This window comes from Phyllostomus discolor, chromosome 5, assembly GCF_004126475.2.
Source record: "Phyllostomus discolor isolate MPI-MPIP mPhyDis1 chromosome 5, mPhyDis1.pri.v3, whole genome shotgun sequence".
NCBI classification, from domain to species: domain Eukaryota; kingdom Metazoa; phylum Chordata; class Mammalia; order Chiroptera; family Phyllostomidae; genus Phyllostomus; species Phyllostomus discolor.
The window spans coordinates 12,076,574-12,146,146 of record NC_040907.2 but is presented as its reverse complement, the minus strand read 5'-3'; the positions used below and the strand labels follow the sequence as shown (position 1 = coordinate 12,146,146).

At 53.2% G+C, this 69,573-nt stretch overlaps 2 protein-coding genes and 1 long non-coding RNA gene across 6 annotated transcripts; 1 reads left to right on the top strand and 2 right to left on the bottom strand.

The window, feature by feature from the left end:
* Positions 1-34,704: 34,704 nt before the first annotated feature.
* On the bottom strand, positions 34,705-45,341 carry UBXN10 (UBX domain protein 10). Of its 4 annotated transcripts, none has more exons than XM_028513395.2 (2): positions 45,157-45,341; positions 34,705-40,251 (listed from the first exon to the last, which is right to left on the bottom strand). In XM_028513395.2, exon 2 carries the CDS (start codon positions 40,234-40,236, stop codon positions 39,391-39,393), a length of 846 nt encoding a protein of 281 aa, XP_028369196.1. In that variant the 5' UTR covers positions 40,237-40,251; positions 45,157-45,341; the 3' UTR covers positions 34,705-39,390. The 4 variants fall into 4 exon arrangements, with proteins under 4 accessions (XP_028369196.1, XP_035881318.1, XP_035881317.1 ...); XM_036025425.1 differs by lacking the exon at positions 45,157-45,341 and adding an exon at positions 45,053-45,111; XM_036025424.1 differs by lacking the exon at positions 45,157-45,341 and adding an exon at positions 43,664-43,806.
* On the top strand, positions 43,985-64,551 carry PLA2G2C (phospholipase A2 group IIC). The gene is made up of 5 exons (XM_036025426.1): positions 43,985-44,947; positions 50,607-50,721; positions 52,826-52,970; positions 54,740-54,843; positions 63,091-64,551. The coding sequence occupies exons 1-5, from the start codon at positions 44,825-44,827 to the stop codon at positions 63,258-63,260; spliced, it is 657 nt and encodes a 218-aa protein (XP_035881319.1). The 5' UTR covers positions 43,985-44,824; the 3' UTR covers positions 63,261-64,551.
* On the bottom strand, positions 61,486-61,866 carry LOC118500524. The gene is made up of 2 exons (XR_004903086.1): positions 61,715-61,866; positions 61,486-61,668 (listed from the first exon to the last, which is right to left on the bottom strand). It is a non-coding gene; the product is annotated as an uncharacterized LOC118500524 (long non-coding RNA).
* Positions 64,552-69,573: the final 5,022 nt, after the last annotated feature.

The following is a 69,573-nucleotide window of genomic DNA, read 5'->3' as shown; positions in this document are numbered from 1 at the left end:
ACAGGAGTCCAAGGCTTTGATTTCCACCCGGACGGGAATGGAGGAGCCTCTTGCACAGGCACAGCGGCTTAGTCTCTATTATGGCTGGGGTCTGAGCTATCCTAGAGTAGCTCAGGAGACCCGCAGTCCCAGTGTCTGCCTCTGCCTGTCTCCCGCCCCCCACAGACATGGTTGTGGAGGTGGGCGAGGGGAGGCAGCCTCCTCCCTGAGGGTTCGCAGGGCCAGCTGGCCTGGAAAACCCACCACCCAGAAGGGCCCTCGATACAGGCATGGCTGCCACTCTGGGGCCAGCAGGTGGCTGTGTGGGATTTCCCAGTCATAGTAGGACGGACCAGACCTCAGAAAGAATCATCTCAGCACCTGCCCGCATGGTACACCTGGGAAAATGGAGCACTGGCCCCTCTGGGAGCCCTGGGGGAGAATTTAGCTTTTACCACTTCTTTTTCTGAGCCTGCGTTTCACATCTGTGAAATGGGACAAATAGTGTCTGCCTGGCCTCTGTCCATTCACCAAACACTGATTACGGTCTTTCCAGGCTCTGTGCTCAGTGCTACTCATTCACAAGATTATTGTGGGGAAAATAAATGAGATGCAAGTGAAAGCATTTGGCGTGCTTTTAAGCGTGTTATAAATGGGAGAGTTCTTTGGAACTCATTTATGTTTATAGCTTGCTTTTTTTTTTTTTTATTAAGACACAGGTCAAGCGTTGCTGTTTCCTGGCCTCAGGTCACCCCACTCTTCCTGGACAGATTTCTTGTCAACGGATCCAATTGGTCGCTGAAAGAGCCGAGAAGGATGATTGGCTCAGTGCAGAGAGATGGCGACCGGGGCTGCCTTGCTCCGCCCTGCGTCTTTCCTGCTCCGTCCAGGGGACTGAATGAGTCGGTAATTTTCAACTACCAAGTGTAATTTTCTGGCAAGTTTGGAATATAGTTCAATCTCTTAATTAATTTGGGAGGTGGAAAATTGTTGATGTCGAAATGGAACATTTGGCTCCTGCTTCCCTTCCTTCCCTCTTTGGTGGATAAAAACCCAGTAATAGGAAAAACACTGTTGGCATTCTCATTGCTTCCTCTTTTCATTCACAAGGCTCAGTGTTTTGTTGGTATAATATAGTATACATAATAATGTTTATTTGTTGGTAGATTAAAACATGTTTATACAGCCCTGGCTGGTGTAGTTCAGTGGAGTGAGTGCGGGCTGTGAACCAAAGGGTTGCCAGTTTGATTCCCAGTCAGGGCACATGCCTAGGTTGCAGGCCAGGTCCCCAGTAGGGGGTATGTGAGAGGCAACCACACACTGATGTTTCTCTCCCTCTCTTTCTCCTTCCCTTCCCCTCTCTCTAAAACTAAATAAATAAAATCTTTTAAAAAATAAATAAAACATGTTTATACAATAACTGGCATGGACAACGTATTGCGCCAACCCCTCCAGACATGAGAAAACGACTGTGTCTGGCCCCTGCTCTCGGGGAGCTGGCGGTGTCGAAGGGAAAGAATGGAGTACGGGGTCTCATACAAACAGAGTTATATTAGGACTAAATGGGGGTTTCACAGACAGCCTTCGTTACGTTATGAAAGCCACGGGTTATTTTATTTTATTCATGATCGGCATTGTGTTTTTCAGTGACTGCTGTTTAGAGCCAAAGTTACATGCTTCCCTTATTTGTCGTGAAAATGAAGTTAAGGTCTTTAGCTGCTCCTGGTCCCATTATTCCAGACATGGCCCTGACTCTGGGAACATATTCTCAAGGAACCTGTGTGAGACACATGAAAGGAGAATTTCTGAGGCCTAATTTTGCTTCTCTTGTTAGTGTTATGGCTTTGGAATTTGCTGCCCTGCCCCACGAACGTGCATTCTTGACTCTTAATCTCTCTTATCCTTATTTCAAGGTACAGCTGGTCTACCACACTTTCCCGACCATCTGTATCAATATTGATCTTTCCTTTCTTTAAACTGTAGGTAGCATTCGCAGTCCACTGCTCTTATCTTGACATTTAATCAGAGACCACGTTGTATTGTTCATTAACTTTCATTATAGGTTGTTGCTGAGCAGGGATTTGGGGAGAATGGACAGTAGATGAAAAAGCACAGGTTTGGGAGGTTAACCGATCTGAGTTTAAATTCTTGTCCCGCTGCTGATTGGCTGTGTGACTGAGATTTTGTGAACCTCGGTTTTTCAAATATCACATGTTCTGCGGGATTGTTACTCAGGCATGTGGTGGGAATTAAATAAGAAGGGAAACACCTTTCTTTCCTTCCCTCCTTCACTTTATGTTTTTGGGTCCCAGCCCTATACACTGTGTCTATAGGTTTTACTTAATCCTAGTTGTGTCAATGAGGACCGTTACATACAGTTAAATCATGAGTGTGGATTAAACACCTAGAATTGCAAAATATTAGAATATACATCTTCCAATTTTCAGCCCAATATTCTGCCTACTATACAGTGGAATCCACAATGAATATTTCTTTAGTGCACATTAAGCATATTAAGTCCAAAGCACCATCTCTTCAAAGAAATAGATGGGGCAGAACTCCTGTTCTTGAGATGTTTCAGTCTGTCTGGGAAGCCAGGGATACCTATCTCTTACTTGTGTGACCTCTGTTCCAGCAACTAAACCTCTAAAATGTGGAGTTCTCTGGGCTACGGGCCAGGTCATCTTTTAGCTTCACACTCTCCTTGGGTGAACTCATCCACCTCCATGGCTACCTGCTACATGCCAGGAACTTCCAAATTTATATCTAAAGTTTAGACTTTTCGGCTTCAAACACATATATCCAGCTATCTATTTAACAAATGCATGTATTCCACAGCTACTTTAGATACATTGCATGTATCTAAAGCAAGCCTCCTTCTCCTCCAAACCTTCGCTACTTTCCCATCTTTATTGAGTGGCTAAAGCCAGGGACCCAGGAGTTATTCCTATAGTCTCCCAGCTCTCGTATCCCCTGGCCCACAACCCAGGCACTAAATCATACAGCTTCTGCCTTCAAAATAGAATGGAATCCGCTCAATTCTCTCCATCTCCATTAACATCGTCAAAGTTCAAGCCACCATTACCTGTCCCCTGTAACCGTAACAGCTGCTTCTCAACGCTCCTCTAATCCATTTTCCATGCGGCAACAAGAGTGATCTTTTCAAGTATTGAGCTGAACAGGCTACTTCCCTGCTGAAAATCCCCCTATGCCTTTGCTGGCAGATTAAGATTTAGTCATTCTAAATGTTAAGCTTTTGGAGAGTCCACAGAAATTGCCCCTGCTGACTTCTGGAACTCCAGCTCCTACTACTCCCCACCCAGTTACCTCCTTCCAGCCACACTGACCTTCTTTTTGCAAATTGATGGCCGCTTTTTCAGGCAAGACCTCCCTGCCCCACCCCACTGTTTAGCCTGGTTCCCTTATTTTATGCCTTCTTATGAAACCTTGCCCTTTTTTTTGGTACTATCTATCTTAATTGTAATTATATAGTACTCTGCATAAATATTTGGTTGTTGACCCGCACATGAGTTGTCAAGTTCCTTAAGAGTGTATACCAGGTCTCCTTTGCACCCAGCACTGAGCCTAGCATACACAGATGCCCCTTGAAGAGTGGTTGAAAGCCCCAGCTGGCGTAGCTCAGTGGATTGAGCTTGGGCTGCAAACCAAAGCATCGCAGGTTCAATTCCCAGCCAGGGCACATGCCCGAGTTGCAGACCATGGCCCCCAGCAACCGCACATTGATGTTTCTCTCTCTCTCTCTCTTTCTCCCTCCCCTCTCTAAAAATAAATAAATCTTAAAAAAAGAGTGGTTGAAAGAATGAGAGCCGTAGGGTAGCTTATGTCAAGTACCAAAGCAAAGCTGAAAATAGTGAATGCGTTAAGAACTCAGAGAAGAGAGAGGTGACGGGGCTGTGGGTGGTTGAGATGAGCTATTTCTTAGAGAAAAACAAGACTTTTCAAAGGTGGCTGTGGGTGATTAATATTCAAGGGACAACGAGTGCACCCGTTTGCAATTCAGGGTAAAGTTGGGAAAGTAAATTGAGGCCATCTTGTAGGAGGCCTTGGGTGCCAGGCTAAGGAAGTTCATCCTCATTCTACATACAGTAGGAAGCCGTGGATATTTTCTGAGCACGGGTGGTAACATCTGCCAATCAGTACCATGAAAACAATACCTCCTGACACTCTCAGCTACCAGCAAGAGGAACCCATCCCAAATGGGCTTAAGCAAAAGGGAATTTATTGGCTACCATAACTAGAAGGTCTGGGGAGAGACCTTACTTTAAGCATAGCTTGATCCATCAGCTCAAATGATGTAACTGGTTTCTTCCTGGATCTCGCTACTCTGCATCCTTTGAGTAGGCACCTTGCTCTGGCAGGCTTTCTCTCCTGGTGATAGGATGGTTGCAAGAGCTCCGGAAACACGTTTTTCAAAGTTAAAGTCTAGGAAAAAGAGATAACTTTCCCAGAGATGCAAAAACAAAATCTTAGAATCGAGTCTAGATGGCGGGACAGTCTAGTTTGGTTCATGTGCACCTCTCAGGACCAGTATTTGTTACAAGAGGAATGCACTGTGCCAAGTGGCTTAGGCCTAGTTCAAATTCATAGCCTTCCTTCTTCAGCTCAGGGTGTTGGGGGTGGGGGGGAGGTGTCAGCCTTGACCAAACTGCATTGAGAGCAGGGATGGGAGTGAATTTCCAAATGAAAGCAGGATCGTTGCTGTTACTTGGAGGCTGGGCCCCAAACCAGGAAATGTTTATAACAGGAAAGAGGGTCAGCCTCGCAATGTGGAGAAGGGACTGAAGCAAAGAGAAACCGCTGCTGAGGTTGCTCATTCTTCTGTGTCCTGCAGTGTCCTGAGAGCATCGAACTCTGCCAATCACTTCTTTGCAACCACCTAGGCACCTCCTACGAGGCCCCGCCTGCCCAGGTCCTCGTAGATGTACCTAATTATCTCCATAGAGATATCTCAGAAGGGGAAGGAAGAATGAAGATGGACACAAGGTGCCCCAGAGGCAATACCTATTCCATGGCCGTAAACTGGTCACATTCTGCCATTTAAGAAGAGACCCTATTGTTCCACTTGAGTAGCTGTTGCAGCAGTGTGTCGGAGGGGGAAAGGCTGCTGGCCTGGCAGGGTTGTTCATCCATCTAGATCTGTGGTGCTATACTTCCTTCCCAACTTGCTGTTATCAAAAATGGCTTTAAAAAGATCTGGTTCCTTTTTTAGTTTCCCGATGGCTTTTATTTATTGCACAAATAATGCCACAACAACCTTAAAGGAAGGAAAAGGGGGAGGGGGAAACGGTAGGCTACTGTAAATGTCATCTGAAAGAGACAGACAGCCCTTAGCAGATATGTAAATATTATCTGCAATTTATCTTGTATCCTCTAAATGTGGACTTGTCAAAAAAAAACAAAACAAAACAAACCACCTCATTCTGTCCTGGCACCAAGAGGTACATTAATACAGAGTACAACACAGTATTGTTGAATACTATGATACGTGTTAGCTAGATGAGATGGGCTGTGGTACTCATTCACCCAACAGAAGGTGAGGAGGCTTGAGAACAGTGGGACTGAAGAAAGGTGCCTGGATGCCGTTTATTTAGTTTTGGCCCCTAGTCAGTTCTTCTGCTGCATAGTCTTACATGCGAAGGAAACGCAGCTTCTAAATCATTTCTGGTCCTCTAGTTGAATCTTCCGAGCCTGAGACGGTCACTGAGTTCTCAACTTTCTGAAAACTCCACGGAACCAAGAGAGCGTTAAACACATACTTGTGGACAAGGGTGGTGAATCATTCTGTTGTGGTCTGGACTGTGAGGGGGGTTGGCCGGTGTGGGGCGATATTGTGGTAAGCTTTTCATTTGATGAACCCACCTACTTTGATACAGGTTTGCCCCCTGCTCCTGCACTTGTAAGTCTTTTAACAATTCATGGCTCCTCTATTAATTGAATGTGACCGAGACAAACGTCGAATGCTACCATTTTAAGACCATAATTGAAAGAGCGTAGCCTTCCCCAGGGTGCGGGGAAGACCGGTGTCTGCAGAGCCTGTGGCCTTCAGGAGCATTTGGCAGCTGTGCGGGTGGTAAATTGAATAAATAGGGTCTTTGATGTGTGAGAAAGTGGTTTCTATAAATAGGAAATTAATGTGGCCCACAATGAGTCAGATCTGAAAGAGTGGTGTTCAGAGCTGTTGTCTCCTACTCAGGTATTTTAAGGACCAAGTCGGCTATTCTTAACCCTTTTCAAAGTGCAAGGTACTAGAAGAGATAGGAGGTAACCAGAAGCATCCTCTCTCCCCTTTGGGCTCATTTGCATAATGCTCACTCAAGCTAGTAGGAGCAGCATTTATGAGCTCATGGCCTTCAACATTAATGGAGCCATTTCACAAATGCACAAATGCTTCCGTGGGATTTTCTTTTCTCCTGTCTCTCCCGTCCCCATGAAGATGCCCCGATCTTCCCTCTCTCGCTAAGTGGAAGGAAACGCCGTGCTGGCTGCCCCAGACCTCCCGGCCTTCCCTCTCCTGCTCAGTGTCCCGCCCACTGCAAACGGGGGCTCCCTCCGACGAACCACGTGCTTTCTGCCTTTCCGAGCTTGGTTTTCAGGGACATTTGAAGACTCCCCACCAGCGTGTGGAGGTTTTAAAGGACTCTTTCTGCGACGATTTTTAAAAACATACCCATTTAACCTCCTAATAATGATTGTAACTAAACGTGCAGTGCACGCGCCTGGCGTGTGGGACCAGCGGTCTGAACCTGCCGGTCACGTGCAGACAGCAGTGCACGGCACCGCTCTCAGTTCCTCCTCTGATCACGCGTGTGTTGGGTGTTGACCTTTGTCGTTGCTCCTTGGGGGGGTGGGACTCTGACTGCATCCTCTCCTGGCCTCTGTCGTGCCTCTCGGCCTCGCCCGCCCCCAGCACTCCGCAGCCCTGTGCACGTCGTGGGCTCCTGTCCTGGGTGGGATGTGGGTACTTCTTCCCCGCCACGCGCTCTCTCTGTCAGCCCTGAGCACTTCAAGTGCAAATGTGTTTGGCAGGAGCAGATGTGCTGCTATCCCCGCCCCCGCTCATCCTCATTTGATGTCTTTCTTCAAGGCCAATCACCAGGGGAGTGTTGGTGCTAGTCCTGCCGCAAATGCAGGAAGCCGATATTCACTGACTTAACTCCCCGCAGTGGTCCCGCCTCTCTCTTCCTGTGCATCTCTGAGTCCCAGTTAGACAAAATAATGTTCCTTTGGTGCCTTGGCCAGGAATGTTCTGGATGCACTCGGGTGCAGCCATTCATGCCTATTATGCAGAAGGTGTATCCTCTCTACTCTGTCTTGTAATCCTCATATCAACTCTGGGAGGTAGGTATGAAGTCAGACACAACGGGTTTAAATGCTGGGGCTGCCATTCACTAGCTGTGTGACCTGAAGTATCTCAGGTGACCTCTCGGAATTTGATTTTCCCATCTGCATAACTAGAACCGAACGGCTCTATTGCTTCCGGTCTTAACTGGAACAACTAAGAGAATGGAGGACGGAGTAACATTCTCACCTGTGAGTCCCTGCTCTTTAATGCCCGTCAGTAGACCCCTAATCGTCTCACGTGTCTCCATTCCTGCTGCGGAAAATGCTGCCACGTGGCCAGCTTGACAGGAGCCATTACCCCATTGTACAGATGATGACTGAAGATCAGAGGGGTCACGTTCTTTGTCCAAGGTCAGATATCCAACAAGTGGTCAAAAACAGGGTTAGAACCAAGGTCTTTCTCAAGGCAACATGAGAGAAACGAATCCACCTTCAACAGGCTTGATGATGGGGTCAGCCCAGGAGCACCAGAGTGTTTGCTTGTATTTTCTGTTGCAAGTTCATGGTCATCGAGCTCATGGAGTGCAGATATCTTCAACGTGCTTGAGAAACCCGGACCCGCCTGGGGATGAGGGTGGTCCAGGGGTGTGGAATTGTGCAGGAGGGGACCTTGTGTTTGGCAGCCACGTGCCCACCGCTGCTCGCCCCATCTGACATGGAGCTGTGATTGTGCTGGGCCTGTCGTGGGGAGTGGGGCTGTGAGGAAGGTGTCGGGACCTGAGGCGGTCCCAGGCATGCTGAGGTCATCAACCAGGGTGGTGGAAAGAGGAGGAGCCCATTGATTAGGAAAACACCTTTTGTGCCTCAGGGTTTTTTTTTTCCATCTGACAAATAAGGATGATACCAATATCTACCTGCTCCCAGGCTTTTGAAGATGAAATGAGCTAAAGCTTGAGTGTCTAGCAACATGCTGACTGCTCATTAAATGATAATTTTCTTTTTTCTCTCCTCCTCCCCAATTTGGCACATATATGAGGTCTGTCCAGAAGGTATCCAGCCAGCCATGTGTTATGAAAAATAGTGACATTTATTGAAGAAGATACAAGATACAAGAAACACTGTACATAGGACAAAAATGCATCAGTTCCCTTCAAAGTAGGCACCTTGGGGCCTCACACAGTTCTCCCAGTCACCATCAGCTGCTCTGTTGTGTTTTCCTGAATTTCATTGAAAGTCTGAAATCGCTTCCCTTTCAAAGGTGAGTTTAGTTTTGGGAAAAGCCAGAAGTCACAGGGCACCAAATCTGGGGCTGTAGGAGGGCTGAGTCACCTGGGTGATTTGATGTTTCACCAAAAAACTCCGTACAAGACACGATGGATGAGCAGGTGCATTGTTGTGATGAAGCTGCCAGTCATCAGTGGCCCATAGCTACAGCCTTCTGAATGATCTGAATAGTTTCCACAGAAGAATGTTCAAGCTTAATACAAAATTTGATGCAGATTTGTTGCTCTACTCACTTAGTCATTTTGAATGCAACAGCCACACAGTACACATGCTCACTCAAAGGCATCCACCGCCCCCACTTACTAGTACAGTGAAGTCGCCATTGTTTAAGCATGCACATTCCAGTCAATCCACTCTCCTTGGCTGCCAGGTTACATCGATGTTGTGCAAACCATCCTCATTATTTTAACCAGGGCTGGGCTTTTTCTGGACAGGCCTTGGTATGGTACCTTAAATCCTCTCCCCCCAGGACCCACCCTACTGAAAACTAAGTGGTGGGAATATAGTATCTTCCATGCATCAGAAGTGCCTTAATCGGTTGCAGTTGTGCATATTCTGTAACAAGTTGTGGTTCATAGCCCGGTGAGGTATTTTTTTTCTTTAAGAAACCTTTGGGCTTTCTGCCTGTCGCTATTCCAAGAGAAAACACCAGAGCATGTGACATTTGCTGGGGCCACTGTTCTGTCTCATATGGCATTTTCTGTCTCTTTCTGGCTGTGTTTCTCAGACCAGCTTTCCTGTGCTTTGGAATGTCAGAGCAGGTTGACTCTAGGAATTGCTGGGGTCACCCTCCCTGCCCGCTCCCACCACCCCATTCTGTGTTCTGCCTGACCATGCAGGCAGGGACCCTGACTCAGAGGACGCAGTTGTTTTTCCTGACACAAACCTCGAGGCTGTGAGGCCCAAACCTGGCGTGTTTCCCTTCCTGGCCTATCGCAAGTCTGCCCTGTGTGATTTACAGCAGCCCCTTGAACTTCACCTTCACCTTCACCTGTTCCTTCCCTATAGGGTAGTGGGTTTCTATAAAACTGGGGAGGAAATGTTTCTTTAGCAGCATGGACTTATATACACTATTTCATTTACTTCTTCAACAATCCTCTGAAAAAGGCTCTATCATCTTTTTTTAAGTAATAGGTGAAGACATGGAGATGCCGGGAAGCTCAGCAAGTTACTGAGATTATGCATCCGACCAACAGCTGAGCCGGGAGGGGTCCTAGCACTGGCCGAGCCCCTGTAACGCCAGGTCAGGAAACCACGCCTTCCTTCTCAGATTCTGTGATGACCTGCCTGGGGGTTCTCCGACCCCCTCAGGCTGAAGCCCTCATTTCTCCAGCTGCTGGGAGTGTTGGCGACTGACAGCTCTCAACGGAGTCCCCTACCTGGGCTGGCTGTCCCCAAGGGCAGCACACCTCTGCAGGGCCACCTGGCAGCATCAGCTGAGGCTTTAGCTGTGACCACGTCTCAGTTCTGTGTCTCCTGCTGCCCATTCCTATGGCCTTTGCTCTCCCACAGCTGTGATCTGAGCGTACTCTCCCATAAGCTTCCTTGTACAACTCTCTGTCTCAGGGTCTGAGGCTCAGGGAGTCCAGCCTTGAGTGGAAGTCTGTTGGGGGGGATGCCCATGCCCTAGTGTCCCGGCACCTGGTACATAAGCCTGTATCCTCCTAACGGGAGGCAGAGAATAGCTGGGAAGCCACGTGGCCTGGATTAGAATCGCAACTCTAGTGATTGCAGCAGTGCAAACTTTTAGGTTGATGAACCTTCTCAGAACTTCAGCTTTGTTATTTATAGAATGAGTGTAATAATAATAGTATCTATCTCATCAGCTGCGGCAACCGAGATAACTTCAGTCGTGCATTTGAGTGGAGCCTGGCACGCAGTGACAAGCAGAGAGCGTTGGGCATCAGTAGTAGCAGATGCTCTGAGCACTCCTGCCCCCACCCCCACCTTTCTCTGTTTCCTTGCAATCACATGCTCCTGGTTTACCTGCTTTGGTCACCGGTTGTCCTCTGTTTGCTTGGCTGGCTCTTCTTACTTCTGCTATCTTCTTTTTTAAAAATTTTTTTAAACTTTAAAAAAAAATTTGTCCTCTGAAGGAAGCTTCTATTTTTTTATATCATTTATTTTTTAAGTCTTTTAAAAAAGATTTTATTTATTTATTTTTAGAGAGGAAAGGGAGGGAGAAAGAGAGAAACATCAATGTGCGGTTGTTGGGGGCCATGGCCTGCAACCCAGGCATGTGCCCTGACTGGGAACTGAACCTGCGATGCTTGGGTTCTCAGCCCGCGCTCAATCCACTGAGCTGCGCCAACCAGGGCTCTGTTATCTTCTAATGAGGGTATTCTCCAAGTTGTGCCCCTTCCCCGCCTCTGCTTTCTGTCTTTTCCCTGTTCTCTCTCTTCAATGCCGTCCACCCTGCCGCAAAGTGTCCTGGCTTTTGAGCAGGGCTGCATGTTGTCTTTAAGGGATGCAGTTTTAAGGACCATGAGCAGGTCTGTCATTTGCATGAATAACCAGAGCATTTCCCCTATGGCTGCTCCAAAAGTCAGCCTGTCAGAGCCTTTGAATTGTGTTAGCAAATTGTTTGCAACTTACGCCCTTGAGTAAGGGCACTGTCTTTTAATAGGTGCCTATTGTCAAGGCTGCTAATGCAGAGGAGGCAAGAGGAGGCGGAGAGAAAGGTGACTACCGTTTGAAGTTCTATGGCAAGAGACAGGGTAAAGAGATTCCAGGGAAAGTCCCGGAATAGTGAGGGCAATGAGCCATTGTTCTCAGGGCTTCCTGTCTAGATGGTTTTGATCTGTCCCTGAAATCTCAGTTGTTTGAATATGGAGTACAAGGCTTGTAAGGATGCATAAAACCCGTGAAAATTATATGCAGGAAACTCTACCGATGGCCTGTGATTTGGATTCAGTTGATCTACAGGTAAATCAATGGAAAAATATTTTCTGACTTAAAAGATATGGTCCTAGGGGGAGGAGGGGTGGAGGGGGCCCGAGAGAAGAAAAGACACTGGAAAAAAAGTTGGGAGAGAAGGGAACTAACATTTATTAGTCAGTCCCACGTGCTCAGTCCTTGATGCATGTTTTCTCATTGAATATTCAACAAACCTCCGTAAGGATAGAATCCGTCTGCTCCACTTTACAGATAAGGAAACAGGGACTCAGAGCAGATAAACACCCTTCCTAAGACCACACTCGGGATGGCCTGACCCCAAAGTTCCTGTCCCGAACACCCCACCCTGTGGGAAGGGCTAACTGGTGTAGGATGTCCTAACTTCGATGCCCTAACTGAGTCACCTTTGCTTTCTGTCAGAACCCTTCTGATGCGTAGGGACTGTGTTACGAGGCCATGACCAAATAAGATGTTGCTAAGAAGTGACCTCGGCTTGTTTATAACACAAACGGATGCTAGTTTTATGATGAATTCATACCTCCCATCCCTCCAACCAGGGATGTCCAGCCTGTGTCCCACGGGCTGCATATGGCCCAAGATGCCTATGAAAGTGGCCAAACACAAAATCATACATTTACTTAAAACCTGTGTTTTTTTTTAAATACAGAGACTGGTATTTTTTATTTTATTTATTTATTTTTAGAGAGGGAAGGGAGGGAGAAAGAGAGAGAGAGAAACATCAGTGTGCTGTTGCTGGGGGTCATGGCCTACAACCCAGGCATGTGCCCTGACTGGGAATCGAACCTGCAATGCTTTGGTTCACAGCCTGTGCTCAATCCACTGAGCTACGCCAGCCAGGGCTAAAATCTGTGTTTTGCTCATCAGTTTTTGTTAATGTTTGTGTATTTATTGTGTGGCCCAAGGCAACTCTTCTTCTTCTAGCATGGCCCAGAGATGATAAAAGTTTGGACACCCAATACCCCCCCTACACCCCATGCCGCCTACCCACACAATCCCCTTAATTCAGAAATGCCTTTTGGAGAGGTTCAGTTTTGTTCATTATTATACTGTCTATGGTTCAATCCATTGTAGCCAAAAGGATCGAACCTGCTTCCCATCTACTTTCTGAGCTTCGAAAACTCCAGATGCAGAAAAAGGGTTTGGGACTTATTTATTTAATTTCTTTTTTTTATTCTTGTTTATTCTATTATAGTTCTCCCAATCCCCCCCCCCCTTTGCCTTCCTCTGCCCAGCCCACCCCCTGCTCCCACAGTCAATTCCCCCTCTATCATCCAAGTCCACGGGTCATTCGTACACGTACTTTGACTAATCTCTTCCCCCTCTTTCCACCATTTCTCCCCTCGCCCCTTTCCTCTGGCAGCTGTCAGTCTGTTCCATGTTTCCACGCCTCTGGTTCTGTTTTGTTAGTTTGTTTTGTTCATTAGATTCCTCTTATAAGTGAGATCATGTGGTATTTGTCTTTCACTGAATGGCTTATTTCACTTAGCATGATAGTCTCCAGTTCCATCCATGCTGTCGCAAAGGGTAGGCATTCCTCCTTCTTTCTTTCTGCTGCATAGTATTCCATTTGTAAAAATATACCACAGTTTTTTAATCTACTCATCTACTCATAGGCACTTAGGCTGTTTCCAACACTTGGCTGTTGTACATAGTGTGACCATAGCGGTGCATAAGTTCTTTTGAATTGGTGTTTTGGGATTCTTAGGGTGTAATCCCAGCAGTGGAATCTCTGGGTCAAAAGGCAGTTCCATTTTTAGTTTTTTGAGGAGATTCCATACTGTTTTCCACAGCGGCTGCACCAGTCTGCATTCCCACCAACAGTGCACTAGGGTTCCCTTTTCTCCACATCCTTGCCAGCGCCTGCTGTTTGTTGATTTACTAATGATGGCCATTCTGACAGGTGTGAGGTGATATCTCATTGTGGTTATATAAGTCGTGATACCGTAAAAGTCCTAGCAGAAAACACAAGCAGTAAAATTTCAGATATCCCACGTAGCAATATTTTTGCCGATGTATCTCCTAGGGTGAGGGAAATAAAGGAAAAAAAATAAACAAGTGGGACTACATCAAATTAAAAAGCTTCTGCGCGGCTAAAGAAACCATCATCAGAATGAAAAGGGAACCGACCATATGGGCAAACACATTTGCCAATGAGACATCGGACAAAGATTTCATCTCCAAAATATATAAAGAACTCATTTGACTCAACACCAAGAAGAAAAACAATCCAATTAAGAAATCGGCAAAGGACCTGAATAGACACTGCTTCAGGGAGGATGTACAGATGGCCCCCAGACACACGAAAGGATGCCCGGCATCAGACGCAGAAAACCCCAGAGGCAGGGTCGGGTGGTGACACCAGGGCACTGTGAAAACACTTGCGCTGAAGAGCCAGGGAAGCCCTCCCGTCACACGTGTGAAAAATCCTCGCTTCTGTGAGGAGCCATGCCGAATGATTTCTTAACCGGATGCCCTTTTATAATTTTGGCAAAGACAGGAAAAGGAGGACATGTTATTTGGAAGGAGAGGGTTTCAGAAAGAAAGAAAGGTGTTTCCTTCCCTCTGTGCTTGGTTTAAAACAAACAAACAAACAAACACCCTCAGCAGTTGAAATATGTGCTTGCTTTGAAGAATAAAATTCCCAAACCCTTACGCTGGACGCTCATGGTCTGGGTCCCGGCTGCCGCCCCACAGCTGTCAGCTGAGCGTGGCCAGGGGTGGGTCCCTTGTATTGGCAGTTAAAAGTCACATCTAGCTGACATGCAGCTGCCTCCACCTCAGAGCCGACATCTGAAAGGGAGGCACTTTTCTTTCTTTTTTTTTTAAGATTTTATTTATTTATTTTTAGAGAGGGAAGGGAGGGAGGGAGGGAGAGAGAGAGAGAGACATCCATGTGCGGTTGCTGGGGGTTATGGCCTGCAATCCAGGAATGTACCCTGGCTGGGAATCGAACCTGGGGCACTTTGGTTCCCAGCCTGTGCTCAATCCACTGAGCTACGCCAGCCAGGGCTGGGAATTGAACCTGGGGCACTTTGGTTCCCAGCCCGTGCTCAATCCACTGAGCTACGCCAGCCAGGGCTGGGAAGCACTTTTCCCGTGGGGCATGTGTTAGATCCACACTCATCGTTGTTGTGGCGTTGCAAGGCATGAGGCTGGGTTTTTGTGAATCTCGGGTCTGAGAGATTCTCCTTGGTTGCCTAGGGCCCCCCAGGGTTTCGTCAGGTCAGACGGTCATTCCAGACACAGCCTAGTGTGAAGCGACAGCTCCAGTTTTGTTTTGTCCCTTCATTCCTGCCTAGGAAACGTTTTCCAGTTACTTCCCCATGCTGTCTGTAAGCAAGCGGTTCTCTGTGCTTTGCTGCCTTAGATGCTCTAGGGGAGGGTTCGAACCCTTTGCCGCAGGAATAAACTGTGCACGGGACTCCCTCCACGGGGAAATCCACCTGCGAGATGAGACGCAAGCCGGTGCTGCTGCCTCTGGTCAGGAAACCCATTCCCACTCCCTGCCAGTGGTCCTGTCACTTCCCAGTTCACAGCCCTCTCAGGTTCTGATGTAAAAGCACTTAATTAGGGTGCTAATTAGAAGCTTATCTAGTTGCTAATGAAGTAGTTGACACCCCAGATCAATTAAAAAAGGGAAAAGCATCCCTGGCCTTTTGTTTGCGGCCTCTACGGGGTGACAGTCTCTTTTTAATTGCTTCGAAACAGCCTTTGCCGAACAAATCAGCCTCTGTCACTGACGCTGGCCTCCTGGTCACGTGGCCGGGGCCAGGGAGAGCCTGCCTGCACTGCAGCAGGAGGGGGGCCTTGGGACTTGGAAAAGCAAGGTTCTCTCTCCTCCGAGCATGCTGCTTTATAAATCGCCCAAACCTGAGGGGCTTGCTCTGCCCAGCTGTCCTGCTCCTGATCACCGACACCCTCGGATATTAGCTATAAATTTCTACTAAGCCGAATGGTTGTCTAACTGGCACATCCCCCATAGTATATAATTGCATCTACCTGAAAAAGTAACAGTGAGCATGGAAATGAGACAAATGTTTTAATTAATGTTTCTTCGTGTGTGTGTGTGCGTGTGTGTGTGTGTGTGTGTGTGTGCGCTGACCTGGATGCTGGACTCTCGACACAGAACTCTAATGGAGTTTTGATGAATATTTTTGCAGAAATAACAATACCCGGTGAACAGTGACATGGCAGGCACGCTCAGTAGAAAATGACGTTGCTTTCTCGCTGCGGTCCTCCCACAGGGCAGGTGCGGGCTGTTGTGAAGCCGGGCCTGACCGGTGGAACAGAAGGGCCTGGTGACCAGAGGCAGCATGTACCATGAGGGAGCAAGGAGAGCAGGGCTGCAGGAGAGGGAGGTGGGCACTGCGGGCAGCGTGTGCCTACGTGGAGGGAGAGAAGAGATACACCAGTGGTTGAACTAAGTACTTTTCCAAACACATGCTGAGCACCGACTGTGGACAGGCACAGTGCCGGCCATGAGTTACGGAGCAATGAGCAAAACCCGACCCTTTGGAAGACAGACAATAACCAAACGATTGCACATAAAACGCGCCAAGCGCTGCCGACGATAAATGCTGCACAGTGTCGCAGGCATGTCCTCTGCGGGCCCTGCAGACTTCCCTGCAGAATGACCTTGAAGCTGAGAGGTGAAGGACCACACAAGAGGCAGCTGGGCAGAGGGGCCAGAATGGAGTCCCCATTGCGGGAACAGCGTGCAGCAGTGGGAGGGCGAGAGCAGGTTTTGTTCCCGGGGCTAAGGGAAGTCTGACTTGCGGGAGCTGAGAGAAGGGAAGGATTTCGCCAGCTGGGGCTGGAGCAGTGGCCAATCACGCAGACCCTTTCCAGCCACAGGAAGGATTTGGGACAGCCAGGGACTGTACGAAGGCAGTAAAAGGTCTTGAGCAGGGGATTCTTAGGATCAGATTGCGTTCCCGAAATATCCCAGCAGCTGTGTGGGGAGCAGGTCAGAAAGAGTCCAGATGGGATGTGGGGCTGGGGGATCATCCCAGAGGTTTTTACAGAGGTTCAAGGGCGAGTCAATGGTGGCCTGAACTAGGATGCTGACAGCGGGGGTGGGAGAGGTGGGGAGGACCGAGAATCTGTGAGAAGACGGATGACCGGGAATTGCTGGTTAAGGGGATGCTGGAAGCGAGGAAGAGGGAGTGGCCACGAAGCGTTCCCAAAGGTGCAGCTTGAGCGATGGGTGTCCAGTGGGAAGTAATCTACTGAGATTTGGGTGCTGGGGGAGGGGACAAGTTGGGGTGGGGGTGGGGCGGTTATCATTCAAGTCTTGACCATATTCAGTTGGAAGCATCGAACGGTGATGAGGTCAAGAAAGGCAGTGGGGTCGGTGGGTCTGGAGCTGGATGAGCTGGACCTGTGGATCCCTCGGCCGAAAGAGGACCAGAAATCCAAGGTGCCCCATGCAGCTCCCTGGCAGGGGAGAAATTGCCCCCTCCAAGACAAGGTTCAAATCCAGGGCAGAACCCTGAGGAATCCCAGCATTGAACGGTCTCTCAGCAGAGGAAGACGTGGGAGTCAGCCAAGGCAACCAGGAAGGAACTGCCTGAGACAGGAGGGGAGGACCTTTGCTGAGACGGTTTTCTGTGGTCAAGACTTTCTCTGAGGAGATCGCTGGGGACTGATAACCTTCCAGGCCCGAGAGCACTGGCTTTCAAAGACACTTAGGCAGCACACACAATCCGCCTGAAAGTAAAATCTCACAAAGAGGACACCTGGAAAGGTGAGGCCAGGCTCACTCAGCCTTTCCCTTGCCATCCCCACCTCCCACCCGGGAACCCCAGGGCCCTGAGAAAGGACGCTGGAGCAGCCCTGCCCGAGAGAATGGCCGCTGTGTGTAGAGCTACGCGCCCAGTAGGATCCCCTTGGATCCTCTTCCAAGGCTGGGCACCGCACTGCCCTGCGAACCAGCCAGAGACCCGCGCCTGGGCACCCAGGGAGCTCACCGAACTGTGACCTCTGCATGGATCAGGATTAGAAAGTGTGTGGGGGTGGTACGGGGGCGGGGAGGGGGCGGTTACCAGACACCGCACTTCCTCCTCCCCCAAAATGCCTCAAGATCCTTCCAAACCCAGCTTAGACACCCTTGACTTCAGAACCTCCCTGAGGGCCCCAATTCAGAGCAGATCACGCCACCCCGAGCTCCTTTTCACTGCACTCGTCTCCAGACTGGACGAGGGGCGAGGCTTTCCATCTCCAAGCCAGGACGGTGCCCCGCACTGCGTGGGTGTTGCATAAACGATCGCCCAATTGGATTGAACGTCATCGAATCACACTTGAAAGGGCCCTCAGACAGCCGCCAGTCCTTCCTTCTTGTCTACGAAGGTGAGGATAAGCTCCGGCGGCTTGTTGCTGGCAGAAACTGGATTTCCAGTCCCATTTTCTTCGGATCTGTTCTTCGGTGCTCCGGAGTTAACGGCGCTGAATTTGCATATACAAATGCTGGAGGGGAAAAAAGCTCCCCAGTCTGCAAGCTGTAGGTGGCTCTCGCTGGTTTAAATGCTGCTATCTCGGTATCACCCACCAGGCCCGCGGCGCGCAGCGACTTTCTCGGGAGCCCTTTTTCACGAGGGGAAGTGTGACTGTCTCTCCATGGTTCTGCCCTCGCCACCTGTCGCGGTTCTGGCTCCCTCACAGATGCCCTGTCACTTTTCATTTCTACCGTCAAAAACGAGCCACTTCTCACATTTCCCGGTGGGAACGCTCTGCGTGTGTGTTTCCAACCTCCTCCTGCAGGGTTTGGCCCGGGATCGGTTCCAATAAGGAGGGTTCTGGGGCTTTCGCCGAATGGATGACAGTTAGGAAATTCCTTGGGGAGGAAAGTGAGGTAGACTTCTCTTCTTTGGAGACAGAGTAACGGGGCTTCTCCGGAAGACCAGTGGAAGAGGGGCACCTCAAGAGGCCCCCTTGAGCATACAAGCTGCAAACTCTTCTTGTTCACCGTGAGTGGTGGCCGTGCTGGGACCCTCCATCAAGAAGGAACCAGCCAGTGGTCTGCAAACCTGGCTGTTCTCCGTGTTCAAACCCCAGCTCTACCACTCACCGGTGGGCAATCTGCCTTTCAACCCATCAGCCTCAGCGTCCTCCTCTGCAGAATGGGACCAAGAGCACCTCCCTGGCCGGGTAGTTGTGGGGATGGGCACAAATGTATATAAAGCCCCTGGCAGAGTGCTTGGCACAGGTAGTTGCCTAATGAGTCACCTAATTGTTTACAGACCGATTTTTAAAGGTGAAATTATTCGTTTTTACTTGCTGTAATCCTGCTCACACATCCAAAACTGTTTTCACAGACGCGGTGCCTGGTGCAATAAATGGTTTGCTACTCTAATTATTGTTGTCGTTGCCATCGCTGTTGTGACGCTTATTGATGGGACGGCTCCCGTCAAGATAAATCCTCAGGCGATAAGTGGTTCTTTGTAGCTGAAGGCACACAAAGGAATGAAACCCAGATTGCATTATGTATTTTGCCCGTTTCATGTTTGAAAAATATGAATTAATCTGTCAAAATAAAAAGTGTTTAACCAATGGGGCCACTCGGACTAATTGAGTCTGGATTCTGCAGCTAGTCGGGGTATCCTTGGCAACGGTTTAGGCCAGAGCCGAGCTTCCCAGAGCTCTGCTCTCAGAGAAAGGACACACAAAGGTGACACTTGCAAAGCTCTCGCGTCGTCGGTCGGCTGGTGTCTGTAAGCAATACGCTGCATTACAAGGGAGACGTGGGTGGCCAGGTTCTCTCCCTTGAATAGAAAGATGTATTGTACTTTTAAGCTAATGTCTGCTTTTGATTTAATAGCTCTCTGTGGAAAGGTTCCATATAACAGTATCTTAACCCCGGTTGAAGAGCAACCTGCAGACCTGCTCTGTCCGTGCATCTTTATTCCGGAAGCCGTCATTTTTCTATCCTGGGGTCCTGCCTGAAGAGGCTCCGCTCCTCGAGGAGGCCATTTGTTACATCAAACGCAACGACTGGGTCCTATACTTTTTCTTTGCAGCATCAAGAATTTGCTGGAAACAGTTTAGTTCTAGTCGTACACGGGAGTATAGCGCCAGAAAATAATTGGGCACACACACACAAAAAAAAAAGCTTAAGAAATTCATCTCTGCATTACTCACAGTAGGACAACATGGGAAAGACCAGCAATGAGGAGGTGGTTAAGGAGATGAGAAAACACCATAAAAGGAAGTTTTACATAGTTACTCAAAGTTGCATTTATGGAAAAATTGTAATGGAAGACATGGGAAAATGCTTATGACCTCACGTTAAAGTAGGATACAAAATTGTATGTTGAACTGGATCTTGACTTAAGTTCAAACAGATACACAGATGAAGACTAAAAGGAAGTGTACCAAGCTGATAATTGTACCAAAGTTGTTACTTGGGAGTGGGGCTATAAGTGATTAAAAAAAATTTTTTTTATCCTTACCCAAAAACATACTTTCATTGCTGTTTAGAGAGAGAGGAAGGGAGAGAGGGAGGAAGAACAACATCGAAGGGGAGAGAGAGACATCGATTGGCTGTCTCCCATACGCGCCTGGATTGGGGATCAAACTCGCAACCCAGCTATGTGCCCCCACTGGGAAATGAACCTGGGAACTTTTGGTTATGGACGATGCTCCAGTCAACTGAGCCACACCAGCCAGGGCAGGACTCTAAGTGACTCTTAATTTTACTCTTCATATTTTTCCATATTTCCTAACTTCTCACAGTACACACTAAGAACTTCAATTTAAGTGAAAGTGTTATTTAGCTAAAGTCAGGGCAAAATCTCAGGCTCACAGGGGTGACAGTGGTAGGATTTTTAAATGGCAGCTGTCGGAGTTTAACGTTTAGCACTTACATAACATTTCCTGGGAGACTTTGAAGGTGTCTCACAGCAACCGAGCTCATTTTCATATCGTCCCTGTGCGGCAGGCAACAGAAATTGTAATGCCTTTGTGGGGAAGAAAAAAAGAGTGATCGGTGTCTTTTCACTTCTACCGATATTTTTAAGCTGTGAACAAGAGCCCACATGAGGACACACTGCCACCGTCCCCACCCACAGATGCACAGACGTTCCGGCCTCACAGGGGCCTGGGAAATAGCATGCGGCCCACTGCATTGCAAAGAGGAAACCAAGGCGAGGCAGCGACTTAGCCCAGTATCTGGGAGGATAATGCCCACCCCTTGTTTAGCACGGACGATATCCCAGAGGAGCTCCTCCCTTTATCCTGTAGTATCATCATTCCTGCTGAGGCCTTTAAAAGAACAAGGAGGGATGCTGAATTAGCATGTATTAGACCACAATGGGGTCAGCAGGAAAGCCATTGGCATCTGGAGAAAACTGGGCCGCAACCCCTGCTGGCTGAATGCCCCTGAACTGGGGTACCTGGGGCCCTTCTGGTCCCCATGGAGCAGGCAGACTCCCCGAACTCCTCCTCTGTGGCCCTCCAGTCCCCAGGACTTCCTGCTGCTGCTGTCTCCAGCACAGCAGCCTATCTACAATAACTTTCAAGTTCAGGATTCAGAGTCCTCTCCCCTCAGAGTGATACAAAAATTCGGAGCTTCTCTCCCTCCCAGTTCTCTGACATGGTCTTTAAAGGTGGTCACAGTCCAGATACGCAAATACTCATCGCCCCCAACAGTTACCACCTCTGACACTCTCATCAGTGCCTAACTGAGGAGGAACGCTTCTCATAGCTCCCAGGGGTTTGCAGGGACCCCAGAAAGAGGCACATGTTCATTCATGATGCTACTGTGGGAGTTCTGTAGATACCTGGATTTGAATGGAGGCTCTCTCACTGGCTAGCTGAACCTCAGCTTCTTCAAATGTAAAAAGAAGGTAATAAGAATAACATAGGAGTGGCTGTGTTAGTCAGGATGGGGCAGGCTATGCTGCAGTAACAAGTACATCTGAAGGTGTCAGAAGCTTAGTCCAGCACAAACTGATTTGTTTTGCTCTTGCCAGATCTGATGTGCATCCTCTGGGCCCTGCTCCACCTGGTGACTGTGGGGTGCAGGGATCTTCCTTCCAGAGTGGCCATCATCTCAACATGCGGTTTCCAGGGTCACCGAGTCAGGGAAGAGAGAGCTAATGAGCCAAGCACTGGCTCTTAAATATTGTGTTCAGAAATGACACAGGTCACTTCCACTCACATTTCATGGACTCAAGCTAGCCACGTGGCTCTGCTTAACCACGGGGGGGTTGGGCATTTGGGAGAATCCACGGGCTGAGTGTGGGGTGAGCTCCAAATGTCTCTACCTCACTCCTGACCTTCCCTGAGTCTCTCCCATGCATTGGGCACTTTGGCTGCTGATCCCACTTATCCCTAAACCTCATGACATGGGTGCCGGTACCTCCATTACGCAGATGAGAAACCGAGCCACAGAGAGGCAGAGCAACCCACCACAGCCTCACGGCTGGTTAGTGGTGGAGCCAGGGTCGAACACCAAAGAGTCTGCCTCCAGGGCCTGAGTTCTTCCCCTCTGCTGCCTGCCTCACAGATTCTCTCCTGGAGGGATTTCTGTAAAATCAGAGGCAAAGTAAATGAAAGGCCAGGAGGGCAGTGTCTGGCGTGTGACCGTTACTCACAAACCGCAGCCGCTTCTACTGCTGCTGTCGTTGGCTGCCTTGAATCCTTCCTGAGTCAACGCCGGGTGCACACAGATGACTGAGTGATAGAGCTTCATTAAAAGGGGGTCTATTTTGTCCTGGCGTTGGGGGTCGCAAGGACTGTCTTCATAGAACCCTGCAGAGAGCTGTCAAGCAATTACCATCGTATCAAAGTGTTTTAGCAAGTCATGCCCATTCTTCCCCGGTAATGGCATGAAAACAAAGTCTACGTTTTAATTACCGGCCCGCCACGTCTCATTACTGGTGTCTGCAAGGCTGCTGTGAGCAAAATTTAAGGACAGGCCAGTAGTTTATTTTATATTTGTTGTAATTAAACATTAGCACCCATCTCGGCTTGTTCTGTTGGTGGTTCAAGCAAAATTACCGTTCTGTGGAGTGACTTCTGAACCTCTTTGTGTAGCCAGGAATATATTTGGTGTTGAAATGACTCCCCCGTGTCTCTCCTGCCGTGAGCTGCTGGATGGGGCTCCTGCCTGGTCTCAGGAAGCCTGGGAAGCAGGAGACAGCCTGATGCACGGGTTGGGGAGCCAGCAGCCCTGCCCTGAGAAAACCAGCCGTGGTGGATTCTCTCCACCCGCACAGGCCGGGGAAGGGTATCATGGCATTGCAGAAGGACCAGGGGGTCTCACTGTGCACACAAACCCGTGTGCTGTGGCCGTCGGTGCCACTCCTCCTGGCTAGGCGGGAGATGGAAGGCAGACTCTCGTACTTGAGAAATATTTCTAACTCTCCCGGACCACGGAGAGCCAGGGCACGGCTCCGTTTTATTTCTTACCTTCTTTCAGAAGCCCCATTCCTGCCATAGACCGCAGCCCATTGTCTCTGATTAAGACAAGACGCACCCCTAGGAATCTCTCACTCCTTTAATTCTCAAGTATCCAAGGTGCTGCGCTTGGACTTGGACCAGGAGGGAAAGGCGAGGAGACGCTGCCCAGCTCCACCACACTCAAGTGGTAAACAGCGAAGGGAGGGAGGCGGACCTTCAAAAGTGTCAAATGGAATGCCCCAGGGAGAGCAGAAGAAGGCAAATAAATCTGAGGGTGGGGCTAAGGGTTGCTGAGTCAGGTGTGCGGATGCCACGTAGTCCTTTCCTGCTGAGCAGAGCCCACAGGTGTTACTCTTTCTGGGAGCTGAACAGGGCGGGCGAGGTAATGCAATCCCCGGTATCACCCTGGCTTTGACTGAATATTGTTCTAAAGGATCTTTGGATTCAGTACTGACACTTTCGTCATTGGAAACCACATCAGTGGACATTGGATAAATTTTGGCAAGTCTTTAAAAAGAAGTATTCTGCAAAATAGCGTGCATTCTGTGATTACAGCCAAACAAAAGTACCTTCGTATGTGGCCAGCATCCAAGTGGGAACGTGTAGGTGAAGGTCGTGGTGAGAGTCTGAATTCACTGTTTGTGAATTCCTTTTCAATGCTGTATTGCCTTCCATTGAAAGAGAGAACAAATAATTATTCTGTTATCTCCAAAACATTACATCTTTAAAAAATCAGTGGGAAAAACATCAATGGTGAGCTCTAGAAAGGGAATCATTAAAAATAACTCAGGCGGAGTCACAAGTGAGGCAAATTCTGACCTTTGTGCGGAGAACTTGAAAGGGGTTTAAAACCGAAACACACGTTTAGGGGAATACAGGAAGCTCCCCACCCCCTCTCACCCCCAGTCATCAGGAATTTGCTATTGATATTTTTCAAACACGAAAGCAAAACTAAACACACACACACACACACACACACACACACACTTTCAATTTAAGAAAGAAAAACTCCCCCATAATCACACAAAGGCCACAAACCAAACTCTCTTTCCTTTGTTCTTTATACTCAAATATTTGCTCACAAAATGTAACACAGCTTCAGGGACATTTAGGCCAGTTTCCCCCACAAAAGACTCCAAGTATTTTCACCCAATCCTATATTGTTTTAAATATTTAAAAAAGAGTTGACTGACTGCATTTTAAAACATGCTGATTCTGGAACATTCGTTGACCTGAACTATTTGACCTTCTCTAAAAGAAGTAACATTGAGATTGTACGCTGCAAGGAGAGAGATGTCAGCTTTTTCATCTCTGACGTGGACAGACACAAGGACAGGTGCCGCTCACGGGTGCCCTGGGCCCCTGCGGCTGGCGGCTGGGACCGGCCCCAGGGGACGCTGGCCCTGAGCTTCTTTCTAATGCTCCCGGGCCTTTGACGGGAGGGGCTGGCATGCCAGAAAGCTGAGCTGAAAATGGAGGTGTAACACAGCGCCTGTGCCAGCATCCTCTGGCACCGATGTGTCCTGTGAAAAGGGGGTGCTCATGTGTGGGGCGCTGCTGCGGGGTTCAAATCCAGGCCCTGCCTCCAGGAACCTGCCTGGCCCGTGCCACCTTAACCAGAGCTTTACCCTTTTAAAACCAAACAGACTTTGGGAGCGAAGCTCCCCACCGATTCCTGTTCTGCCCGGATTCAACCTGCAGAACCGGATTGCACAATCTCAGCCTCCTGCTGGAAGGGCAGCAGCCTTCCTGCCAGGCCTTGGCTGTGCTAGGCCAAGTGGAACCACTGAACAAATACCCACAGGATTGCTGCGGGCCCTGGCCCTGCAGTTGGAGGCACAGTGCCATCTAGTGGAGAAAAGGAAAAAGCCCCCTGTTGCTTTTTTTTTTTTTTTTTTTAATTAGTGGAGACTCATTGAAATACAGCAAAGAATCAACTGTCCTCTTTGATACCAAAGGAGCTTGAGAACCAGAGAGGCAAATGAACTTCCAGAGTGTCACACAGCCAGCTAGTGGCGGTCGTGACACGGCAGAGCCTCATCATCTGAGCCTTGGCCTGTGTCCTTTGCTACACCCCAGTAAAGCAACCAGTAGGTAAAAGAGCTTCCAGTTCCGGTTGAGTGGCATTTCAGACCTCTGCTGAGGTGAAGGGGAGCATGTGCTTGGCCGGAGTCCGGAGAGAAGGCATCGTCGGCTATTTGTGGCCCTTTCGATGCCTTAGCTGGCCCTCGTGGATGGGTGCCAGGCCAGAGCAGATTCCGGTGTGCACCTTACTCCTCCTCCCTCTGCAAAAGGGCCGACCTCGCACAGGACACTGGGCTGCAAGCAGGAGAGGGCTCAGGCCACCTGTGCCCTGAGGGCAGAGAAGAGGGTTCGAGGGCTGCCAGCCCCAGCCTTTCTCTCCCTACTTTTTTAGAGCTAAGGAAAACTCTGCACATTCCTGATCCCCAGGACAGGCGCTTCTTGGTCCTTCCAGGTATTCAGGCTACCCAGATGCCACAAGGGTGCAGCACCCTCATTTGCTGCACTCTCAAGTGAGGGGAGCAGCACCCTCATTTGCTGCACTCTAGAGCCTGCCTTGACCTTGATTAAAGCCGACCTGCACCATGGGCTTCACAGCCGGTCCGCAGCTACAAGGCCCTTGCACTGAACAGACTGTCGCCTGCAGCTGTGAAGGGGGAAAGTGTCCTGTGTGGTCTGTTTGGGGGTGCGGGGGGAAGCCAGAGCTGGACTTGACCCCTCAAACTACAATTCTTTTTTTTAAGATTTTATTTATTTATTTTTAGTGAGAGAAGGGAGGGAGAAAGAGAGAAACATCAATGTGCAGTTGCTGGGGGCCATGGCCTGCAACCTACATGTGCCCTGACTGGGAATCGAACCTGCGATGCCTGGTTCACAGCCCGAGCTCAGTCCACTGAGCTACCCCAGCCAGGGCCCAAACTACAATTCTAACTGTTGCCTTGAAACATATGCTGGGGCTTTCAGGTCAGTCTGCGTCTGGTGGTTCACCTACGGCAGTGAAAGGAGTCCTTGGCTGCGCTCTCTTCCTTCAGTGCCAGGGGGCCTCCCCTCGACCCCTAGACCCTCCTTCCAGTGGGAAGGGTGAGCCCATCCTGCCTGCACGGGAGGCTGCTGGCAGACTCTGGCGGGACTGCGATCGTGATGGGTGTGCTGTTACCCTTCAAACTCTCTCCCCTCGTTTAGTTTCTTCAGAGCTGATGGGAGTAAGGGGAACTTGCAGCGCCACCTGTTTTTCTGACCCGCGGAATCTGACTCAGGGACTTCCGTGGACTGGAATGTCCTGAACTGGCTTAGGATGGGACGGAACCTTCCGTGCCCAGAGGGCCCTGGCTCAGTCACAGGGTGGCGTCACGTGAGCTTGTTTACTCCAGGCAAAAATGCCTGCGTTCTCTGCTGACAGAACAGCCTCCTGAGGCCGAGCCCTGAAGGACTGTGCCTGGGGGGGCCCCCCAAAGAGAAAGCCCACCCCCAACCCAGCTCCTGCTTCTGCTCCCAGGACCTGTCCACCGTCGCTGGCTTGCTCTCCAAAACTGTTTCTCCCTCCAAGCGCTGGGTGGAAACTGGGCTTTGTCGCCGGGTCGGGAGGCTGTGGAGATGGAGAGGCGTAGGTGGTCCTGCCTTTCAGCCCAGCCTGCCCCCAGAAAAGGGGCCAGAAAGAGTGTCTTCATGACATAGGCCCTGTTTTCCCACAGAGCACTGTTGTAATTGGGTTGCATTTGTCACAGGCGGCCTGGCAGCAAAGGACTCCCAGTGACACCCAGCGACACTCCAGCAGAGCCCACAGGTCCCCAGGCCTCCATAATCACCTGCCTGAGGAACATCTCTGATGAGCCTTCTTCTCTTGATCCTGACAGGGCCCTCTGCTCACCGCTCAGTGTGCCCGCACTGGGCTGGCCGGCTCCAGACACACACTCTGGAGCCCCTGGCTGTCCTCTCCTGACCTTGACCTTGAGGCTGTGAGCCCAGCCCTAGTTGCTCCGTTCTAGCTGGCTCTTCTTTTCCCACTGAGTTCCTTTAAGTAAACGACCTTTGCACACTTTCATACATCCCACCTCCCCCCAGTTCCCACATGGACCTCAGCCCTGGCTTGACGGGCAGCTCCCCAGATCGTCCTGACAGCGTCCCTCCCCCATTGTGGACACGGGGCTGTTATTAGCAAGTAAAGAAAACCCCTATAGGATGCACTCACATGCCCGCGCCCCCCAACAGCCTGTAAAGATCTCCAATCCATTCTGCCACAAGGAGAATGGGCCACTCAACAGGGCATTCATTTATACCAGATACATCGATTGATTTCTTTCTACACGCTAGACACTTTCCAAGGCAGTCGGGACACAGCCGTGACTGCAACAGATAGAAGCCCACGTGGAGGGGAGGGCACAGCGGCACTGGTCTCACGAGGAGAGAGCCCATTGGCTCGGGAGGCAGGAAGCCCGAGGAGCTGGTCGAGAAGCTTCCATTAACCAGCTCAGTCACTTCGCCCTCTCTCATGCAGCCTCTCCACTTGACCGCTGCCTGTGACGATCTAAGGGTGCTTTGATTCGCTCCTTTCTGTGTGCCGCAGAACCCCTGGCCTCCCAGCCAAGCGAGGAGCGCTCCCCTGCCTCTCCTTAAGTGGGGCATCCACGCCAGAGCCCCTCTGGGCCCTCACAACTCTTTGCTCCTTTGATACTCTTTGGCCTTAACACAGAAAGAAGTGAGAATACCTCTCCATCAGGCTAACCTGCCTGCCTTCCCCTCCGGTTCCCCTGTCTCCTCCCCTCCTCATTTCCACGTGGTCACCAACATTTCTCAAGTAACCCCTTCCTCAGAGATGGTTGTCCTGAGTGGCACACCCTTTGGGGGGTCCCTGCGATGTCTTTGAGGGTGTCCGTGCCCCGGACGTGCTCAGGAGAGCCAGCAGGCAGATCCCAGGGAGGAATTCGGTACAGTCGGTGCCGCCGAACCCCTGGAAACCAATTAACAGGCTGAACACCAGGGACAGGACGATGGCCAAAGAACAGGCACCCCGTGGTAAACAATTACCAGTGTGGGCAGGGACGGCAATGTAGGGCAGCGCTCAGCCAGGAAATAGTTTTACAAGCGCAAAATGTGCCTCTCTTCTGGAAGCTGAATCTAGGCAAAGGTTTGCTTTCTATATTTGGGTAGGTGACCACCTGGTGCCTTGCGCCTCCCCCAGGTTTCTGAGACAGCTGGTCTTGGCTTCCACCTCCCCTCGCGAAGAACGCGGCTCAGGGGCCTTCTAACCTTGACCTTGTGGGTGACGGCTGTGAGGGAGCGGGCTAGGTTCTGCTTTCTGAGCCGGGTCAGACAGGGCGCTCGTACTGTGCTCCCACATTTTGAGGACCCTGGGTGTCCTCTGGCATAGGCGTAGTAGATGCTTTGCTGTTTGTTGAGAGCATGCTCCATGGCGCTTGTGAAGATGTACCAGTTGCGGATGCGTCTCTGGGTGCCCTGAAATGAAGATCGATATCCAGGCTTCAAGCACTCTTCTGGCAGAAACAGAAGACTCTGGGGTTTGGACCCGGCGGGGTGCGGCACTGAGCCCCACAAGCCCTTCAGTGCTGAGATCCGGAGGCTCAGGTCTGTGAGGGTTGTGGGGGCGTTAAACCTCCTAGCAACCTGTCAGGGTCACGGGCATTTGCAGAGCACCTGTGCACCTCCATTTGTTCGCTATTTGGTTCCTCAGAGCAGGCTTGGAGAGAAATGGGGCCCGGTGTTAACATCGCTGCTTTGTAGGGAAGGAGACTGGGGCCCAACAGGCTCTGGGCGCATGCTGATCAGTCACGGCTGAGGCCAGGAGCCTCTGCCCTCACCTGCACTGTGACGTGCAGGGGGGAGCGAGGGGGCTGTCTTCTGAGGCCCCGGCTCAGACAGGGCGGTGGTACTCACGAAAGCACGTTCCCGGTATCTCTTGCCAACCTCATTCTGGGTTTGCCAGTAACTCACGGAGGCTGGTCCTGACGTCTGGCTTGACAGGGCAGCTTAGCCCACTGGGTACCACATTCCCGCAGAGGCCAGAGCCCCAGGACCCTGACAGGCATTGTTTCCTAGGTAGTCCCTGACTCTACTGACACAGGACCAGAGAGGAAACCACCTCTCTCAACCAGGGGCTCCACTCTCTGGCCCCCACTCTGGCGTACGTTTGACCTGAGGCCCTTTTCCTCCATGACGCACTGGGGCCTCTGAGTTCTATGGAAGTGTTGACCCTACCCCGAGGTCCCCTCCTTTTTGACACTGAGTGGGGAGCTTTCGTGGGGAGCTTTTGGCCTTGGGCCCTAGCGATGGCTGGACTTTCTGCTGGTCTTTCCTTGGGAGAACAAAGGACTGCCATCCTTGACTTAGCAACATCAGCCTCCTTGTGTGAAAAACACCTGCTAACAGCTACTCGTGTTGCATGTCTTAAGATGGCCCGTGAGAAAGTGTGCAAAAGCGGTTGTCCGGGTTCCTTGTCTTCGTTACTGCCGCCAGCCGAGGCATCTCCCTAACTAATGCCAGCAGAATCCTGCCGGCGCGCCTCTCTAGCCAGAACGTCCTGCCTGGACTTCCGTGGCTCATGCTCACCCCAGACATTGCTCCACGTAGTGACGCTGGGCATGAAACTGTTCGCTTCCAAGGCCTCTTTCTCGGGGGGGGGCGGGGGGCAGCGACATTAGGAATGAGGGAAGTCATCGTGCACCTGTAGGAGTATAATGTCCTTTGTGAACCAGGAACTGAGAAGTGTAACGAATGAGCACACTGTGTAAGCCGCCGACCACTTCATTAAATGCTCGAGCCGTTTCCCAGGTTGGCCGGAAATGAAAATCCCCCAAGGAAGGCTATCCTATCCCATCAGTTAATGAGGCACTTAAAAAGACAACAACTGTGATAAATATTCAGGAGACGTTTTGATAGACAAAGAGCATTTACCACACACCTCTGAAAACAAGCCCCCAATTTCTGATGAGGTGTTGGCGGGGGTCAGGGGGGAGGAGAGAGGTGGAGAGAAAGTCACTTCTCTCCGTGGCACAGTCTTCATCATCCAAGAGCGGCGAGTTTGGGATTTTGGGGTTCGGGTGGTTCTGCACTGTTTCTCCCTTTTCCCCAAGGACTCCTCTGCCTTTCTGGCTTTTGGTGCCTCTTCCGGAGCCCGCCCCAGGGTTGCTGTGTGGTTAAAAGAGAGCCCCCAGAAAGCTTGTGCCTCGGTGCCTGGCACACAGCAAGTGTTTTGGGTGCTTGTCGCCTGTGTTATTCACATCATCATCACCAGGGGCGAGGACACGGCCCTTCTTGTGACTGGGGAAACAGAGGCAGGGGTCGGGGAAGGTTGCTGCCCAAGACCCCCACAGAGGGTCTGGGCAGCTCCCAGGGTGACCTGCGCAGGCCAGTCTGGCCAGACTGGCAGTGCTGAAGGAAGCCCAGCCTGCAGGTCCGTGGGCTGCCGGCCAGGGTCGGGGTCCTGCCCTGCTGCAGCCCCGGCCGTCTTCCCGGGCATATTGGTGGTGATCTGCGTGGTGCTGTTACAGCAATGCCGACCCACCAGCCTGGTTGTAAATACAAACTCTGCACGCTGTCCAGATTTTGTATTTATTACACATTATTCATTGCCTAGTGGCTTGGTGTGAGGCCGTACTTTCTGCTGCCACGAGCTTAGCTCAGGCCCTGCAAACTAATTTCCCTGCTTCCAGGCTGCCTTGCCGGCCTCGACTCTTGGTTCCGCTACCAAGAGGTCTTCCTAGAACCAGCTTCTGATTTGGGTCACGACACACTCCTGCTTTAAAATGTCTGCTGGCTCCCCTTTGCCTGCCGGGTCAAGTCCGCCGTCCTTTGTGGGCCTGTAGAGCCCTTCACAATCGCCCACCTGACACTCCCCAGAAGGGCGCGCTCCGGTCAGGGTGCTCTCATTCTGCCTCTGCACGTGCCCCTCCCACGGCCTGGAGGGCTGCTCCCCACCCCCTCTCTGCCCCGCAAACTCCCTCTGCACCGTTCCAGGCTTAGCGGGAATGATGCGTGGCCTTTCCTGGCTTTCAGAGCAGGAACCCCCTGCCTGGTGAAGGACAATGTGGTGCCTGCTGTTCCAGAGCCGGCCCCGCCCCGCGGCCACCGGCTGTGCGCTGGGGCGTTGTCGGAGCCACCAGCCCGGCCCGGCAAACCTTCCCCCGGGCTTGCCCCGCGCTCCCATGTCACTCTCCTCATGGCAAGAACGTTTGTACCAGAAACTGTCCACAAGGTGAGAATTGTGTAATCGATGATTAGGAGACAACGAACGTTGTGTAATCGTCTCATCATTTGGTGATAACAAAATGGAGAAGCCTTGAAACGCTCTCTGAACTCTAGTGGGGTCTCCACGGGGGTCGGGGGGGGGCGGGGTGCGAGGGGAGGTACTTCAGGCTCACAGGGCTGCCCTGCACAGAGCCGGTGCTGGTGCCCCTCCCCCCGAGTCTGCAGATGCCTTTGTTATCCAGGCGCCGCTGGTTCCACCCCCACGTGCTGAGCAGGGCGTCAGCATCAGAGATTTTGGGGACACTGGTCTGCTGGGCAAAGTCACTCTTCTTCTCTGAACCCCCACTGCCTCGTGGACAAAGAGGAGGAAAGGAAGACCTGAGCTTTTGCACTCTGGTCTTCCCATCCTCTGCCCGAAAACCACGGGACGGCCTCCGGGGCTGACTGCGCATGTGCACATTGACGCGTTCCCTCTCGGGCAGACAGCTCACCCCGTGGACTTCCTGGAGGATGGGACTGGGGAACCTAGGCTGGTTGGCACCAGGTGCCTTGTCTGGCCCAGCCTCGTGGGGAATGGTCTGAGCAGTGTGGCACGGCCTGGAGAGCCAGGACCAAGTCCAAGAGCATTTCAGTGAGCCCTCGGGGTGTCTCCTCAATGGCCCCTTTCTAGTATGAATGCACTGGTGGCAAATGCTGTCTGTAGAGTGGCCTAATTTTCTGTGCTCCCAGACTGGCCTTTGCCTCAGTCTGCCTCCCGTACCTCCTCCGCCCTCTTTTTAAAGCCCAATGAAAAGGCACTAGGTAGCCCAGGTGTTCAGACTGAATGCCCGTGGCTTTGACCAAGCTCCTGGGAAGCTAAGCCTTCAGATGTCCTTCCAAGACTATTTGTTGCAGATCAATAGGGATTTTTCTGCTACTATTGTACTTAGATGGCTTCAGACTCTTGTCAAATGAAATGGAAGACAAGCACACTACTTACCGCATATGGTGTTTTTATTCACATGCCTCTTCCCTCTAGATTGGAAAGTCCTTGACAGCAAAGGCCTGCCTGATTCATCTTTCTGTCCCATTTCTGGTGCATGCATTTGTTCAGTTTGTTGGCTCAATAATGTATAAAGTGGTAGATATTTAAATAAGGCTTGATTCATAAAAATCCAACATGCATGCGGTTCAGTTCATGAATGTATTTTGAAAAATGTAATGCTTCTATCAAGTAGGATGCATGTATCAACAACTATGAATCGAAAGACAAAGAAATTGATCTCTCAGCCCCCCATCAGTCCCCACTTTCCTTGGCTTTAATTGGAAGAGTGTCACAGATTATGACAACAGATTAACTGCACCTTGAGTTTTTAATTTTAATATTTAAAGTATATTAGAAGACATGTAAAATGTTGATATTTAATAGCAATCAAAGACATGCAAAAAAACCTTTCAGTTTCTATTTTCCACCAACAAAAGGAAGGAAAACTATAAATAGCAGTAACCACAAAACTGAAGGTGCAGCAATAAAACCTAGGGGCTTGCGACACAGTCCTTTGAACAGCGAAGCAAAATTCTCGAAGTCTTTTGTATGATTTGACCTACCTATCCTATCCTTACAAATTTGTCCTAAAGAAATAATTCAAAAGATGCAAAAAGTTATATAAATGAAGATTTAGCATTGCCTTCTCTAGCAAAAAAACAGAAGTGTGTAAATGTGCCAAGGAAGGGAAATAGTTTAATAAATTACGGTACGACATATTGAAATATTACTCAGTCTTAAAATAATTATGAAGACTGTAGGTCTTTGCAAAAAGAATACAAGATTGCTGTGTTTGTTGGGATTACAAATGTTAAAAATATGCATGTGTGCCTACCGGCAAGCAAGTCATGTAGAGCGCTGACTGGTGTGGCTCAGTGGGTTGGGCGTCGTCCTGTAAAGTGAAAGGTCACGGGTTCGATTCCCTGTCTGGGCATGTGCTTGGGGTGCAGGCCAGGTCCCTGGCTGGGCCGTCTGCCAGAGGCAACCGACGGATGTTTCTCTCGCACATCAATGTTTCTCTCCTTCTCTTTCTTCCTCCCTTCCCCTCTCGCTAAGAATAAATAAATAAAATCTTTAATAAAAAACGAATGTGCAAAATAAACTTAATCTTTAAGAATGAAATAATAAATGCCGAAATATTAACAACGGTTATCTCTCACTGAAAGGATTATGGATGGTTTATATTTTCCTCTTCAATCTTCTTTACATATGTCCAAGTTTCCCGTTAACAAACAGAGAGAATGTGTTTTGTTTACAGGACAGAGTGAAATGGATTCTGTAAGAGCTAGCCCCTTCTGTCTGGAAAAATAATCCATGTTGATGATGATGATGCATATTATGGATTAGCATTCACTTTGATACTCCTTTGTTATAAAATTAGGTATTGCTTTTAAAGTAAATGGATTGTATACCCAGAAGCTGACCGCTTCTCATGACACCCATGGCTGCCGCTCTGGTCTCCATCTCTCCCTTGGATTCCGGGAGTCGCAGCTCCTACCTGGTCTTCCGTCCCACACCCTTGCCCGTTCTCAGCGCAGCAGCCAGAGTGTTGCTTTGAACTTGACTGTCAGGTGTGACTCTGCCTTGCAGTTGGCTCCCCATGGGTGCTAAATGGCCCAGGTAATCTGTCTCCCCACCCCCATCCCTCACCTCCACCCCTCCCTAGCTCCAGCCACTCTGGCCACCTGCCTGTTCTCTAACAGGCCAGATGTGCTCCCTCCTTGGGACCGTTGTGTCCCCTCTGCCAGAAACCTGTCCCCCTGCCCATACCCACACAGCTGACTCTCTCACCTGCTTCGAGTTCTCTACTCAGACGTCCCTTTGTCAACAAGGTCTGCCTTGACCGCCCAGGTTAGATCTCATCCTTGCCCTGGCTGGTGCGGCTCAGCTGGCCGGACCATCATCCCACACACCCAAAAGTTACAGGTTCGATTCCCAGTCAGTGAAGATTAAAACAAGTTCTAAAATCTGCAGAAAGAGAGCTCATCCCCTACCACCACCTGCCCCAGGCTCCCCAGATACCCCTGACCCTGCTCTGCCTTCCTGTTTTCCATTTCACGTAACCTTCTCTATCACACTGTTACCGTTTGTTACCTGTACTCTTTCCTTCCTGTTTCCCCGCGTCAGAAGGTAACCTCCATAAAGGCAGGGACTTGGGGCCGGCTCTGTTCATGGACAGACCTCCCATGTACCTGATATACAGGTGCTTAATATGTATGTGTCAAATGAATGTGTTACAGATGTTTTGGATGAGGCGAGGGGCTGCTGGGAACTCCACCAAGAAGGACAAGAGCCGAGCTGAGACCCAGGCCTGGGTTTGGGAAACTCGCCAACCCCCTACAGAGTCTGGAGCCATTTCAGTCTGGTCTGGATCCACACTGCAGTCTCCCCGGGCTGGACGCGGGGCTGGGGCATGGGGACAGCGGGCGATTTCTAGACTGTGCTTGCCAGTTGGGAGGGTGAGAGGTACTGCCACATTGCCACGGTTTGTCCGCAGGTGGCTGGCCGCTGTCTTAACCGGGTCGGGGCCAGAGCAGACCCAGGCTGCCTGTCGGTGGTGCTCCAACGAGAGTGGACCCCGGTCCCTACTTCTCTATCACTGGGTGGACGTCAGAGGTGGTTCTCAGCTGTGGTGACAAAAAGGACCGAGTGCCCAGAGATGTCCTCATGGTGAAGAATAGTTGGGCATCAAAAACATGAAACTAGGAGCTTTGTTAATGAGGCCAAAGGACAGTGGTTTTGTCTGTCCTCTCACAAAAAACAAAAAACAAACAAAAAAAAGTGTCCAGGAATCAGCTGCTGGGTTTGAATGCCTGGAAAGAAGGGAGGCAGGGGAGATGGAAACAATGTGTTGTTTTACTGGAACAAGGGTTTCTTTCTAAGCGACTTTGGTCAGTATTCATATCCCTGGAGTTGCACAGTAATTGATTTTGTTTAACTGCACATTAAGTGAAATAGCGACCTTTGTAGCTGCATCTCTTCTTAATTAAAGCAATGAATGGCTTTGGGACTCTCTGCATCCCTCGTGGAAGCTCATTCGCGCGTTTCCTTCCCGTGGAGGGAAACTACTGGGTAGCGTCTCTCCCGTCACCACGTGTGTGTCTCGCTGCTGCCATGTTTCTTTGTTTGTTTCTGCAGAGACGGTCCCCGTTGGTGACCTGGTCAGCTACGTCCACTGGAGTAAGCCCTACCTGGTCCAACTATCTTGTGCTTTTTCCCCTTAAGAAAATAGATCATATGTTCAGGAGCTGACCACCTCTCCTGACACCCGTGGCTGCCAGCCTGGCCCACGCCACTCTCCCTGCCCCTGGTTACTGTCCACGTGCAGGAGTGGGCCTCCCATCTCCCACTGTGACCCCCCCACAGTCCACTCTCAGCACAGCAGCAGGACCGTCAGAGCGAGCCTTGCTTAATTGTACCCACTGGCAGTTGTCACATCGGTGCTTCAGCTTCTTTGGATGGGATTTAAGCGGATCCAAAAATACCTGCAGCGATCTGTTCTTGCACCTCGGCTGTTCAGGCGCGCTGCTGCTTCCTCAGCTGCGGGAAGGTGGAGGAGCACAGGGGGACGCCAGAAAGGGCTGCTAGAGACTGCCCTAGTCAGGAAAGGAAAATGTCACACCACCGGTGGAGGCAAAATAAAACACCCAACTTTATTTTTGTAATGGTGAGTGCTGTCTTGTACGTTGTGAGTCACCAAAATGCCGCTGCACTTGGATGGCTGACTCCTCCGCGACGGCCTCTGATCTCCGCTTGTGGGGCGGCGTTCGGCCGGATCTAGTTTTGGGGCGAGGGCAAAACAGCTCGCAAACTCTTCATGGTGTTGCAGGGTGTCGCCTTTGCAGACGAAGAGAACCGATGTCCCTGCTTAACTCTCGGGGTGATTTCCAAACTAATGCTCAAGGAAAACAATCTAGTGTTCTTTGCAATTCTGTTCAAAGGTAGCAAAGTACATCCTCTTATCGTAGAAAAGGATCATCTAAACTATAACCCAAGCCACAGGAAACTGTGTACCCATGTATCCCACTCATTATGAAGATCTCAAGACAACATTCTGAAAAGAAAAGTGCTTTTTTTTTTTTTGCCCCTTGGACAGCGCTTTGACATTAAAACCCATTGAAAGTAGCAGAAGAGAGTAGGGAGAGAAGCAGAGCTCAGCATGTGGAATGCCCACTTTTGTCACGCATGACAGCAGTCTGTCACTGGGCCGCTTCACCTACTTTCTGTTCGTGCAGGATTGTCCGCGGGAGCTCTGGGGTGGCCGCTGGCCCTCGGTCATGTTCACAGGCCATCTCTTCAGCAGGGCCGTCGCAGCTTGATGGCTGTTGGCTGGGTCCCCCGGTCCTTTCAGGGCAAGGGCTGTTGTGCTAAAATCACCTGCCATCTGTTGGTGAAAATGTTTTGGAATCTAAATGATGAGTCACTTATTTCCCCTGCTGTTCCTTCTGCTGCCAGGACTAATTTACCTACTGGATTCCATCAGGGGGTATCCTGGAAGCCCTTACCATACCCCTCCTAGGGGGCGGCCTTCCTAGTGCCATCAATAGAACCCGTGGCAAAGAGTTGCCATTTCCACGAGGTAGGAAGGAGACACAGCAGTGGTCTAGCCTGATCCTCACTCTACGGCCCTTGATGGATAAAGCTACAGCAGCCGACTTCATCAGGGTATGAGCTGAGAGTCCAGGAGAGATGGTTTCGTGTTTTCTCACCAATGCTGCCTTACTGGGGTGACAGTGCCCATCACCAAACACGGCGCAAGGCAGGCCCTGCATGACTGCCGGATCAATGAATGACTGAGGTCTGTGACTACAGAGTGGGTGGAGCTGACCCACCGGGGGCCACCGAGAGGAGCGCGCTGGGCCCAGCTTCGCCCAGGAGGCCAGAGCGCAGAGCCAGTGGGAATGCTCAAATTCCAAATGCAGTCTGCCCTTGCCAACCTTAAGGGGGGAGTCCGTGGATGATTTTTAGGAGAAATTCAGGGTCCTCTTTCCACAGAGTCAAGCCTCATGCTACAACAGAAGCTGCTGAGGAGAGCGATTGGAGGGGCAGGCGCCTGGGGCACCTCGGGAAGAGGGCGTGGAGCTAACAGCAGAGCCAGGCGCTCGCCCAGGAGAAACCAACACTCGGGTTCACGAGCCTCTCCGTCCACTAGACTGTGGTCCCTGAAGTCTTGGGCTAAATGGGAAGATGCGTGCGCTTCTCCAGCAACTCGGTTTCACACAGATCTGTTTTATTGCTAGAATCATCATCTCTCATCCAAAAAAAATTTTTTTATTAAGCTGGTTCAACTTTAGTTTTATTCTTATAGCCTCAAACATGTCTGTGCTTCCTGCCTCCCCTAGTTTTCGTCACCCCCCAAATCTGAAGCTACATAGCAGCAGCACACCCCTGAGTGCAGAAAGTTCTAACTCGTTTGAGCACGCCCCATTCCACCGGAGCGTTCTAAAGATTTCCTGCCTGGAGAAATTAACGAGTCCCAGGTGGGTGGCATTTTATTCTTGCCACTGTGTAGGTGTGATTTTGTGGGAGGCTCTTCCCCCAGCCGGCTAGATCAAAGGCAGAGTTATGTACTGGCGTCCTGGGTGGGAGGTGCAGCTCCTGTACTGTGAGTACCAGGCTCGAGGCACTGGCCCTTCTGGCGTGGTCAGTCATCGAGAGGGGCCAGGCTGGTTGCATGCGCTGCCTGGGCCGACCTTTGCAGTCAAAGGAGCTGTTGACCGAACCCTGGCGGTCTTAAGAAATTCTGCCACCTGTTCTAGACTGAGCTGGGGGGTGTGGGAAGCCGTCAGGGCAAAGCCAGCCTCTGTCAGTGGAAACAATGGTGGTGCTAATCTCCACGGCTAAGTATCGATTTTCTGGAAGTCACGTTTCCAACCACATCCCTTCTCTGTGGCCCAGATGCATTTGTGGTGGAGGCAGCAGCCATGATATGCTTCTAGAGCTGCCTGCCTTCTCTGAGTGCGTATATGTCCTCAGGGCTGCGTGATGGCTGAGCGGGGAGGCGGGGGGCCAAGTTTCCCTGCTCTGAGTAGTGATTTGGCCGAACAGGGGGTCCAGATGAGACGTGGGAGTCTTGCTAAGCTAGCAATACAAGAGAACTTGGCAAATTGTTCGTGTCGCCAGAGTTGGAAAAATGAGACTGTGGTCTTCCACAGAGCTACAGGCTCAGGCGGTCAGAAGCGCTTCGTGCCGGTCGGCCAGACACTCGGTCACATGGTCTCTCCGCACAGGCACAGCACGTCACACCACACCCAGGTGCCCTCCCCCAAGGGGGATTTCTAAATCAGAGAAAAGGGGCCTCCCTGGAGCCTCTGTGTTTAAAGCTGAGGACGCACTGAAACTGGGGGATGAAACAACGTATCCACACCCAGATAAGCCAGCAGAGCCTGTAGTACGGACCTGTACAGACTTGCAGGTTTATACGATTCCAAAACGAAAGATTCCATTGCTGACCAAAGCAAAGGGAATCAGATTACACTGGCTTTTCTGAAATTTTGGAAGAGTTTTGCACCCAGAGATTGGCTACCAAAGGTTGCAAAGCTGATCAGTCTCTCTATTTCAAAGTAGCTACTGGCTAAGCTATGGCTGTGGAAGCGCTGTGCTTTCCAGCCTTCAGGCTGTTTCAGACATGCTGATGTCGTGGGAGATCTGGACTGGCAAAAGAACCTGTTCTTTCCTCTGCCGCCATTCGCAGACACAGAAAACCCCAAGAAACTAGCCTCACGAGCTCAGCAAAGGGGCTGCTTCCGAAACAGGGTCACCACCTGTTTCTTAAAAGATGCTTACAAGAAATACAAATGCCAGTTCCACATTTTTTGAACCCTGGTTATTTACCAGACTAGAATCCTCTCTGGGAAGTGTTTAATCCTGTGTCAAATACAGAAAGGCAAAACACTGGCAGAGAGAGAGAGGAAGAGAGAGGCGCGGGGGGGGGGGAGATATCATTGTAAAGGCGAGCAGGGGCTCCAAGAAGGTCCCAAACTCTAGGAAGGAGGAGGCGTGGTCACAGCTGTTCTGGGAGCAGCCCTGGTAACTGACCAGTCCACTCCGGGGTTGGAGAGAACCGGAAGAGAATCTTCTCAGTGCACCTGGTGCAGGTGCACACTTCACTGCTTCAAAGGAGACGCCGTGAAGACGAGAATGCCAAGAATCAGAGCTGCACCAGGCTCCCAGGGCACTTGGAACCCTCTGCCCCGGAGGCCATGGCACCTGAGAGCGCTCCCTGCTCGGAGACCCAGGACCCCAGCCGCGGGGCTGTGGACTCAGATCCGCTCCTCCCTGCCTTCCTGGGAGATGCCCAGCACCGACTTGTGGGGGATCCTGCACTCTTGCAGAGACTTGGTGAGGTCAGAGAAACGTCTCCTGGGCACCTCCATCGTTTCGATGCAGCAGCGTTGGTAGGTGGCCTTGTTCTTGTGCTCAGCCACGGCCACAATGGTCTGTAAGTCATCGGTTGGCCGGAAGTGGCGGACGAACCTCCGGCCTGACGGTGACCTCACAGCGAGCAGCAGCCTCGGCTCTTGATCTGATGGCTCCTCCGGGACTCTGGCCCCGGAGGGGCTCTGTCTCCTGGTTTGGACGAAGAGTTTCTTCTCTGGGGAACAAGCTGGAGCTCTGGAACCTTCTTTGCCTGTCTTCATGGTGCAGGCCTCCTCTTGGTGCAGAGCCTGGATGCTGCCCAGCTGCAGGGAGCCGGCCTTTTTCGCGACTGTTTCCCCAGCCCCCTCCTCCGGGGTCTTCCTGCTGATGGAAGGAAGGACCGGGTATCTATTGAGGGATGAGGAAGCCCCTAAGGGCACCTGCTGCAGCAGCTCGGGGACCTCATGGGGCGCTCCCTGATTTGGCGATCTGGGCGCACAGGCTCCCGGTTTCTGGCTGCCTGGCGGCTCGCAGGGAATGGCCGGAGGCGGAGAAGATGGCGTGCGGTGCGGGCACAGCCCCGCGCCCTGGGGCTTGTGCAGACTCGGCCGAGTGCGCCCCTTGGCGGACTTGGGCCGTATGACGTGCATGTTCAGGGAGTCTGGCGGCCAAACGAAGCTGTCGGCTGCTGTGCTGACCACGGGGTGGCACTCGGTGGAGGCGGCGTTCACGGTGGCTTCTGCGGCCATTGCTTCTCAAGACCCCTAAGGAGGCAGGAGAAACGGAAGGAGGCCATGAGTCACCTTCCGGGGTCTTCTGGATCCCAGCCAGGTCCCAGAATAAGCCAACCAGCCACAATAGAGAGGGGCACCAGCTGCAATTCATTCACTCATTTCACTCATTCATTCATTCATCCATTCATTCATTCATTCATTCCAGGTATTGGAATATATCAGTGAACCAAAATCCTTGCAACTTAAATGATCACGGTGAGGAAAGACAAGTGTTAAACCTCCACGTAAACAGTAATAACTGCAATGAAGAAGATAAAGTATTGCATCAGAGAGTGACTAGGGTGGGGACTAACTCTTATTCTTAGCTGGGGAGGGGGAAGCTTTAAGCTAAGGGACTCGAATGATGAGAAGGAACACGCTACAACCCAGACCAGGGTCCGGCTAGCCTTTTCCGTCCATGGTGTTGGCTTTGGGAGCCACATGATCTCGGTTCTAGCTACTCAACCCCCCGCCGCTGCCGCAGGAGCCAGCCACACACAGTTATATAAAGCGGTGTTACTAGGGCTGCCTTGGCTCCAAAGAGCCAAAGTAACCCTGTTAAGTCACCAGGCAGGAAAGCCAGGCTCAGCTTCACTCCCGAGCTGAGGGGCAGACCGGCGACTTCTCTTTGCTCCCTGGTGAGAGGTCTTCTGAACCAGGGGACGGCAGGGAGCTCTGCTCCAGCATTGGCTGTGGAAGGGCCACGCTCTCTGACCCCCGTTTTCCCTTTCTCCCCGAATCCTTCTCTTCTTTACTCATCTACCCCTAGCTTGCTCTGTCTTCGTTTTCCTTCCTGCTGTCACCTGAGGTGGCTCTGCACTAAGCACTTAGTGCATTGTCCCTCCCTGCCCCAACTCTGTCACCAGGAGTGGGGGGTGGGCGGGGGGGGGGGGAGAGGTTCTGTTCCTGATCCACCCATTGGCCAGAACTTTTGGGGATGTCCTCAGGCTCCAGACCAGGGGTCAGCAAACCTTTCTGGGCACGGCCAGACAGTAAATATTTCCAGCTTTGCGGGCCATACGGTCTGTCACAAGTACTCAACTCCGCCCTTTTGGTGTGGAGGTCGCCACAGACACGATGCAAATGAACGGGTGCAGCTGTGCCCCAAAGAACCTTCACGTATGGAAATCCGAATTTCATAGAGTTTTCACGTGACACAGAGTATTATTCTTCTTTTGACATTCCCCGACCATTTCAAAGTGCAAAAGCTACTCTCGGCCCAGGGGCCACACAGAAACTGGCGGTAAGCCGGACCTGGCCTGCGGACCATCCCTGACAAGCGCTATCCTAGGCCAACCGCAAAGGGGACTCGAGGCACATGCAAATGCTATAGACGCGTGAGCCAGAGAGGCAGAGCGCCTTCCCTGCGGTCACACAGCCAGCTGGCGGCGGAGCCTGAAACGGAGCCCGGGTCTGTGACACCGGTGCTGTTTTCCGAGGACCAGGCTGGGCGTCCCCCGGGCACGCACCGCGGCCAGTCTCCTACAGTTTGTTCATGTGTCTGCCTTGGAAACACCTCGAGGGCCTCTGGACTTGTCTCTGGCACCCACGCTGCTCAGGAGTGCTCGGGAAATCACTCGGAGGCAACATCCTGAAACCTGGTGGGAGGCGTGCACACTGCTCAGTGCCGGCCCGCCGTTGCCAAAGCAGAATCTTTCCCCTTTTCCGGCCACCCACCGTGGTGGCCCTTTCACTGACACCGCCACAGCCACCGCCTCCTCCCAGTCCCCGGTTACACCTTCCCAGGACACGGCCGTGTCTTGGGCTCCCTGTCCCCCTCTGAAACCCAGCCACCACCGGGACTGCTGTTCTCTCCACCCACAGGCTGCATCCCTCCGAACACCTGCCGGGAACCACCCAGTGCCTCGTGGCCGCTGAAGAAGCAGTGTGTTGGGGTGCAAGGAGCACAGGCCCGGGAGTCCTGAGACCTGGGTTCTAGTTCAGGCTCTGTCTGGAGCTAGCGAGGCAACCGCAGGGCAGTCACTCCATCCTTCTGGTCCGTCACTTTCCTCACCTATAGAATTAGCTCTATGACCTTGAAGACATTATTTACACACCTCTGCACACTGGTCTCTTTGTCTGTAACAGGAGGATGGTAATATGAATTAACCTATGTCAGGCTGTGACCACCAGGCTCAATACATAGTAAAGACAATTCAATGGTAAGGGGTTTTTTTTTGCTTTTGTTTTTGGTTTTCTGTTTGCTTAGTGCTTTTATTATGCTAGGTCCAAATGCCTTACCTGTTGCTTCCGAGCTCTTGCCCAGGGTGTAGTCAACTCTAACCAGCCCGGTGCATCGTGGGACTCATGCCTGCCTCGCCCACTGCCCGGAAGTGCTGGGAGGTGGATTTCAGCAAGCTCTGGCCTCCTGAAATTGCCTCAGGAAGATGAGACACATGCTTTCCAACAAATCCCTTCTAAAGCCACACTTTAACACCACAAATTCACTTACTCCAGGCTGCCTTCGTCACGCGATGCTGAGCACCCTTGGCTCTGCCCTCTAACCTTGCAACGTCCCCACGGTTGCCTAGTTGCAGGGGGCATCCTCTTCCTCTCCATTCGGACCACAACCCAGCCAAACACACAACATTCCTGTGTCTTCCTGAAGTGCTACCCAGGGCAAAGTCTCAAGCAAAGCTACCCTCTCGGGGTGAACCCAGCGGCCTCCGTGTTTCCTCCTTCCCTCTCACAGAGTCTTCCCTCCCACCCCCCACCTCCCTCCTCTCCCCTGTCTCTCACACCCAACCTGGCGGCTGGGGGTCCTGCAGCCTTCTCCTCGGCACCCAAAAAGCCTGCCCATCTCCTTGCTAATTGAATCTATTTTCTGATCAACTGGGAAGCACGTGTTGGGTGTTTTTCCCCTTTTGGTTCTCAGTTCTAAAGGCTTCCCCTTGTAATGAAGCCATTCTTCACTTTCGCTCCGCACTGCAAGAGGAGGGCACGGCCGTCCAACTGTTCGGCCCAAGATAAGCTCCCCCTGCGCACCACCTCCCCTCTCTGCCCCCCCGCCCCCCCGGCAGAGCGGCTATTAACTTGCCACAGCTTCTACAGAGTTATCGCAGCCTCGGCTCCTCACTCCCACACACGCGTCAGGAAGGTTTCACTGTCAGTGAGTTTGGTAACTTAGAAACCTCTTCTTGAACAACTTTGAGGAGGAAAGTCATGTGTCCTCCCAGGCGCTCGCGCTGCTGGCTTATTTTTAACAGCCAAACCGGAGTGTGTGCAGTGTGTGCGGGCACTCTCTCTCCGTGCCTTGTGGGACTATATAATTACCCGTGTGCGGGGGGCGTCCTGCTCAAGACACAATGGTCATAAGATAACATGACTGGGAACTATCTCGGAGAAGAGCCGCAGCGATGACTCATCCTTAGAAGCCCACTCACGGTTATTTAGAGACTCACACCTCCTTCAGGTAACACCGCTCCGTCGAACCTGCTTTCATAACCCTCTGCCTCCCCTCCGGCGCAGGGACCATCTGTTGAGCGGCGGGAACACCAGCTCTCCCCAGCAGCTAGAATAGGGGCAGGGGAGATCGGGCCCACAGGTGTTTGGGGACCCAGGTCACCTCTGCGCCCCGAGCCCTGCCCACCGCCCTCAGTCCGGGGAGGCTGCTGCGGCCCTCCTCCTCCTCAGGATTCCTGCTCCCTGCTCAGCTCACTTCACCACCTCTCCGCCCTGCAGACACAACCCTGGAACGATCTGACGAGATCTAGGTGCAGGCAGGCACCCATCAAGCTGCCAGCTGGATAGGCCAGTGGCCTGTTTACTTCAACAGAGACGCTGCACCCAACAGGCCTGCTGGGAGTGAGGAAACAAACACTGAGGCCTGTTTCCAAGGAGCTGCCGAAGGGCAGGTGCTCATTCCTTAAGATTAATCACCACATCCACTGGAAAGAAGAAAGGTGGGATGGGAGAGGTTAAAGTCATATTCCCGCTTTGCTAAGGCCCACCTTCCACCACAGGGTCAGACCACCCTATTTCACCCACAACGCACATCTAAGCCTACAGCACATGTGATGAAATACAGCCACCCACATACCATCTGCTGGTATGTGTCAAGGATGCATATATCTGAATTGGTCTTTTAAAAATATTTATCAGTGAATGCTATCCCCTGACCACCCCCTCCCCTCCTTGTGAGGCTTTCAGGATGAAATGCGCTCAGAAGAACCAACAGGAGAGAGTAGTGGGCCTGAGGATGGGAAAACGTCGGGGTCATTCCCGGTGGGAACCAGGACTAATGCACTGAGAATGAGAATGCACTGACCTCTGCAGGGTGCCGCATTACAGGGGGGGAGTGGAGAAATCGGACCGCAAGCCACCCAGTGATCAAAGGTTTGGAAAAGGAAGTGGGAATGATTCCAAGGGGGATTGGTGGAGGGGGAGAGCTCAATTATTTCCAAGTACTGGGAGCTCCAGGAGCACAGAAGCCTAAGCAGCAGGAGGAGGGGGTATGGGGGAGGGGCGAGAATGAGAGTCTGGAAAGTGAGAGTTGACTTGGGCCAAAGAGCACGGGTGTGGGGGAGGCTCAGATCGGTTCCGGTCTCTCCATGTGACTGGTGGGATGTCCTTTTGTCCCTCTGGGTCTGTGTCCCGTCTCCACTGCCCAGCCAGGAGGGCATGGCCCAACGGCTTCCCAGGGCCCTCGGCTTCTGCAGAGCCCCGGAGTCATCCTGTTCCGGCAACGGTGAGCTCCGGCAGGGCTGGCTTTGCCACTGGGGCGTAGCCACCACTCTCAGGGCCCCTGTCCTGTCTCCCAGGGGTCTCCCCGTCCAGGTGTGGGGAGGCCCACCCGACGATGGGCTGGGTGGGTGGTCGGGTCTGGCCTCTCCAGATCCCTTTTAGGCCCTGGGGGGGGTGAGCAAGACAGGGGGCCAGAGGCCTGGGCTTGCTCACCTCGCCTCTCCGCTCCATCCGCGGCAGCCACCGGGCTCAGTCCCCCCTGGTAAACAGCGCCGGTCGCCCGGGCAACCACGCCGGTGGGGGGCCACGTGCTTCCGGTCTGGCCAGAACTGGCTAGGCCGGGCTGAGGTGGGGCAGGGGCCAGGCAGGCGGGTGGAGGCGGGGTAGGCGACCCGGATCCTGGCTCGGTTTCTCGGCTTTCCTGCCTGGTTTCCTGTCTCCTGGGGAACGAGCCTGGAGCTCTGGGCCGGAGGCTGGGGGCGAGGAGCAGTCTGCCTGCCAAGCCTGTTTTGTGACCGGGACCCTGTCAGTGTCCCCAGCTTTTAGATGAAGCTGCAGGACTCACTGATTCCTGGTGACCCTGGAACCTGAGTGGCTGCTTTGAGGACGTCTGTTTCAGTTGGGGACCACTATTCTGCCTTATCTGTCCTCCTTCAGCCTCCCAGTTCTGGGCCACATCCCATCCGGGACCTTGTTTTCAACCACATTTCCACCTGCTTTGACCTTCCTGACCAGGACCTCTGGCACCTGCAGCGAGTCCTTCCCTTCTACCGCGTTTGTCGCTCAACACCTCGCAGGCTGCACTCCCCTTCGCCCGCTCTGCTTTCTCCTGCCTCTCAGCCTGGTCTTCCCAGGTCTGTCCCCTCGGCCACTTCCTTGCAAGAATGCTGGACGCCCTGGCTGCCGCTCTCCATTCCTCCCACTCGCTGAAACCCCCGTGGGGCCCCTGACAGCCAGGCACTGGCGAAATCTCGACCAGCCACAGGACGTGGATGGGAACGCGCGGTCTCCAGCCTCCGCGCAGCCCTTAGCCCCACACGGGAATCCTTCCCCTCTCCCCAGCTCAGTTCTGTCCCCTTTCTCCCCAGAGGCCGTTTCAAACCTCGTTCTCCCTCCTGCACCTCCCACCTCTCCCCTCACCTCTCCCCATTCAGGAGGTAAATGTCTCTCTTCAGAGAGAAAATAGAAGCCATCCCGTGGAAATGTTCGCAGCTTTCTGCCACCAGACAAACTTGTCCACTCGTGTCTGCCTGCTTTCCCCCCTCCCCCCTGTTCTAATGCTGGGGACACGTCCCCGGACTCTGTCCTACACTGACCGCCCCTCCATGTTTGCGCCGAAGCCTGTTCTCCGTCACAGGGCCACACGTGCGCACACACTCACCACAGTCCAGGCCTTCGCTGCTGCTGTCCCTTTGGCCTAGAACATTCTTCTCTAATCTCCCCAACCCCTCCTCCCCTTCCCCTCCCTACTGCTCACTCACCCTTCAGAGCGCACGTTGGAATTAAGATAGCTCCGGAAGGAGTCTTAACTGGACTATTGTCTTCTGAGCATTGTTCTAGACTCTTGAAATACTCAGGTCAGTAACTGAGTGACAATAATATGAGAAGATGTTAGTGGACACGCAGGAACCCTACTACCAGAGGAAAGAATCAGGATTCATGTCTTAGCACTGGGGCGAAATATTTGCCGTCTCGCCTGTCCCAGACACGTGGAACAGGAGTGAAATATGAGCGTGATGCCAACCCCCCTCAAGACGTTCCCATTCGGTTGAGAAGACACATCGCGCACCCAGAGAGTTACAGATCAGATAATTTTCAACTGGGTTCGAGCCAAGTGTGGATGAGCAGGCACAGGCCGGACGGGATGACGTGCGAAGTGATTGGCACCGACACACAGGGCCCTGAGGTCTGCGAAGGAGGCGCTCATTCCGGCAGCGGTGTCTCTGCCCCTCTGAGAAGGGAAGCGCCTGGTCTGGGGGAGCTGCTGGTGGGAGTGCCTGGCCGGGAAAGCCTCCTGCTCAGGTCACCCCCTCGCCCACCCCCAGACACCCAGGGAGGTATCTGAGGCCCTGAGAGGGTGCCGGAGGTGGCGGTGTGGGGGAGTGGATGGGTTTGCAACTCTGCGCTGGTGGCTTATTTCCTGTAAATGATTCTGTCAGAGTATCTAAGCAATGCTCTCCAGCCCCTGAACGCCCACCGGGAAAAGATGAAAGTGGATTCTTCATCAGCTATTTTAATAGCACGTTAAGAGTTATGCAATCTTTTGGAAAATCAAATGGGCTTCTCACCCTCTTCGAGTATATGTGTGTGTGTGTGTGTGTGTGTGCGCGCGCGCACGCACACTCGGGCAGGCCATGGGACGGTGCTGGTGCTTAGGGTCCCTTTAACGTTTACTTAGCAGTGCGCACCTTGTGCTCCAGGTATCCCATAATGCACAGCGTGAAGTGAGGGGGTGCTGGGGGGAAGGAAAGGCAGCTGGCTGGTCAGTTGCCATGCCCACCTGCTCTTCAAAGAGAGGCTGACTCTGCTGCCTTTGTCTCCCATCTGGCTTTAAAGAAGGTGTCTGCAGCCCTGGGCAGCGTGGCTCAGTGAGTTGGAGCCGCATCCTGTAATCAAAGGTTGAGGGTTCGATTCTCCGACAGGGCACATACCTAGATTGCATCAATCCCCAGTCCAGGAGAGTATGGGAGGGAACCCATCGATGCCTCTCTCTTGCATCACAGTTTCTCTCTCTCCCTTCCTTTCTCTTTAAAAGCAATGAAAAAACGTGGTTGGGTGAAGATAAAACAAAAATAAAAAAGGTGTCTGTAAAGGACGGACCCTATAATGCACACACGCACTGTGGGTTCTTGGCAGCGTGGTCAGAGGTCACCGTCGTGCCCGCTCACACATAGACTCACTCACTCTCCTTCCCAGCCACAGTCCCCTCTACGCCCCGGGTCTGTCCCTGAGCTCCAGCCAACTTGTGTCCCAAATGGGCCCTCAGGTTTTTCCCCTCCAGGGTCTCTGCTCATGCCTGTCCCGCCCTGCTCCCTTCCTTGAAGTTTATCCAAATCCACTGATCCTTCAAGGCCCATCTTAAAAGTCACCTTTTTCACGAAGGCTCTTCTAAGACACTTTCTCTCCCTCCAGACCTCATGTCCTTTTTCTGGTCCCTTTTGGTCCTGTAGGACATGCCAGCCAGGAAGGCACCGTGCACCCCCACTAGGTCAGTCCCTCTCATCTTCCGTTGAGACAGCTTTCAAAAACGACTAAGCCTCTGGGGGCCCCGGCTGCTGGGGGGCGGAGCTGCTTTAAAACCCCCCTCCGGCTGCCTCTAAGGCCCGCCCTGGACCCAGAGCCCCACCCACCCCCTGCACGGCTGCAGGCACTTCGTCTGGATCCTGTCCACCTGTTGCCCCACCACGGGTGCTGCAGGCGTGGCCTCTGGAGTCGATTGGAATCTTGGCTGCACCGCCTGCTAGCTGAGAAGCTTGAGCAACTGGTTTAACTTCTCTGGGCTTCAGTGTCCACATCTGTGGAATGGGGACGATGAGAATAGGGTTGCCGTGAGGGTGAGATGAGAGAATGCATGTGAGGGTCGTAGCACGTGGTAAGGGCTTACTCAGGGTTGATGGTCCTCGTCATATTTTTCACGTTACACTGCATAGCAGCTTCAGTAGGTTGTAAGCCCATGTCTGTGCCCCCCGCTTTGCCCACACAGTGCCTGCTTCAGGGTAGGTGGTTGGCAAATGAGAATTAAATCGGTGGTGATGATGATGTTGTTGACTGCACAGCTTTTCTACCGAGAGATCCAGCAAGCTGCCCGTCAGTACCCTCCCCTACTCCCCCCTCCCTCCCTCCCCCCTCCCCACCTCCCCTGCCAAGGATGTCTGGCTCCAAGTCTAAATGACCTCCCCCAGGGCTGGGCTGAAGGCAGGAGCTTATTTGCTTTTCACCTTCGCAGTCTCTGGCAAAACGAAAGCTGCTCTTGGCGACACGAAGTCCCTAATTGTGCTTCAGGAACAGCACTGCTGATGTGGCTAGAGCCGTCTGCCCCTGCTCTCCGTGGCTCCGGGTTCGCAGGCTGGGTCAGTTGCTGTTTTCCTCGTTTCTCCCTCTCTCTTGCCTTCCTGCTAAGAGCAGCCGCTCGAGCTTTATTCCTGTTCAACTTCTGGGTCTGAGGAAAAGGGGCTGATGCATTGCCAGGACGGTGTCTAAAATAAGAGCACTGTGGCATCTGCTTGGATGCTCGGGCCGCTGGGTTCCGTGTTCTCTGCCGTGTTTTGGATGGGGACAGCTCTTTGCCCAGCGGCCCACAGGCAGGCAGGAGAGCTGCTAAGGGGCTCAGGGTGCCACCTCTGGAGTGAGACACGCTTGGGCCAAGTCCTGGCTCTGTCAGTTTGCAGGGACGAGTACCTGACCTCCACCTGTCTCGATTCCCTCCTCAGTAAACTGGGGGTGATCGTCTGCCTCCTTGGGAGTCTTCCAAGAGGGCTCGAGGGGGTGATCCACGGACCGTGCTGAGCCCCGTGCTGGCCCTCAGTAGGCTGTATTTTGTTTCAATTTCTGTAACTTGCAGCATGATTGTACTCTGGGTATCCATTCATTCATTCATTCATTCATTCCCCAAATACTTACTTAATACTGCCCATCTCTCCATGCCTGGTTTCCTTCTCTGCAAAGTGAGGATAATATTCGTACTGATCTGGCTGGGGGATGGGAGCGCTTAATGCATAAATATATGCGAAGTGCTCAGAAACTGTGCCAAGCATGGAACACGCGTGATGCAAATGTCACCCACCCTTACCACTATTACCAGTGTGTCCCGGGCACTGTGCTGTGGAGACTCCAGGGGTAAAGAGACGAACACGATGGAATGAGCCTTGACTCGTGTATCCTTCGGGCTCTTTCTTGCTTGCCTTCTCCACGGGGAAAAAACCCAGCCGATGTTTCCTCGCTGTCTGAGATGAACTGACGGGTCTGAGAGGGCAGCGCCCAGACACCACCCACCCGCTTGCGGGCTGCGGCCCTAGAGGCTGCTGGCGTGGGGGGCTGTGCCGCCCTGCCTCCTGCGCTCTCGCCCCTCATCAAGTCCCTGGGCCTAAAATGACGACAAACCCTCGCCCGTTTTTCTGAAGGTTCAATAGTGTGATGCCTGTGAAGCCTTTAAAGAAAACAGCACCCGGCACTCAGTAATTTCTGAATAAATGTTGGGGATGCATGATAAGCCTTTTGAGTCTCACTTTAAGGAGAGGAAGCCTAGGGGGCTAAGTTGATGAGTGAGATACCTGGGCATTAAGGAAGGAAAACACGGGTAGGGGGGAGGGTAGCCCCCGTGCAAACGGGGCCCAGCGTTCCTGCACTGGATTTCCATCGCGGACCTCCTATACGCCTTTGAACTTGGGAACAGAAGGAATACTGACTCCTCAGAGGAAAAAAAAATAAACGAGATGAAGAGAGAGTGTTGCCAAAGAAAGAAATTAAAAGAAAAAAAAACTTGCACTTTTCAAGCAACAGAAGCTTCCTTATCTTTATATTTAGGTCTAAATACCAGAAAGAGTATCATGTTTAGAGATAATTGGGTTGGAAAAAGATCTCTCTGCTCCGAGCTCCCCACCGAGGGCCTTCCAAGGTCCGCACCGCAGCTGGGGCCTCATTTGGGTCCTTTCCTCCCCGAACAGGAGCTCAACGACCGGCCCCCGGGGACCAGAGGAAGCTGTGATCAAGGGGCCTGGGACCCCCTGGGCTTCTCGGGAATGAGGGCCCTCGGCGTTCTCACGGTCTTCGCCTCCTGCTGTGAGTAGAGCCAGTGGAGCGCAGCTGCGAGAGTGCCAAGGCGCTGTCCGTGTGTGTGTGTGTGTGTGTGTGTGTGTGTGTCTCCTTGGGCTGGTCCCTCCCAGGGCGGCTTCAGGTGAGGGGACATCAGGTGTCACTCAAAAGAGAATCAGGAGTAGAGCAGGCTCCCACCCACGCCCTCCTGCTCCATCTCTTCTGCAAAATGCGCTGATCCCAGTGTTGGGGCCTCCCAGAACTTCTGGGGAATCAAAGGTTGAGCAACCACTTGCTAAGAAGGAGGGCATCCGACTCTGTTTCACCACGTGCAGCCTCTGCAGGGGTCTTCCCTCTGGGTGCTAGTTGCCTTCATGTCGAGTCACGTGCATTCCAGAACACAACCATAGACATCTCCCTAGCTCACTCAGGAACAACTCTTTTCAGTCAGAAGGGCATTCTGATGGTGACTTACGGAATAATTGGTCATCAAAAGTCATCACTACGGGGAGATCAGATTGCCCACCTCTGCAGAGTGAAAAGAACGTAGTGGAAAACAGTGCTACTTCTGTTGGGAGACTCCTCGACTCTTTGATTGGTTGAATGATTTGTCTAAATCTAGTCTCCTACCTGTTTCAGCCATGGAGCAATAACTTCCGGGTCCCTAAGTCAAAATGTCAAAAAAGAGGTTCTGATTTTCTCTTAGTGGTGGAATGTACAGTTTTCAAGGTCATGGTGTGGGGGACCCGTATGCAGGAAGTGCCTCTTCTGCTGTCCCCCACCCTGTGGTGTGCCCGGAAGATCCCCCCCCCTAGGGGCCACTGGTGCAGCAGGGCCCGCCCCCAGGCTTCAGCCCCCCCTTTGGCACTTGGTGACGAGACACCCGAAACCACAGTGTGTGATGGGAAGGCTCCTGGGAAAATTTCCCCAAGCCTTCTGTCTCTGTTGTTAGTTCTTCAAGTTCATGTTTTTGTTTTATTTTTGTGGCGAGATTAACATATGCTTGTAATTAAAAAGTAAAATAAGTGAGTATAGCGTAAGAACATGAAGTCCCTTGTTATCCTCCCTGACTCCGAGCCGTCTCCTGCACCCAGGTGTAACCACTTATTAGAGTTAGGGCTCCATCCCAGCCCTGGCTGGTGGGACTCAGTGGGTTGAATGCTGGGCTGTGAACCAAAGGGTCGCAGGTTCGATTCCCAGTCAGGGCACATGCCTGTGTTGCAGTCCAGGTCCCCAGTAGGGGGTGCACAAGAGGCAACCACATATTGATGTTTCCCTCTCTCCCTCCCTTCCCTCCCTTCTCTAAAAATAAATAAATAAAATCTTAAAAAAAAAGAGGTATACATCCTCTAGGACTTTAAACACACATACACACACCTTTTAATGGAAAAGCAATACATGCTCATTGTAAAAAAAAATCAAACAGCATAAACATACACACACAAAAAATGTTCCCTGCTTTTCTTTCCACCTACCTCCTCAATCCCATTGCCTTGGGGGATTGCTAAAAGTAGTCCGCTCTCCAAACATCATTTTGTTACAATCCCCCGTCAGTGGGTAGGTGGGTAGTTCCCAGTTTTTTGATATCCCAACGCTGCAGCAAACACATGCCCACACACTCCCCTCCCCCCACTCCTGTAAGCATTTTTTAGAAGGAAACATCGCTGGATCCATGCATGTTTGCCATTAAAAAAATGGACTGAGGTTATCTTTTCTGCCCCCGAAGTATTCTGTGTCTTCTGTGAGCCTGTTCGTGCCCTGTGATATTGGTAGGGCCTGGCATTTCTGGCTTTGAACTTCTCCCGTTCTCACCGAACATCAGACCTGAGGGAGTTTCTGCCTGGCCGGGTGGGTTTTTACTTTGGGGAAGATTGTAGTCGACGGTATTGTTCTGAACCTCACGGAGACTGGCTTCTCATCCTGGACCAGCACCAAACGAGCTGTGTGACGCGGTGGGTCTGATCCGACCTCCTTCCGCATGGGAGGGGCCAGGCATCCCAGCCTGCCAGCGACGCACCACGCATGCTCAGGGGCGCCCGAGTCCCAGAATGCAGGGTGTTGGGGCCAGGGGGCGCTAGAGCAGCGGGGCTCTCACGGCACTCTGTCCCCTCCCCGATTTCCTCCTTGGCAGTGGTAGCCCTCACCCACAGCAGCTTCTGGCAGTTTCAGAGGATGGTCAAGCACATCACGGGGCGCAGTGCCTTCTTCTCCTATTACGGATACGGCTGTTACTGCGGGCTCGGGGGCAAAGGGACCCCCGTGGACGACACTGACAGGTGAGTGCTGAGGCTCCAAGGCCTCCTATCATGCTCTTTGCATTGAAGCCCACGTTTGAAGAGAGGGGATGTATCAGGACTCTTGCCTTGCAAGTAATAGAAACCAATTCAGGTGAACCTGAGCAGAAACTGAGAGGGAGCTGGGGGGAGGCCTGGAGGAACCCGAGACCGGGGCTGAGTCTCTGAGCGTGCAGCCTGCACAGCTGTGTGGGACCTGCATTCCTGGGGCCCTGTGCCTTCTTACGTTTTCATTTCGTGCCAGGCCTTTCGAACGATGCAGTCAGTCCTGCCCAGAGCTCTAGAAAGTCTTTCACTTCTCACGGCAAATGTGGTCTTCTCTCAGCCCCCCAGTTGCTAGGACCCGCTGTCCCCCAGCCCTCATTCCGTATTCCAGGGGAGAGGATCTGAGTGGTCCCATTGGAAAAGTCACCCATCTGGGCGAGGTCACACGGCGCAAGCCTGGCTGCCAGGTCCGCTCCAAGGATGGGGGTCAGGGAGTGTGAGTTCCTGGTAAAATGGAGCTTGGTGTGATCTGGCGAAGGTCTGGGAGGCAGGAAACGGGGGAGTATGTGACCTTCTTTGGAAGGAATAAGAAACAAAATGTTCCTTGCCACTTTAAACCTCGCCTGGACAAATATGTCCCCACCACGGGGCCTGAGGTGTCACTCCTGGAGCTTGACATCTCTGGGTTGGGCTCCTGAGACCTGAAATGCTGCAGCTGGAAGGGCCCAGAGCCCTGGAGGGGACCTGACCCTGACGAGATGCCCCTCACGTGCCGAGCGCTGGGATTGGTGATTTGCCCATGGGACATGATTCAGTCCTCGCAATGAGTGAGTGGCTGGGGCGGTGTCCCATCCCTGTCGTACAGGCGACAACGGGGAGGACCCACCAAACCCAAGTGGTGAAGCCCAAACACATGCAGCGACCGTGTGGCCGAGTAGGGGTTTGAACAAGAATTTGCTTGTTTTACCGTCAAGGCCCTTTGATGCGCTGTGCCTCCCCTGTTCAAGTTCAAAGGCAGATGAGAAATGTAACACTGTTAGCCGAAGATGACAGATGGCAGAGAGCCTGCCTGCAGATGGGGACAGGGAGGGGGAGCACTGAAGCATCTGGCCAAGGGCATCAGCCAGAAGCCCTTTCTGTTCTGCGTCCTAGAATCCAGCGGCGCCAGGTGTCCGCTCTCCTGCCCCTTGTGCGCCGGTCGCAGAGATGAGCCGAGGCCACTCCCCAGCTGTTTCCCGCCCTCGAATGCTCTCCCCTCCTGCCTCCACCTGCCCCCCCCCCCCGCCCCGTCTCTCTGAGCACTACGAGAGCAAGAACTGAAGCACTGTGTGTTTTTGCTGACAACTGAGGCTGTCCTCAGAGACTGTCACGGTGCTTGGCGTATAGTAGGTGCTCAGTAAAAAGTCATTCAGTGAATGAATGCATGCACAGACCTCAAGTGGAGTCCTGAGTCTGTCCATCTCCCGCTGCATACTTTTGGGACATTCACATCTGAGGTTCATTTCCTCCCCTGTGAAATGGGGACAGTGGTCGCACTTCATAGGGTGACTGTGAGGCTCTAAGTGACATGGATACTGGACAGGGCGCACCAGTGTGAGTGGTTATCGATAGTGTTTTTAAGTACTGTCATTCATTTACCTCCCTACTTCCCACGCCTTCTTGTCCAGGGGAGGAGGCAGGTGAGTCCTTCCCACCAGGGTCCCCCAGCCGACTCCCCAGGGCCCAGCCACGGCACAGTCCCTCTCCCACTCTGCTCTGGCCCCCAGGTGCTGCCTGGCGCATGACTGCTGCTACGAGAGGCTGAAGCAGATCGGCTGCCAGCCCCTGCTGAACAGCTACCAGTTCCACATCGTCAACAGCACCGTGGTCTGTGAGTAGTCTCTCTGTGGGCAAATGTCTTTGAACCTGAACCTTCCCTTAACATCTGCCTCCTCGTGGATCCACGGTACCTTTAGGGAATAAGATTTTTTCCAAGTGCGTTGAGACAGTAAGCGGCAGCAATGCCGAGAACCAGAGCTTCCTCGGAGTCCTTGCCGTGTCTCTCCCCGGTGGCCCCTGCCCGCAGCTGCGCCCAGCACCCTGTGGGAGCGGGGAGCCGGCGCACGCGGTCCAGGCTCAATCAACTGCTGTTGACTGGAGATTATGTTGGATTTGCAGCTCCGCCTGGCAACTGTTGCTGCTGAGAACTAGACTCTTCCTCATGTCTGTCGTGCATTGACAAAGCGGCTCTGCTGTCTTTCGGTTGAACAAACGTTTGTTCAGGGTGGTTGCATGCCAAGCACTGTGACAGGGACCCTGGGGGACACTAAAGTAAATAAGAGGGGGTGGGGCAGGGCACTCACATGTCATTGAGGGCATTCAAGGAAGAGGACAAAGAACAAGGGCGGGCAAGTACTGAATGTCCAGCACGTGGGGAGTGGCCCCGATGTCCAGGGAGATGTTCCGGGGCTGCTGGTTGGGGGAGGGCGGGGCAGGGCCAGCTCAGTCTAAACAGCAGCGCACTGGAGAGTCCTGGGCCACGGGCTCCTTGTGGGTGCCGCTCGTCCCAGTGGAGTTGGTGGTTCTACCTCCCCTGAGAGTGCGAGACCTCCTCCCCCTCGGCCAGCAGAGTAGCAGGACCCCCTCTCGCCCCACGTGTGTTCATGCACAGCTGTGAGTGGGCCTTGAAGTTCATGTCTCCTCCTGGGGTCAGGAAACCGCTGCGTCCCTTGTCCTCATTTCCCCCACTATAGCGGGGTGCTCAGCGCCCAGACCCAGGTCCCCCCTGTGTCCCCATTCTGGGTTCTGGCTCAGGACATGCCAAGAGGGACCAAGGAGACTGGGCAGTCCCCCAGAGGCTGGGGACAGTCCCAGTGGTGAGAACTGAGACGCGGTGGGCTGGGGGCTCAGGCCTCTGCCTCGGAAGGGCCAGCTTCAGCTGTGTCCCTGCTTCCCGGCCCCTAGAGCCCCCTGCCCCCAGGCACACTGCCAGTGGGGAGAGAGCCCCCCTTTTCCATGTGAGCTCAAGGAGACTTCCGGTGTTGGAGCTGTCTGGCCATGACCGCCCTCAGGCCTAAAGCGAAGTGTCTCTTCTTTGAGGCCCCAAGGTCATGTTCAGGAGATAGGAAGAGATCACGGCCTGGTACGAGGGCAGGGAGTGGAGGGTGGGTGGAGGAGGTGGCCCCCAAGTATTGTTTGCTTGGCGTCTGACGCCCTCTGGAGGCCAGACCAAGTGTCTGCCCCCCCCCCCCCACGCCAGGCCCCACCTCTGAGATGTGGGGCGATCCCGCTGCTGGTCGGTAAGGGAGGGGGCACAGCACAAAGATGCGCCCCCAACTCTTTTCTCAACCTGGCTCAGGGGCTTGCTTTCTTCTCACTGGTTCCTCCTCACCTCTCTTCGCGTTGGTCTTACCGTCTGCCCTGTCAAGCGTCACCTTCAGTGATCAGAAAGGCAGGTGTTTTAGAGAAAATATACTTAAGGAGCTCTCTCCTCCGATGTTGCCGTGAAGCCCAGGGACCGAGGAAGAGGGACGAGGTGCTCTGAGGGGGGAGCGGAACTTCCTCAGGAACAAAGACCTTCACACACACCAGTCCCAGGCCCAGACTGAGCCTCCACCCTCGGCTCCTGCGGGCTGGCTGTGCCCATGAGGGCCGACCTGGGCGGTGTGCGTCCGGAGTGGCTCCATTACCAGCCTCTTCACTTCCCACAGAGGGTCGGAGCCACCACCCAGGAGATGGAGGAGTGTGACACGGAACAGAGGCTGGAACGCCAGGTGGTGGCATGTCCTCTGCTAGGCACGTGCCGAGAGGCGTCAGAAGGTGCAGGCAGGGGCTGGGAGCTAGACAGCCCCTGCTGAGTGGCAGTGACCAGTCGCTTCTGCAACTTGATGAGGCTCCCGGAGGCCAGAGCCCTGCTCGGGGGATTAGCACGCAGGGACGCTTCCCTGCCACCACCAGGATATCAGCTTCCCTTTCCTCAGCTGACCCAGCCAGGGAGGCCCACCCAGGCAGACCCCCTGTCACCCTCACCCTACCTTGCCAAGGCCCTGATCCCAGGAATAGGGCTGAGACCTGGGTGATCTGGGTTCTAATCCTGGGTCTGCTGCTGGTAGGTGCTGAGGCCTTACGGGAGACTCAGGCACTTTCACCCACTCGCCCAGTAATGCCTGTGTGCTTGCTGGGTGCCCATCCAGGGCCAGCGCTGTGCCAGGGACTGGGGCACTGAGCAAGGCAGCCTTGAGCCCTGCTTTCTTGGTGTTTTCCAGAACCTAAGTCGCCTTTGGCGACCATCCAGACTAACCCTTCTTTGTAACAAAAGGGAGACTGAGGCCCAGAGAGGGGGCAGGCTTGACCCAAGTAACCGGCAAGACAGGACCACGAGCGTCTGGAGCCCTCCCAGTGTTCTGGAACGCACTGCCTGGCTGCCGTCCTCTGCATCTCGGTCTCTCCGTCCACAAAATAAGTGTCATAATAACAGGGGTGGGTTGTGAGCGTCTGTGTCAGTACCTGGAACCCCCATGACAAGCCTTTGAAGTGGGCATTCTCCCCATTATTGAGGAGGACCCTGAGGCTCAGTGAGGTTCAGGGAGATGCCAAGAGCACACAGCCAGGGAGAGGAAAGCTGGCTTCAGAGCCTGGTCCTCTGACCCCAGAGCTGGTGCTCCTGCCTCATGCCACACTCCACAGTGGCGGGGGGCTATCGAGAGGGTGATGGGGTGCACTTGGTTGGAGGACTCACACAAATGCAAACCTTAATGTCTGCGGCACACTCGTTAGCATGCTCAGCCCCAGCCCGGGAGGGGGGGGGGGCAAAGAAAGGCAGATGGAGTTTGCTCCCCTGCAGGGCCCCAGACCCTTCTGTCCTAGCCGCCCTGCTAAGAGGCCCAGAGAGAGCAGTGCTTTGGAGCGGGGCAGAGCTGGGTTCAAATCCTGACTTCATCCCTTCTAGCTGGTAATTGCAAAAGCACCTGGACCTTAGGCTCCTCGTCTATAACATGGAGATGATAATACGCACTTCACGCGGTTGCTGTGAGGACTGACTAAAGTAACCCAACAAAAGTCCCTGGCCCACAGCAGGGGCTTAGGTAATGCCCTTCCTTTTAGAAGCCGAGCTTGCTTTTCACATCCAAATTTTCTTGTCCCCTTCACTTTGTGCAGAAGCACTGGGATTTTCTTTATTACCACTGAGAGATTTCTCTGAAGCATTTCCTCTGCGTTTGCATCTCCTTGAGCTCAAGGCATGAGACCCTCGTAGGAGAAGAGCTCCCCACCCCCACCCCCGGTTACACTGCAGTTCAAGAGTTGCCCTGCATGGGTTAATAGCCTCCCCAGCCTCTGGTTCTGAAATCCTGCACCCAGGCCCAGTCACAGGTTGCTTAGCAACCGGTGGCTGCTCTGGGATGCAGTTGGTGAGCAGGGGAGGGAAAGGAGGAAAACAACTTGGTCTGTCCACGTCTCTAAATGTCACTGGGAGATCAGTGCCGAGATAGGCCTGTCAACCGAGCCCTCTGGCCAATTTGCCCGGTGAGGAAGGCTGCCCTGCGGCAATCAGGGAGGCGGTTATCTCTCCTGTGAGTGGGCTTACATAAGCGCTTGGCATTTGCAAGGGACTGTAAGATCAGCCAGTGGTGACAGCCCCCTCCACCCACACAGGCCCGCATATGCTGTGCGGGGAGGAGCCTGGCCGTGGGAGGGAGGCAGGCAGGGACCGGGTGGCAGCCAACAGCACCTGCTCCCTCTGCCAAAGGGCGCGAGGTGGACCTGGTAACTGGTGGAATTCGTTGTTCGCCCAGATCTTCCTCCTCTGCTGCTGGATGTATTCCTCTCGGCACTTGCCCTCGCTGACACGTCACCAGTTTTCTCTCCGAGTGTTTGCCCGCACCTGAAATTACCTTGTTTACTTTTGCACCAACTGCCCCCTGCCAACGGAATGTGGGTTCCAGGAGAGCAGGCGACAAGCCTGTCTTGTTCCAAGGCACTCATTCTCGGAGCCCACGGGGAAGGGTGCCCCTGGAGCTGGGCCGTGTGGGGTCTGCTCACTCAGACCTCTGCCCCCAGATTCTAGCCCAAGACCAGGCCCACCATAGGAGCTCAGTGTTTGATGAGTGAATACATGACAGACCATTAGACAGTCCGTGCAGGTGTCCTTGTGCCCATTGGAGAGCTGAGGAGCGGCCTTGGAGAGAAGCCGCTGAGGTCCTGGAGGGTGCAGGCGGCAGGTCTGGACCCAGAGCCTGGCTTCCTGCTTCCTGGGGCGGCCAGAGGCCCAGCCAGGGGGGCGGCAGCAGGTGGCGGCGGGGGGGGGGGGTTGAGCGCGTGCGCAGGGCCGGAGATCTGCGAGGACAAGGCAGACTCCCTTCCCGGAAGGAGCTTGCGTTTAAGGAGGGAGACGGGTCATAAAATATTCAGAGGTAAAGACACATTCGGGTAGTGACAAGTGCTATGAAGCATTTATAACAGGGCAGCTGGGTAAAGGAAGTCGGAGGCAGTGGGAGGGAAGGATGGCTACGTTAGATGGCTGAGGAAGGCCTCTCAGGAGGTGGCATGTGGCCAGTGGGGTGGGCACAGAGGAGACAGGAAGGAGGGGAGGGGAGATGAGGGTGGACCTTGGACAGGGTCAAGTCCCACAGGGCTGGGGGGACGGGGTGAGGAGCCCACTTTCTGCTTTAATGGCAGGGGACGCTGTTGGGTCCTTTGAAGCAGGGAGTGCTCTGCATTAATTTTGCTTAAGAGAGCTCACCGTGGCCACTGCAGAGAAGTTGGGGAGCAAGGGAGAAAACGGGGGAACCACGAGTGGGGAGAAGTCACCACCGCGTGGATGAGGGTGATGGCATGGAGGTGGGGAGCAGTGTCAGGCGCTGGGTGTGTTTGGGGGTGAATCAGCAGGACCTGCTGATGCGCCCGATGCGGGGCAGGAAGGGCAGGGAGGCTGAGCGTGGGGTTCCCTGCCTGAGCAGCCGTGGATGACGGCGGCACCCTCTGGGCCGCCGGTGGGGGAGGAGCAGACTGTGAAGCCACAGCGAGTGCTTGTCTCGAGCCGGGGGGGTTGAGACGCATGTCAGATGCCAAGAGGGAGGTCCAGGGGACACGAGCATGTTGGAGACCAGAGCTCAAGGGAGCCGCTGGGGCTGGCGTGGGGACAGGTGCTCGGGTGGTCCTTAAAGCCCTGTGGCCGAACAAGGGCACCCAGGGAGGGGCCCGGAGACAGGAGGGGACTCGGGGGCCAGCACGGAGGCCAGCATGCAGACAGGTGGCGGCCTGGCAGGCGGTCCAGTTTAGCCCTGGGCAGGGACGCAGGCCTGGTGCTGTCTCCTTAGTGGACGTGCATTTTCATGGAATGAGAAAGAATATCATAAGTTGTCAGTTCCATTGTTCGTGCCTCAGTTTCCCCATCTGTAAATTGGAAGACGCAGAATCTGGATTGAGGCTTGTTTTGAAAGATTGGCTTCCAGAGATGGCCTTTCCTTGGCCGAGGGCTGTCTCTTTCTCTAGGCCACAGCAGGCCTGATCCCACCCCCCCCCACGCCCCCCAGCTGTGGGATGCCTGCACAGATGGCAGTCCACAGTCACAGACCACGCAAGGTCACTTCCAGACGGCCCGGGGACTGGGCAAGCCTTTAGAAGCAGCACTGAGTGTCGGGAGAGATTATACTCCACGCTTTGGAAAGGACCGGAAGACAAAGCAAGACTGGGAGAGGGGCGTGAGAGAAGGGAGGGGCGGTTTGCAGAACCAGGATGGAAGAAAGGAGAGATGGGAAAGAAGAGAGGAAGGGGAGAGGAGGGGGCCGAGGTGGGGAGAGAAGGTGTCTCAAGTCAGGTTTCCAGAGACGCAGCACCTGGGTGAGCGACAGCATGGGACACCAGGCCCTTCTCCGGGGAGAGCATGCCCAAGTAGCCCTCCTCCCCTGCGAGGACCAGCCACAGACCAAGTGTGCCACTGCAGAATGCAGCAGCCGCCCAGGGACGGAAGCAAAGGACGCGCTGGGTGCAGCCCAGGTGACAGACTTAGACATGGACGTGAACCGGGGCTCTTGAGGGGGTGCCTGGGGGTGCTGGGGCTTGTTGGGTCTTGAGGGATTCTCACAGGTGGGGAAGGGGGTGTGTGAGGGCAAAGGTGATCAGGCGGCAGGCACAGTGGGTGTGGCAAGAATGGAGAACCAGAGGTGGGAACACCCCAGGCACAGCCTGTCGTGAGGGTGACCGAAGAGGTGGAGCTGAGGTGTAGGGAGGGCGTCTGCATCTCCTGGGCACTCACACCTCTGGGGAGAGGGGGGAGGACAGCTCCTGCAGGACATGTGGGCCTCGGGGAGGGAGCGAGGCACCGGCTATAGCCCCCCCAACGTATTCCCACTCAAGAGGAATCTTCTTTGTCCGACCTGTGAGGCGAAGGGCACGCCATCGTCCTAGCAGCGGGCATTCACACAGCACTCTCTGGGGACCAGGTACACCGGACCGCCCCGTGTGCCAGCAGCAGCGGGAATCCTCTCAACCCAGGGGAGTGGACACTTACTTGCTTTGGGCACTATTATTTTTCATCACCATTTTAGACATTAGGATATTGACGCTAACTTGTCCAAACTCGACAAACCAGGGTGTCCGGCTGCCTCCCTTTCTCACCCAGACCCTCAAAAGAGAGTGGAACTGGGTGGAGTTATCTAGAAAGAGGGAGATCTCTTAGATCCCTGTACCTTAGATCTCTCTCTCACTCTCTCTCTCCCTCTCGCTCTCTCTCTTGCTTGTCTCTCGCGCGCACACACACACACACACACACACACTGCACCTCTGATCACTAATAAAAGACGCTTATCTAGTGGCACTGGCCAGTGGGCAAGCACTTCATTCCAAAGGCCTGTGGAGGCTCCATTCAATTATTCAGTGACTGTTTGCTGAGCACCTACTATGGGCTGGCACTTATTCTGCATGCTGGGGATACTGCAGTGGACAGACAGACAGACAGACAAAGTCACAGCCTCACAGAGCTCACCCTCTGCTGAGAAGGGACAGGCACAAGCAAGTAAATGGGGGAGAAGCGGCAGTTGTGACTGTCCAGCAGATACGTCGACAGGGAGGCAAGAGAGAGCAGCGGGAGAGAGCCTCAGGTCGGGTGGCCAGGGAGAGCCTCTTGCATGAGGGCGAATTTGACCGAGACCCAAATGCAGGATGGATCCAGCTCCCTGAACATCCTGGAGAAAACTGTTTCGGACAAAAAGGACAGCAAGTACAAAGACCCTGGGACAAGACAGAGCAAGACACGTGACCCAAAGAGGCTGGTGTGCTGGACCAGAGCGAAGGTGGACAAAGGAGGGACAAGGAGGAGAGAGAGGTTGGCCAGGGCCAGATCGTGGCAGCCTGCTTTGGAGCCCGTGGCAAGGATTTGTTTGGGATGTCTTCCCCAAATAGCGGGAACCCACAGCAGGGCTTTACGGAGGGGGCGAACCTAACCCAGGTCGCATGTGGAGAGGCCCCTGTTTATTTCCTTCCGCCAGGGATGAAGAGCTGGTGAGGACCGGGACCGGGGTGGTGGCTGAGAAGACGGAGAGCAGAGGGCAGAGGGTGAAGTAGTTGAAACAGCGCAATCAGTGGGATGTGCGGGTGGACAGGGCGTGAAAAGTCAAAGGCGGGAAGGATCAGGGTTGGCTGCTCGTTTTCTGGCTCGAGTAGGAGGTGGTGGCATTTGCCGCGCCAGCAGTGTGGCTGCAGGACAGGCTCGGTGGGCGGGGGTGGGGGGCGCTTGCATCATGAATTCCCTTTCGGACGTGGTAAGCTGTTGGCGTCTGAGGCATCCCCATGAGATGCCAAGCAGGCGGTTGGAAGTCTGAGATGAGTTCTGAGGAAGTGGCTCCCACAGCTGCCCCCACAGCTGCCCACTACCCCGGGGTACTAACTCAGGGCGCCCCTCCATGCAGGCCACGCTCCCCAACTTCTCCTGGTTTCTTCTAGGCTGCTCCTTACGCCAGTACTTGTGACACGTGCAGGTGTGATCAGGCACCTGGGGACAAAGGAAAAGGACTCCAAGTGACTTTCCTTTTCTGTGTTCAACGTCTGGCCCCTTACAGCAGGCTCTGTCCTCCCAAACCGTAGACCCAGGCCCGGGAGTGAGCTGGGAGCTCCCGGTGACCGTCACTCTGTCTCTCCGCAGGTGAATGCGGTCTGGGTCCCAGCGTCGGCTGCCTGTGTGGGCTGGGGGCCTGCGAGTGTGACAAGCAATCCGCGTACTGCTTCAAAGAGAGCCTGCCCACCTACGAGAAGAACTTCAAGCAGTTCTTCCTGAGCCGGCCCCGGTGCGGCAGGAGTAAACTCCAGTGCTAGGGAGGCCACGGGCCCCTTCCGTTGGTCAGCATCTGCCGCGGGATCACTTCCGGGAAGCCCTCTCCCATCACCCTGACCGGCTCCAGTTGGTTCAGCTCGCACTCTGGCATCTGGCCGGAGCACCTCTCCATCACTCAGCGTCGGGAGGGCTGAGGACCGGAGACAAACTCCTGGCATCCTCTAAAGGGAGACAGGCCATACGTGTCTCCATACATCAGGGACACATTCCCAGAGGAGAAAGTGTTGGGAGGCAACAGGACAAGGTGACAGCGTGAGAGGGATGTCCCCAGCCCCCGTCCCAGGAAGTTCCCAGGAGGAAGGGGCCCCAGGATCTCCCCTGAACTCTCCCTCCTTCTCCCCCACCCCACCCCAGAGCAGGCTGCAGGGCGGACGTGGGAATGGGCCCACCACCCAGATCTGTGAGCAAGGCAGACACCCTGGAGAATAGACACGGTCTTGGCACGCACGCCACGGACCCAAAGGGCACACTTGGAGTTTGTTTCTCATGTGCTCAAGGTCCGCCTTCTGAAAACCCTTGGGCGGGAGAGAATCGACGCCATTGTCACCTCTCAGGAGGCAGGGCACGGGAACATCGCCCACAGCCACGTAGAGGACGTGGCCAAGAAGGTGTGGAGGAAATGGAGGAAGAGGGCGTGGCAGCGGGAATTAGCGACATCCAAAATTTCCATCCACACTTAGAAGCCCCTAGTTACATCAGACGTAAATTCTATTAAATATTAAAGTGATCTAATCTGAGTGGACCCTGGTCTTTATAATGCCCGACTGGTATGGTGGATCGCAAAAGCAGCCACAGTTATCCTTACTTCTCCGTACCCTCACCTCTCACGATGTGACACCCAGCTTTCCCCATCACGGGGCAGAGTGTTTTCCCCACCCTCTGAATCTGGGCTAGGAACTGGCCTTGGGACCTGCGTTGTTCAGTAGGTTGTAGCAGTGGAAGGGATGGTCTGTCCGTTCCCCAGTCTAGGCTTTAGGAGGGCTCGTGTGTCGGACTCTCTCTCTCGGGATACCTGCCCCCACCGTGAGACAAAGGCGGGGGCCAGCATGCTGGAGGGTGGGCGCCCACCTGGATCACGGTAAGTCGGCCCAGTTGTCTCAGCGGAGACTCAGACAGGTGAGGATGCTCAGCGAAGATCAGCAACGCCAACTCGGAGCCGACCACAGCCACACGAGAGAACCTCGCTGAGACCGAACAACCGCCCGGCTGAGCCCAGACTAAACGGCCATCCTGTGGGATTGTGAGCTAAATAGAGGCGGCTGCTGTAAGTCACTCAGTTTGGGTGTGGTGTGTTGTGCAGCCTAGCTCACTGTGTGACTGGTCTTCATTCACCCGGACACCTGGGCTCCCAGCACGGTGCTGCACTGGGGGGCCATAGCCACATTGTGGACACAGCCCCTGTCCCTCACCTTGTAGGCTGGGAGGAGAAAGGCCATGCTCATGTAATAATGAAGAATACCCAAGGGGATGTGATCACTCAGTCAGACAACAAACATTCACTGAGCTCCTGCTCTGTGTCACGCATAGTGCTGGGCAGTAGGGATTCGGAGACTTCAAGAAAACAAACAAACGAAATCAGGTCTAAGTATCCTGGGGGAGAACATGAGGAGCCATAGCAGCTGTTAGAAGTTCAAGTTCAGACACTTAAAATCTGGATTGAGTGACGCTGTCACTGGTGTGAAGACAGAAAGGGAAGCCCGGAGCGGGAAGAGTCTGCCGAGGGTCTGGGGACGGGGGCTCCTCCGCTCTGCCTGACTCAGCTCACAGGGTCACAGTCATGTGGTAAGTTCTTCCCACTTGTCCTGTTCTTGTGTGCTGTAGTCATAGCAACTGCGGAAGGGGAGCTTGAGGTTTGTGGGCATCAGAGAGGGTCTTAAAGCTCTGTGAGGGGAGTGGTTGCAGAAAGGGCAGGTGTGGAAGCAGGGGCCAGGCCCAGCCAGGCACCACCCTCCTCAGGGTTCCTGACCTCGGCAGAGTCCGGGTCAGGACTACAGGTGCCTGGCCCTCAGCCACAGAGGAGGAAGAGGGGCTGGGATGGAGGGGGGCACTCAGCATGGAGGACCAGGGCTCTGGTGAGAGATCCAGGCTGTCTTGCACTCCCTGGGCCTCGGCTCCCGACCTGTAAAATAGAGCAATGGGCCTGCGGTGGCATCCAAGGCCCCCTGGGCGTCCAAGGCCCCCTGGGCGTCGCCGCCCTGACTCTGAGGAGCGAGGTGGGACCGCAGAGGGGTGTCGTTGACTCCCACTGGGAAGGCCCGCTCTCCAGGAAGGGCAGCCCGTCCCCTCAGCAACCACCCACTGAGGCCCTGGGCGAAGGGCGGGGAACTGAAATGCATCAGTCTCCAAGCTGCTCTCAGACCTGGGGGCAACACAGGCTGGGATTACAAAATGGGCTGGGAAATGCTGCAGTGAGGGGTCGGCTCGGAAGCCATGACCAGCGTCAGGGAGGGTCAGGCGACGCTGCCCAGAAGAATGTGGGGGTCTCACCTCTCGTCTGGGAGCTGAGAGATGAGGAGGAGCTGGGGTGGCCAAGGGGATGTGCAGAGCCACCCGGGACGGGGATGGAAGGCAATTCAACACACACACACATGCGTGCCCACGCTGGCCCCTCTGCACCTGCCTGTCCCCGTCTCAGCTGGGGGGCCCTCCCCCATCCTTGCTCACCCCCTCACCCAGGCCGAAAGCCTGCATGTCAAGTTCTTTATCCTCTATCCCACATCCCATCTGCCAGCACTATCTTCAAATACACCTGGATCCTGTATTTACAAAATATGTGAGTAAAATGCACACACACATTGAAAAAATAAAACGAGGGGAAAATCTAGAATTTGACCACTTCCCACCACCTCCAGGGCTCCTGCGGCAGCCCCTCCTTTTCTGGGCCCCGGTTTTCTCGTCGTAACGGAAACCCTTCCTCGGCTCTTTCTCAGTCCTTGTCCTCGATCGGCGGCGGGGCCCCAGGGACGCCCCCAGTTCACAGACAAACACGGAGGGCCGGAGAGGGCAGGCGGGGCTGGAAGGGGAACCCGTGTCTTCTGATTTTAAACCTCATCTCCTGTCTCCTTTTGCAACACGAGGGCCCCGACTGGGTGCTCGCGGAGCCAGGGAGTCAGAGTTCAAACCCCACTTCCACTGCATGACCTTGAGCTTCTCTGGGTCTCAGTTTCCTCCTTGTATAAGCAAAGCTACGCATAGCTCCACCCCCTCAGGCTGCCAGGAGGGTTCATGAGAGGCACGCACAAAGCTCTGAGCGCAGTGGTCTGCATGCAGTAAGTGCTCACTAAATCCCACTCTGCTCACAGGGCCCAGCAGCCTGAGACCCTGGACCACCTACCCTGATGGAGCGTGGGTGTTCCGAGGAGCAGGCGCCAGTGCCTGTTGTACCAGATACCCCTGCCTCCCGATGCCCAGTGTTGGCTGTTGCCACCCTTGGTGATGTCACTGCTTGTTAGAAAGCCACAGCTGGGGAGCTGACAGCCAGCACGGCCGTGCCAGCCTCTGGGGAGGGTTGTGCTGCCTGTCCACAGTCAGATTCTGTCCTGAGTGTGTGGGAGCGGTGGCCCCCGCTGGGCTGGGCAGGCTCCAGGTGCCTGGCTGTGGGCTTTGGACAGTAAGTGTCCACAGAACTCCCCTCTCCTTTTCTCCCTCTGCACCCCCCACTCAATTTTCCTGCTAAATCACCTCTTGGCTTCTTCCAGGTTTCCATCTGGAGAAGAATGGCCCCATGGATGTTCCGTCAGCTCCTCCTTCCTCCTACCTGTTTGCCAATCGGCCCTGGGACCTTTGGTCCCACATGCCGCCAAGGGCCCCAGTCCCCAGCGCCAACAGTTTCCATTCTCCAGGCCTGGCCTTGTGCTAGGGACACGCCCACCTGTGCCCTCCACCCTCACCAGGTGCTCTTCATCATTGTCCAGTTTCAGAAGGGGAGGGGGAGTCAAGTGACGCCCCAGGGCCATGGGGCCCTTAAGTGGCAGAGCCAGGGGCGCACCCAGTCTGCTCTTTGTGGGAGGCGGCGTTGGCGGCGATGAGAAGATGGTGGGTGCTGGACGTGCCCATCCTTTCCTCCTGCTCCGCTGGGCCGCGTCGGTCTGAGTCTGGGCCGCGGTCTCTCACTTCACATCCAGAAGCAGGAGAGCGGAGTGGATCAGTGCGCCGCCGGTGACCTATCACGACCACTAGGTGCCGCCCAAGGCCTAGGGTAGCGCTGCCAGCCCTTTCCCGGGACGGTTTGAGGATCGCCCAGGAGGGGCAGTGATGCGGAGAATGGCGAAGAGCAACCCGGGTCTGGGCAGGGGCAGGGACAGCCTGGCAGATGTGAAAGTGGTAAAAACAGGCTTTATTCAAGACCTTTTGTGATGGGGGAAAAGAGTATGAACTGGGCTCAGCTCTGAAAAGAAGGAAGAGTAATGAGGATGTACGGCTAAGGAGCAGGGTCAGGGGCCGGTGGAGAGAAAACTACTAAGAGGCCAGGGAAATCCTCGCTAGACTGACCTAGCGGGACTCTGGCTGGAGGCAGGCCAGGGTGATGGGACAGCACCTGGAGGACGTGGGCGGGGTGGGGGGCGGAATCTGATCAGATACGGAGGGAGGGTGCGCATGCTCACTACACGGACCCAGCAGGGCTGTTGCTAAAACGGGGAGTGCGAAGACAGACACAGAAGCCCAGCGGTGGGGGTTGTTGAGAGGATATCTCAGAGAAGCCACTTAACGTGTGGTCAAGGGGAGAGTCTTCATCGGGCCCTTTGCCAAACAACGTTTAGTTTAAGTCCATTTTTGTTCTGCCACTTTGTGACCATTAGTGACCAGTGGAGCCATCTGCTCAGATTGGGTCGTAGAGGGTGTTTGCTGGGTGGTGTGACCTATCACCATTTAAATGAGGGGGATTTCTCTGGAAACAAAAGAAAAACAAAGATCATGGGTGGATAAGACTAGAGCCAGTGTCTGAGTGCAGAGGGCAGCCCGATGACCTCTCTAGACTTTGACCTTGAAGCATCTTTATGGGTGAAGCGAGGTGAGCAGTGGTGCCCCAGCGGACCTCCTGGTTTGTCGTTTGAATGCCTCTGGTGATGGCACAGCCACCAGTGTCAAAGTCACAGCAGGAAGCCTCCAGCTTCTGCTTTAGGTCTCCTTTGGATGGTCCCAGTAAGGACCTGGGCAGTTGGGGTTCCGTTCTCTGCGACTCCACATTAGGAAGATGGGAAGGAAATTGGAAACGCTGGTTTGAAGAATTGTAACCAGAACTTGAAGGACACTAGAAGAATTGACAGAATGTGCAAAATGGTAGGATCCATTGCGGTTTACAGGTGAATGACAGAGTAGAATGAAAATTGTAGCTTCACTCAAAGGCGAAAAATTAGCTCAAAGACAATGAATGTGACCTTGATAGCCCGTGAGGGTGCACCATTTATCTTAAAGAAGTAACCCTTCTTTTTGATTAGTGTTTACAAAATAAGTCAGATCTCATTAGGTTATTTACACAGGGGCAGCAATAATGGTCATTGACCACATGGGCCTTTTTGAGTTTGTGGTGGCTAGAACCTTTCATGAGAAATCTCAGATTAGACTTTTAAAAGCTTTTCAAAGGTAGGAAGCAAAGCCAAGAACTCACCACCAGATTCCTCTTGCCACACCCATAGATTTGGGTGAAGTCCTCTCCTCTCAAGACCACCAAGAAATCCTGTCCCCCGGGTCTGCCAGATACGGACTTCCTTTACTCATCTTCATAGGGACCAGGCTGCTGTTTCCTGGAGGCCTTTGTAAGCATCGGCTCCCGAAAGTCATCTCCAGTTCTTTAAGTGATATTCTGTGTGTGTGCGGCATTCTCAGGTATGATGGTCCAGCCGGGCCTGGGTTATGTAACCAGTGTTCCCTATTATGTTCTGTCATAAGGAAACAGAGTCCTATTGAACTGATGTAAACAAGTATGTTGTCATGAAAATAAGAATACTCAAGAAGAGTTTCCAAATTCTGGAGGGATCAGGCAGGGAGAAAAGATAAATGTTTCATTTTTGTTTAGGAGAACATAATCTACTAAATTGTCATGAGTTATAGGTAACTTAAGATAAAAGGAGAGGGTGGGGGGGGGCTTCCGGCCAAGATGGAGGCATAGGCGGATACACTGTGCCTCCTCGCACAACCACAATTAAAGACAACAAAAATTTAGAAACAAAAAACCAACCAGAACAGACAGAAAATTGAACTGTACAGAAGTCCCGACAACCATTCATCCAGACTGGTAAGAGGGGCAGAGTCGGCGGCCTGAGGAGAGGGGTCACCACAGAAAAAAGCAGTGGC

What these genes read in the sequence shown, in the direction of transcription:
- UBXN10 (XM_028513395.2), bottom strand. Translation starts at nt 40,236, where the DNA reads ATGGCCGCAGAAGCCACCGTGAACGCCGCCTCCACCGAGTGCCACCCC.
- PLA2G2C (XM_036025426.1), top strand. Translation starts at nt 44,825, where the DNA reads ATGTCCTTTTGTCCCTCTGGGTCTGTGTCCCGTCTCCACTGCCCAGCC. An exon ending in CCCGTGGACGACACTGACAG is followed by an intron (nt 52,971 to 54,739) that starts GTGAGTGCTGAG and finishes TCTGGCCCCCAG; the next exon opens with GTGCTGCCTGGCGCATGACT. An exon ending in CGTCAACAGCACCGTGGTCT is followed by an intron (nt 54,844 to 63,090) that starts GTGAGTAGTCTC and finishes GTCTCTCCGCAG; the next exon opens with GTGAATGCGGTCTGGGTCCC.